Below are 72,089 nucleotides of genomic sequence, written 5' to 3' on the forward strand. Positions count from 1 at the left end.
AGCTTAAGGAAGCTGACGAAAAAGAGAAAAGCCTTGTTCACAGATTTGAATGAAGAGCAGACATAGACTACAGAGCTTAATTGTCTAGAAAGTTGTGATAGTTAGGGGTTTATCGTTGGCGTATAGTTTATGTTGCACCTTATCTTTTGTGCTCCTAAATGAATGAGTGCTTGTATTTTCCAAGTCACTTGTGTCCTAATTATTCCTCCAGTCAGTTGGATTGGCATTAATGACAGTCATGTGTGATTATACCATCAAAAACGTGATATAAAGCTGTTTATATCTATTCTGTAAAATCATTAAGCATGTTTTCAAAATAAGTTCGTCACATATTCGATCTTTAATAGATTGCCTACATTTGCGGCTCCTATAAATTCTGTATCTGTAAACTCACAATTTAATCTTGAACCAATTTATTATACATCAAATCCATTTTGAAATAGGCTGTTCTAAATTTATTGCTGTCTTATATGTTTTTTCCAAACACTAAATAAACTCAAATCAATTTAAAATCATAAGGACTCAATGTCATATTTCCATTTTATATAATTTAAATGCTGCAAATAGCAGTGTCTTTTGAAAATTAAACTTTTAAAAAATCAGTTCTATGAATATCATCACCAATATCTGTTAAGAAATGTTAAACAATGCTTGCTGTAGTGATATTTTTTAGTTACAATCCTTAAAAATTGCTTTTTGATCTCTCAGATATTAAAGACATATCCATATATGTAATGACTCCTTTCCCTTTTTCAACCAGAGAGATTTACTTGTTTGCAAGAATTTCCTGCTGCAAGTACTTTGTGTGGGCAGGAATTTCTTTGTCTACATATTGCTGTTTACCCATTCCCCCCCACCCCCCGCCCCCCCACTCCTCCCTGTTGCTGACTGTCCCCAATACTGGAATTACTTCAAATATACTGTTCCGAGGCACCACATCTGAAAGTTAAATTAATATAGTTATATTGTCATCAAAATATTTGTAGTCTTCATTTGTTATCATTTCTGAAAAGACACTGTGTGGAATTGACCATAACAATACATGGCTTTTTTTTAGCTTATGCATGATTTGCATTAGAGCTGAACTGGTCTTCAATGAAACCCTTCAAGACAACAAATAAATGTAACTGTTTACATTTGTTTAGTATCTTTAATAATAGCATTTTTTGAGGGGCAACGTTGCATCAGTCCAACAAATATTTTCTGCAACTGCTTCTACAGCTGGGTTCATATCTGGAAAAGAAGACATGCGACGCAGCCATAAGATTTATTTAATACGAGAAGTACTAAATGATTTACATTCAATGTGAACCATCATATTGTAACATTTATTAACTGGTGCTATTGCAGTTTCGTTATTCATAGATGATTAACTGTTTTGAAAGTAATTTGCAGCAGTTCCCAGGCGAATGTTTCCGTGAAAGCCACTATTACTACAGTTGGGTAGTGTTGTTTAGCAGTACAAATCCTTGATGCATAGCAACTCATGTCTCTATTTATCACACTCTTTTCCCCTCCTCTCCAGAAGGGTAGGATTCCTGCGGTATAATTCCAAGATTTCTGTTGCCCTCTATTATCTTGCATAAGTGGCCATTCTTCACTTTTAAACCTCAAGAATGGAGCCCTGATTTTAGTGTCAGCTGTGGCTTCTCTCTGAGTCAGAAGGTTGTGGATTCAAGTCCAACTCTAGAGACTTGAGTACAAAATCTGAGGGCATAAAAGATCCCATGACACTAAATTTGAAGAAGAGCAGGGGAGTTCTCCTGTTTATCCTTCAACCAACATCACCAAAACAGATTATCTGGTCATTATCACAATGATATTTGTGGGACCTTGCTGTGCGCAATTTTGGCTGTTGTGCTTCCGTATTGTAACAGTGGTTGCACTTCAAAAGAACTTAATTGGCTGTTGGGCACTTTGGGGCATCCTGAGGTAATGAAAGGTGCTATATTAATGCAATTTTTTCTTTTTTCTTCTTAACTCGGGTGAGAATTGGGCTGGCAGGGGACCGAGGTGAGCAATAAACCACCCTGACTTTAGCAGTGTGAGGCTCGGGAGATTTTAACTCCCTGGCCTCATCTGTATACCCCCCTGGACAGTTTCCCACTCAAAGTAGGTGGGAAGGGGCAGCTGGCCGGCAGGCGGGAGTGTACTATTCCTCCTCCTGGCTCACAAGGAAAGTAAACAAAGTTACCTTTTTGGGCCTCTCCTGGCCCTGTCTGCTCTTCCCGTTAGGTTGACCTGGCGTCAAAGCCACAACTGTTTCTCCACTCAGGCCCACAGTCAGTATAGCAGTCGAGTCCCAATAATGTGATCTTTCTAAATGTTTAAGAAGGACCCTGCCCATCTCCAGGGGATGTCCTCCTCGCCTTCGCAAAAGAGCAGATTAAAATTGTAGCCTGTGGGATCGGTGCGCGACACCAACAGGCAAGTCCCATGGGCAATTTTAACTGCTCCCCTGCAGGCAGCGCTAAAATCGCTCCTTATGTGTCAACAGGCTGTTACATCCTGAGAGGTCTCGCAGCCAAGTCAAACTTGCCTGAATCCAACATTCACGCACATGTCCTTTTCAGAGGGGGTCATTGAATTGCAGTTAGTAGCGGGATCACAAGCTGAATTCTTTCCCTCCTTAGTTCAGAACAAAGAGGCCAATTCGAGCGTCCAACCATTGTCCTAACCAACATCACTCATTTTTTTTTCTCAGTTTGCCCATAACTCACTCTAATCTTCAATATGTACCTGATATGCTTAGTAGGAAAAGTAATTAAATAATGCAATGGAGTTGGTTGTCTTTGCCAAGAACTGTAGCCTGCTACTGAAGGTTGAGTGTATGAGGACACCCTCAGCATTCCACCAGCCATTTATGTTTGTGTAAGATAAAACAAACATATAACAGGTTTAGCCACAGAACAAAAATATAGGCCCTGAATTTGTGGTCGGAGGCTTCCACAGGGAATTGCCTCCAATCCGCAAATAAAATGCCCGTGTACCTGGTGATCCGGGAGGTACGGAGACTTGCGCTCCCGGGCCTCTCCGCGTACCTGCGGGCAGAGGCTCGCATATCTCAGGGGCGCAGGTGGTTCGCAAGTGCCCTGGGATCACGTGGGCCGGCCCAACGAATGAAAGAAGGGAATCCCATTCATGCTTATCGGAGTTCCGTACGTACGAAATCCTCATATGTATAAATGGGAATACCCAAAAAAATACATCTACGCTTTAAATAAATTTTAAAAACTGTAGTGTATGTACTTTGCAGAAGGAACTATATTCTGCAGCCCCTGTATACTGCAGTACCAGTAGTGACCACCCCTGTATATAAGCCTGTGCAGTAACTTTGCATAGTAGTTCCAGTTTTGTCTCCACTCAGTAAACACCTGTTGTAGCCAACTCCTGCAGTCCGTGTCTCAATTACACATGGACATAATACTGGCGACGAGCAGATCCGAACTTACCTACAGTCTGTACCACCTCATGGGGATCCATTCCTGAAGCGAAGTTGTCAGAGGTCGAGGCCAGAAGGAAGAAGGAACGAAAGAAAAAAAAACAAACAGAAGAAACGAGCGTCGACCGTGGGCAACCGCCTCTGGTTCATCGGATTTGAAGATTGCAGGAGAGGCTGTCGAGAGCGGGGCTTGGTTATCCTGTCTATGGTGTTCCAGCTAATTGGGCTGGTGGCAGGTAGTATACTGATCCTTCCTGGGCTGCGGCGGGCTAGAGCTCGATCGGGTAGCTTTTCAATGGGGCCGAGCAGCGTTGTCGGGAAGAGGAGAGAGAGAGAGGGTGGAGCACACAGGGCGTGGCCGGTGCTACGAAGCCGGGCAGCGTACAGACCCGAGAAGAGGGAGGAAAGTGTCCCGTAGGGTTTGCTCTGACGATGCGAAAATAAAAGAAATTAGAAGCGCAGAAAGCCGCGAGGAGCTGCAGTTTGCCACGGGGACAGCGGAGAGCGGCGTTAGCAGCAGCGCAGGGGGGAAGTGCACAAAGACCAGAGGTCGTCGCCATCAAGGCATAAAAATGCCAGCAACAGCGCTAGCAGCAGCGGAGAAGACAGAAAGCGCGGGAGGCGCCATCTTAATCCAGCGGGGAAGAAGGCAAAGCGCGGGAGGCGCCATTTTGTCAAATCGGGGAAGAAGGCAAAGCGCGGGAGGTGCCATCTTAGATTTCCAAGATGCCGAAGACTGGCAATATCACTGCCTTCGATAATGCAATAGAAGACTGGACCACGTATGTGGAAAGAGTCAAAGTATATTGCAAGGCAAACGAAGTAGCCGATGAGAAAAAGGCATCGGTACTACTAAACTTAATGGGCGCAAGAACGTACGGCCCATTGCGGAACCTGATCACTCCAGCCAAACCGATGGCGAAGAGTTTTAACGAAATTGTTGATATCCTACAGGAACACCTAAATCCTACACCGCTGCTGATAGCAGAAAGATTTAAATTCCACAGGAGAAATCAGCATAAAGATGAGAGCAATGCTGATTACCTTACGGAACTACGCAAGCTATCAAAGCACTGCCAGTTCAGAGCAGGACTGACAGACACTCTACGGGACAAATTTGTCTGTGGACTCCTGAGTGAAGGAACCCAGAAGAGGTTACTCTCAGAGAAAGAGCTGATGCTGGATAAGGCTTTCAGCTTGGCAGTATCGTATGAAGCAGCAGCAAGGGGAGCTGCGAAAATACAGCAAAAGCCACAGGAATACGGCACCCATGAAATGACACGGGGATTTGAAAAATGTAATTGCTGCGGCAGAACAACCCATGACCAGAAGGACTTCTGGTCCAAGGACAAAATATGCAGGCAATGCGGAAAGATGGGACACATTGCATGAGTTTGCAGGTCTGGAAAGAATACTAACGACAACAAAAAGGCTTCTAAGGAACAGAACAGGAAAATACAAAAGATGACAGACAGTAGTTCCGAAGACCAGAAGAGCGATAGTGAATCCGGGAACAAGAGACTAAGCTGTCTCAAACTTCACAACATAATTGCAAAAGAGGATCACTGAACCATTTGGGTCACCCTCACGATAGCAGGGTCCCAAGTCAAAATGGAATTGGATACAGGATCAGCCCTGACCATCATGAATCGATGCGACTACGAGCGGCTATTCTCACACATACCCTTGAAAGAGACATCCATTGTCTTGAAGACGTATATGGGGCAGAAAGTATACCCAGAAGGAAATTAAGGGTGCCTGTCGAATACAACGGCAAAGAAATACAGAAATTGTATCTGTACATACTGCAAGATGGTGGACCACCATTATTGGGATGTGAATGGATCAGAAAGATAAGTTTAGACTGGCACTCCATTCAGGCACTGACTGTGGCTGGTAAAAAGGATGACGACGTCACACCTGGGCGATTGTCAAAAATCTTAGCTAACGCTAAAGAGGTATTTCATCAAGAACTGGGAACTCTTAAAGGCATAACCGCCTCGATAAAAATAGAAGAGAAAGCAATCCCCAAGTTTTTCAAAGCAAAAACCGGTACCGTATGCAATTCGCCCAGTTGTCGAGGCAGAGCTGGAGAATCTGGAGAATGCAGGCGTGTTATCTAAGGTAGACTGGAGCGAGTGGGCGACACCCATCATTCCTGTCATGAAAAAAACGTTAAACAATAAGTCTGAGGAGCCAAGGAAGGTTCGCATCTGTGGGGGCTTCAAGGTGACGGTGAACCCAGTCCTTCATACAGTACAGTATCCTCTTCCGAGGATAGAAGATATTTTCGCCTCACTATCTGGAGGGAAGCATTTTACAAAAATGGACCTAGCACAAGCATATTTGCAGATGGAGGTTGAAGAATCCTCTAGGAATTATCTCATGATAAACACTCACAAAGGTCTTTACCAGTATAATCGACTGGTATTCGGAGTAGCATCAGCTCCGGCGATATGGCAAACAGCGATGGAACAAGTCCTGCAAGGGATTCCGGGGACCCAGTGTTACTTGGAGGACACCCTAGTGACAGGTGAAAATGACAGGGAACACCTTGCCAACCTAGAGCAGGTGCTCACTAGACTAAGAGAACATGGGCTACGAGCCAATCGCCCCAAGTGCGAGTTTTTTAAGAAACAGATATCATATTGTGGCCACGTGATTGTCGAAGAGGGGTTACATAAGTCCCCTGACAAAATTGAAGCGGTAGTTAAGGCTCCAGCACCTGAAAATGTGTCGCAACTGAGGTCATTCCTAGGATTGGTGAATTACTACCATAAGTTTTTGCCGAATTTGTCCACAATTCTGCACCCACTGAACGCCCTACTACAGACTGGAGTAGCTTGGAAATGGAGCGATGAATGTAAGCGGGCCTTTCAGAAGAGTAAAGACCTAATCACTTCAAGAGAAGTATTGGCTCACTACAACACATCACTATCGATAAGAATGGCGTGTGATGCGTCTCCCTACGGCATTGGAGCAGTACTGTCACATAAACTCCTTGATGGTTCAGAGAGGCCGATAGCTTTTGCGTCACGCTCGTTAACTTCAGCCGAGCGTAACTATGCCCAGATTGACAGAGAGGCCCTCAGCCTGGTGTGGGGGGTGAAGAAGTTCAATCACTACCTGCACGGTCAGAAATGTACTCTACTAACTCATCATCAACCTCTTGTCTCCATTTTCAACCCTCAGAAGGGCGTCCCGATAATGACAGCACAACGGCTACAGAGGTGGTCCCTTTTCCTAGGGGCACACCAATATGACATCGAGTACAAAGGAACTAAACAGCATGGGAATGCTGATGGATTGTCGCGCCTACCGTTGCCGATGGTGGAAGAAGCACCTGCAGTGGATCCTGTGGAGATATTCCACTCGACCATAGTTGAATGTCTACCTGTGATGAATGCAAACATAGAAAAGGAAACACGAAATGACCCGACACTCTCCAGGGTCTATGATTTAACGGTGAAGGGATGGCCAGCACATGGTGAACCACTGTTGCCAGCATTCTCGCCGAGAATAGAACAGCTGTCAGTGTGCAGAGGAACCTTGATGTGTGGATCCAGAGTAGTAATTCCAACCAAATTGAAGGATAGAGTGCTCAATGAGCTTCATGAGGGTCATCTGGGAGGGGTAAAAATGAAGGACTTAGCCAGCGCGTTTGTGTGGTGGCCGGGAATCGATAGAGAAATCGAAGAGATGACCAAAAGTTGTACAGGATGCCAGAAGGTCCAAAATGCCCCACCACAAGCCCCTCTACTTCCATGGGAGTGGCCCTCATCTCCATGGCAAAGGGTGCACATTGATTTTGCTGGTCCATTTATGGACTCGATGTTTTTAATTGCGGTGGATGCACATTCAAAGTGGCCAGAGGTAATAAAAATGTCCTCAACCACCACAGAAAAAACTATCACAGTCTTACGAACCATATTCACCAGACATGGGCTGCCTGAACAGATTTGCTCTGACAATGGACCACAGTTTGTGTCTGAAGAGTTCCGGAGGTTCTTAAAGAACAATGGTGTTAAGCATTACACAGCCGCCCCATATCATCCAGCCACCAATGGATTGGCTGAGAGGTTCGTTCAAACATTCAAGAAGGCTATCAAGGCAATGTGTAATGAAGACATACCCCTACAACACAAGGTGGATAACTTCTTGTTTGCCTACCGGAATGCGACACATGCGGTTACCAACCAAACTCCAGCCATGATGTTATTCAATCGAAGACTACGATGCCGCTTGGATTTGGTTAAGCCAAACATCAGAAGAGATGTGGAGAACAGGCAGTTTCAGAATATGAATGAAAGGCCGACCAGGAGTTTTAAGATAGGTCAACCAGTTTTGGCCCGGGACTACCGCACAGAGAAATGGCAGCCAGGAATGATCTGCACACGGCAAGGACCCCTAATGTATACCGTGGATGTTGGAGAGAGCATTGTAAGACGCCATGCTGACCAGATTCTAGAGTCACTGGAAAACGTCAATTCCACACCACGATCCGATACACCTGGTGATGAAACCGAAGTACCAATTGCATCTACCTCAGAATCGGTGATATTGGAAGCAGACGAACCAAACAACGATGTTGATCCCGAATCAACTTTGCCAGAAGAACCTGATACCCCAAAGAGGCGTTATCCAGACAGAATCAGGAAGCCTCCTCAAAGACTGAACTTATAATTGCTTAACTTCAGCTAATGTATCTAGCAACTGTAATTGTAAATATGTTATTTAATTATTAATCGAATGTTATGTACTGTTTAGCTAAAAGGGGAGGAATTGTAGTGTATGTACTTTGCAGAAGGAACTATATTCTGCAGCCCCTGTATACTGCAGTACCAGTAGTGACCACCCCTGTATATAAGCCTGTCCAGTAATTTTGCATAGTAGTTCCAGTTTTGTCTCCACTCAGTAAACACCTGTTGTAACCAGCTCCTGCAGTCCGTGTCTCAATTACACACGGACATAATAAAAACCATCACATATTTAAAATTAATTAAAATGGCATTTAATTAATGATTTAAAACAAAATTTAGTTTTTTGAAAAATATATTGACATGTTTTAAAGGGGCTAAAAATAATCTTACCTTATTGTACAGGTTTTTAAATGTATAAGTTATTGATAACATTTTATTTTTCTGTTTTTTAAAACTCTTACGCAGATAAAAGCAGGCCTTACCAGGCGTAAGAATTTCACGGGCATTCACTGGGCAAAAGTTGGGTAAATAACCCAACTCTCCGCCTGCAGATGCCCTTTTCCCTGGGATGCGTATGATCTGTCAAAAAAATTCTTGACAGATCGCAAGTTCCAGGTGTTCGCGCCTGCGCAGCGCATGCCTAAACCCGGAATTACGCAGCCCATACGGGCGTGTACCCGTAGGGGCCGCAACTTACGGTCCTTTAGCTTCCAAAGAAAATTGCAAATGCTAAAGGCCTGTGCACATATGAAGATTATAACATCTAAACTGTTCAGAATTTCTAAGTTCATGTTAGTCATCCAAGGAGATTCTTTTCGGAAGTAACCTTTATCTATATCTGAAAGGAAGTAACTTGCATTTATATAACACCTTATCATGTCCTCAGGTCTCACAGCTCTTCACAGCCTATAAATTACTGTTGCCACATTTGTTATGTGGGATAAGGCAGCAGCAAATTTTCAAGGCAAGCGTCACAAACAACAAGTGAGATGAATGATCATTCAGTCATTTCTTTGATAATGATGGTTGAGGGATGAACTCTTTTTCTTCTTTATATATTGTCATTGAATCGTTTACCTTCATTTGAACAAGCAGTCAAAACCTCAGTTTAGCATTTCATCTGAAAAACAGCATCTTTAAGAATGCAACACTCGCTCAGTACTGTAAAGTGACAGTCTAGATTATACACCCTGGTCCTGGAGTGGAGCTTTAACCCACAACCTTCGGTCTTAGATGTGAGTGTGTTATTAATGATCCAAGCTAACACGTTATTGACTGACTATGAATACATTTAATTATTCATAATAATGGGATACCTGAGTAATGTTTCACAATTAACTATGGAATATCATAGGGCAGATTTTCCATATTAGATGCAGACTCAGGGAAGATATCCACATGGTTTCCCTGCCTCCTGCGCTCGATGCCTCTGGCTGTTGCTCTCTAACTGCAGCTAGAAGGCCCTGAGACTCTAAGGTTGTCCTGAGAGGTTCAAACTGCAAAAAATAAATGGTTGCATTAATGTTCAGACTGCTTGCAGGATCCAGTAGAACCTCCAGTTTGAAGGGGTCCCAGCACAAGCCTGCAATGCTTTCTTTCTTTGAGCACCCCTCCAATGGAGCACCCAATAGTCTGAGAATAAGCAAAGTGAGACAGGAGGCTGGGAATGTGCGCTTCTGTCTCATTTCCATGCTTGTACTGGACCTGCTCCTACCGCAAGTGCAAATTCCGTGACGCATTGCTGGGAATGCTGAGGAAACCCTAGCATTATGTATTGGGGAAAGACGATGTGATGGGTCGCTGCCTCTTTTTCCTCTTTGCTGCACCAGGGACACCTGAAAAGTGGCTCGACTCAATTTCGCAGGATGTTGGTCCGTGAAATTGAATCTCATAGTGCCCATTTTACGCCTAGAAAACCAGCACAATGGGGTCCAATTTTTACCCCACTATTGCTTACTCCAATTCCATGGCAAAGTGAAAGCTCTGCTTCTGTTTCATCACTTGGCTTTTCTGAACATAAAGCCACCTCCCGAGTTTGGCTTAGTCTGGGTCTAAATTTGTAATCCTCTCCTGTATCTAATCTTATTAACAAATTAAAAAATTCCAACAGACCTGTAACAGAGCCACAAAATAGGAAAATATATTAAAACCTGCTAAATGTCGCTGTTTTAAATCTTATCTTAATGCCACAGAGATTTACATTTCCACTTACTGAAGAGGGGGAATTCTCTGCACAGGAAGCTTACGCTGCTGGCTTAAACCAGACGACGAACTCCATGATCAAGATTACGGTTTAAAGATAAATAATATATAAATGGAAATTGCTTCATTCTCTCTGAGGAGAAACCACATTTATCAATAGGAGAAGGCCACATTAGTTTAGGATGAGGTTATTAAACTCCTGCTGTTAAGTACATTTCTTTCCATCGCAACGTTCCCTAGTGGGGAATATCAGTTTGCTATAATAATGTTGTGTTGAAATAAGCATTCGTTCGTGATACAGTGAAAAAGTGGATCTATTTTATCAAACTAATTTATCACCAGCACCCAAACATCTATCAAGTAGAAACTGATTCAATGCAGTCCTGCTTCCAGTAGGGTGATAATCTATGGAGATAGTGCACCATTGCTGACGCACACACAACTGAGGTCCTGAATTCTCTTCCAAGTTAATAACATATTTATAAAATTCACTAGATAGCCCAAATAGCATGCTCTGGTGTATAATTCTGGGATATATGAATACATTTAAATAAAATAATGTTATAGAAAATTCTGATAAGAACTTGAGAATTTTCTGGAAGTTTCTCGTTCAAGGTATGGGGTAGGGAACTCTTTCACCGTGAGGGAGAATTTCCGAGGGGTTCGCCCAATCTCTTGCTTCAGTGGAAGATTGGCAGAAACCCTGAAGAGATGGTGGAAACAGTCATTTTTAGCCATTCACACCTTTCTCTGGGCGTTCTGCCGATCTTCCACCAAAGCTATAGCAGTAGATCAGGAGAGCCCTGCAGAAACTCCAGGCATTTAGCTCTGACTTTAAAACTTCAGTTAATTCAAATAACAAGTAAACAAAATAGAATATATACTTGGTAAGGTTAATATAAACCTGCTCTGAACATGGAGAATGCATTGAAAAGCTATTTGCGCGTGTAAAATTATCACAAGTGGAGAGGATAAATACATAAGAACAACTTTAAAAAGATGTGTATTCATTCGAGCATTATTCAGCAGAGATAAAAAGATTTACCAGCATTCTTTTCAAAAGCAAGTGCTACTAAGCTTGTAGCTTCAATGGGTGAGAGAGATAAGTAGCACTTGAACTTTAGAAAATGTTATACACCATTAGAGCTATGAAGGTCTCAAAGGCATGAAACCTGATAGATTTTCTGTGCCATTTCATGAGATATTTTCTGTGCCTTTGCACCTCCATCTCTTAGTTAGAAGAAGCTTAACCTTTTTATTTATTGAAAAACCAAGGTGAAGGATTCATACCTGGAGCAGGGAAAGGATCATTTGAAGCTTAAAAGCAACAAGAGAGGAAAGTTCAGAAGAATAGTGACCTTCAGGGTGTTGATAAAATAGAGAGGTAAGAAAGGTGGTAACAGAGAAAGAGAAGCTGAAGCTTGGATGTAAAAGAACAGCATATCAGACAACCGGATTTTTATGGTTTCCTGTCCAGGAATGCAAGAGAAGGATTGAAAAAGCTTCCCCAGATACGAGAGCAATATTCTAGTCTTGGACACACTTAGAGAATTAGAAGCTTCTGTGGGTAAAATAAGCATTTTGTACAAAAGGTATGAAGCTTTGTTGAGGCAGCTTTGGCGATAGAGAAGATAGTTTTAGGTCAAAGTGGTGAAAAGACAAAGGGCAGGATTTTCATTGGGCCGTGGAGGCGGGATTGGAGGCGTGTGGGGGGTTAAAATTGCAAAAACTGGCATGCGGGCCCAACCCCGCCTCCATCCCGCCTCCAAGCAATTTTCATTAATTTGTGTCTAATGGTCCCATCTCCGCCCCGCCTCCAAGAGGAGGGATAGGCTAGTAAGGCCCTTAACAAGCACTAAATTGCCTCTATAATGCCATTTTGAAAGGCCTTTGCGATTTTAAACCTTTTCCCACGTGAAACACGCCTGTTCTGAAACACGATGGTAAACCTGGCGGGAGCACAATTGGATTGCTGACTATCAGCTGCAGCTCAACCATTAAAGAGGAGATTTGATCAGCCATCATTTGCAGGTGGCAGGACTTTGTTGTCTCAGGTCTGGGGGAACATTTAGAAGGCATAACCACAGCTGTGGAAGTTTGGAGCCTGACACCCATCTCCAGTGTGACCTCCTGGGAAACCCCACTCGCCACCTTCACTGAGCATTTCCTCAACTGAGGCATATACCAGAAGCATGGGAGCCATTTATTTCCTTCCCTTCTGGACATTGGGTGAGCACGAAGACCAGCCGCGGCACCAGCAGAACCAGGAACAACAGCAGCACCAACAGCAGCAGCAGCAACAACAGGAGCGCCACGCTGCTGCTCACCCACATGAAGCCGCACAGGCCAGAAGGGGCCAGCGCATGGAAGCCCGTCAGCGCAGGAGATACCCCCCAAACAGGGTCTACAGACACAGGGTCAGCTATGTAAGAATTTGCAATAATTTACAGTTCTGAAGATTAATTATTTTTGATTAAAGAATCCCTGGGCGATGTGCCTTTAAATTTCCAGGGATAAAATGGCCGTCGGACCGCATGGCCGAAGACAAAAAAAAAGGACTTGGAAAGAGCAGCTTGTGTCTGTGGGAAAAGGACAATGGAGCAGTCAAAACTGCCAATCAAAGGGAAGATTCCCCCCCACCCTCCCTGCAGAGACAATCGATGTGTTTACAGAAACGGCTACTTTGTATATGCAAGGGAATAACCACTTGAGACTGCAGTTTCAGTTGACCACAGAACAATGACTTTCTGTTTACAATGCCTGTTTACTCAAGCAATCAAGGAAATAGCTTTATTCGATGGCCCATCACAGACAATGAAGATACATTCCAACCACTGCAGCTTTATTCGATAGCCATCACAGACAATGGACACATTTAAACTGCAACTTTATTCAAACCCACCCTAGACAATGGGGCAGTTTGGATCCCTTTTGTTTTACCCCAGAAACATCCGGAGCTGGGTGGGCCCCAAAGCTTCCCAGAAGCTCTCTCTCTCTCTCTAGCCTTGCCTCCGTGTGCCTCTACAGCATGGGAGTTTGCCTGTGGAAGCAAAACACCAGCAATTTACTTTTAAAACACTGGGGTGTTTTTCACTTCGGGGCAGTGAAGATCTAAGTTCACAGGGCATGGAGCTGGCATTACAGTGGTGAGCATATACTTTTCTGGTCTTCCACAAGGCAACTTAGGATAGGCATATGGGTGGGAGTAAAGTGGGGATTTCATTAGAATTGTGTATTTTAGTCGATTTCCCTCGTTGTGTCCGTTTTTCCTCCCCTATTAAAGTGTTGCACCTAGCAGAGAAGTGCTATAGTGAGCACTGGATTCGGTATTTAAACCTGTATTAAAAGGGAGTAGCTGTTTCAAAGTGCTGTATTTAAAACTGTATTAAAAGGAGTAGCTGTTTTAAAGTACTGTATTTAAAACTGTATTAAAAGGAATGTTGCATCAAGCTGAGTGCTGTGGTGAATGCTGTTAGCTGTCTTAAAGTAACTGTATTAAAGTGCTGTGTTTTTAAGTAAAAGCCACTAAGCTGAGGTGCTGTAGTAAGTAAAGGGTCTTATAAGTAAAAAGTACTGGACTTAAAGTTAAAGCAGTGTTGCACTGAGTAGGGAGCCCTCTAGTGGACACTAAGTGTACTGTGTTTAAGCAAAAGTGTTATTTTAAGTTGTTTCTTTCTTTTGTTTTCAATAAATACTGCTCTGTTTTGCACCCAAACCACGAGTCATGTTGTTTTCTGTCCCCATCACCACCGAATAAGTCCGGGGGTCAGAACTCAGGAATAGAGGAGCGCTTCGAAACCACAAGGGGGCCCTGGAGCAGCTCAGAGGCTTCTGACTGGCCAGAGACAAATAACCCCAGCCCCATTGCTAATTCCGTACAAAATGGCGACCGCGGCAGGACCCTCAGCAACGGTGTGCGATGTGGCAGACAGTGGTTTGGGTCTGGAAAGAGCAGCAGTTATTGGGTTTCTTTTTATCCCACTGGTTTGTTTGTGGTTAGGTTCCCGCAGGCTTGGGGAGGTTACCCGCAGGCTTAGGGAAGGCAGGGCAGAGAGTTGGGATAGGGAAAGGGAGGTTGACGAATACCAGGCCAAGGTAAAGCGCCTGGTAGTTCAGTTTAGTGAGGGCAAAAGCCACACGAGGCATGAGTCAGAGTACCTGAAGTGCCTAGTTGCAGAGGCAAAGAACAATGAGATGAGGGTGCGGGAGGAGAACGCTCGCCTCATACAAGAATTAAAAGAGCAGGGGGAGAAGGTTAGAGAAGTAAAGGCAGCATATAAGCTGGCCTGCAAGCAAGGGTTTGAGGAAGCAGATCATGGCCCCTGTAGGGCAGAGATAGAAAGCCTTAAGATGGCTTTAAAAAGAGCAAAGTGGATGATTTGCCTGATCAGCCCGAAGGCAGGTCAGCCGGATTTTACTGGCAACCTAAGTAAAACAGCCCCACAGGCAACACCCAGGGAAAGGTTGGCCAGGGAATCAGAGGTCCCACGACCGCCACCCATAGCTCCGAGCTTTCAGGAGCTCTGGCAGCAAAGTGGGGTGAAGGATGGGAAGGTAGAGGAAGCACAGCAGGCCCCGCTAGATAGGCCAGGACCGGGACCAGTGTACCTCCTCCAACAACGGAGGTACGATCCATCCGTTGATGAAGATGACCCAAGGGACCATCCAGAACCAGTTTGTGGTGCCGTATGGCACCCACCAGCTCAGGGACATGGTTAGCCACATCCCTAAGCTCACTGAAATGGGAGACCCCTCTCTGCACTTCAGGGAGCTAGAGCAGGCAGCTTGTGTAAATGACTGTGATGAGGCAGAACAAGCAAAAATGCTGCTGTTTTCCCTGGCAGGTGATCTCCTCCAGTCCCTATCTGGCGAGTGCAAGAGGGGGCAGAGGGATTATGAGGATCTCAAGAATTAGGTACTGGAGGCCATGGGACTCAATAATGGTAGCCCGTTCGCTCGGGTGGAAAGAACAGTGCAGTTCCCAGGGGAGTCCCCGCAGGCGTTTGCAGACAGGCTGTGGCCAGTCTATCGGAGCACGTGCCCGGGAATGCCAGGGCGGGCAGCACTGGATCCAGCCCAATTGACTCATTGGCTCCGGTGTCTCATGACAAACAGCCTACCCCAGATCCAAGCCCAGGTCATGGCTTAGTTTGACCCCCGAGACCCCCAGACCACTGAAGAAGCGGTGATCCGCAAGCTCACAGTAGCCTTCAGGAACATGAGAGAGTAAGATAGATAAGCTAAATACGTGGCTTGAGCAGTGGTGCAAGGGAGAGGGATTTAAATTCTTGAGGCATTGGAACCAGTTCTTGGGGAGGAGTGACCTGTACCAAGGGGACGGTCTACACCTGAACTGTGAGGGAGCCGATGTCCTCGGGGTAATATTTTCTAGGACGGTTCGGGAGGATTTAAACTAATTTGGCAGGGGGATGGGAACCTAGGTAGTGGAAAAGAGGGAAGTCATATGAAGTCAGAAATAGATGGTAGAAAGGTGAGAAGCAATAAGCAAAGGAGAGAAACACAAAGGGCCAAACTAATTCATAATGAGAGTGTGAAAAAAGCAAGCCTGAAGGCTTTGTATCTTAATGCTAGAAGCATTAGGAACAAGGTGGATGAATTAGTTGTGGAAATAGAGGTAAACAAGTATGATTTGATTGGGATTACAGAAACGTGGCTGCAGGGTGGGCAAGGCTGGGAACTTAACATCCAGGGATATACAATATTTAGGAAGGATCGGCAAAAAGGTAGGGGAGGTGGGGTAGCATTGCTGGTAAAGGAGGGGATTAATGCAATGGAAAGGAAGGATATTAACACGGATGAAACGGAATCTGTATGGGTAGAAATGAGAAATAGCAAGGGGAGAAAAACGTTAGTGGGTGTGATATATAGGCCTCCAAATAGTAATATGGAGGTGAGGGAAGGCATAAAAAGGGAAATTAGAGAAGCGTGCGATAAGAGCACAGCTGTCATCATGGGTGACTTTAATTTACATATTGATTGGACTACCCAAATTAGTAAAAATTCTGAGGAGGAGGAATTCCTGGAATGTTTTCGGGACGGTTATCTGGACCAATATGTCGAGGAGCCGACTCGAGATCAGGCCATTTTAGACTGGGTATTGTGCAATGAGAAGGGACTTATCACCAATCTTCTTGTACGAGGCCCCTTGGGTCAGAGCGATCATAATATGATCGAGCTCTCAGTCGAGATGGAGAGTGAGGAAATTGAATCAGAGACTAAGGTCCAGAACTTAAATAAAGGGAATTACGAGGGTATGAGACGGGAATTGGGTAAGATTGATTGGGTGGTGTTTCTGGGGGGATTGACAGTGGATAGACAATGGCAAGCATTCAAAGATAGAATGGAAGAATTCCAGAACATGTTTATACCGGTTTGGCATAAAAATAAACCTAAAAAGGTGACTCAACCGTGGATAACGAGGGAAATTAGGGACAGCATAAAATCAAAAAAAAGGGCATATCAACTGGCAAAAAAAAGCACCAGACCGGAAGATTGGGGGCAGTACAGGATACAGCAGAAGAGGACAAAGGGATTAATCAGGAAGGGGAAAATAGAATACGAAAGTAAACTTGCAGCAAAAATAAAGACAGACTGCAAAAGCTTTTATCGGTATATCAGGAGGAAAAGACTGGTAAAATCCCAAGTCGGTCCCCTGCAGTCCGATTCGGGAGAATATATAATGGAGAATAAGGAAATGGCAGACCAATTAAACTCATACTTTGGTTCTGTATTCACAAAGGAGGACACAAATAACCTCCCAGGAATATCGGCAAACATAGGGACTAATGAGAGGGAGGAGCTGACAGAAATTAGTATCTCTAGGGATATGGTGTTGGGTAAGTTGAGGGGACTGAAGGCCGACAAATCCCCGGGGCCTGATAAACTACATCCTAGGGTACTTAAGGAGGTGGCCCTGGAGATAGCAGATGCTCTAAGGATCATCTTCCGGAACTCCATTGACTCGGGAACAGTACCCGTGGATTGGAGGGTAGCTAATGTTACCCCAATATTTAAAAAGGGGGGTAGAGAGAAAGCAGGGAATTATAGACCAGTAAGCCTTACATCGGTTGTGGGCAAAATGCTAGAGTCCATTATTAAGGATAAAATAGCGGAGCACTTGACAAATGGGGAAAGGATCGGACAGAGTCAACATGGATTTACAAAGGGTAAATCGTGTTTGACTAATCTGCTGGAATTTTTTGAGGAAGTAACTGGTAAAATAGATGGGGGAGAGCCAGTGGATGTGGTGTACCTTGACTTCCAGAAAGCCTTCGATAAGGTTCCACACAAAAGATTGTCATGCAAAATTAAGGCTCATGGGATTGGGGGCAAAGTATTAACGTGGATAGAGAACTGGCTGGCGGATAGAAAACAGAGAGTTGGAATAAACGGCTCGTTTTCAGAGTGGCAGGCAGTGACCAGCGGGGTGCCGCAAGGATCTGTCCTGGGACCCCAGCTGTTCACAATATATATAAATGATCTGGATCAGGGAATTGGATGCAATATTTCCAAATTCGCTGACGACACTAAACTAGGAGGAGGGGTGGGCTCTGATGAGGATGTCAGGAGGCTACAGTGCGATTTGGACAGGTTGGGGGAATGGGCGGATACGTGGCAGATGCACTATAATGTGGATAAATGCGAGGTTATCCACTTTGGGGGTAAAAACAGGAGGGTAGATTATTATCTAAATGGCAATAGATTGGGAGATGGGGAAGTGCAGAGGGACCTGGGTGTTCTTGTGCACCAGTCACTGAAGGAGAGCATGCAGGTGCAACAGGCGATTAAGAAGGCAAATGGTATGTTGGCCTTCATATCAAGGGGGTTCGAGTATAGGAATAGGGATACCTTACTACAGCTGTACAAGGTGCTGGTGAGACCGCATCTGGAGTATTGTGTACAGTTTTGGTCGCCCCATCTGCGGAAGGATGTTCTTGCCATGGAAAGAGTGCAACGGCGATTCACCAGGCTGATACCTGGAATGGCAGGAATGACCTACGAAGAGAGATTAAATAGTTTGGGCTTGTACTCACTGGAGTTTAGAAGATTGAGAGGGGATCTCATCGAAACATATAAAATTATGGCAGGCCTGGACAGGCTGAATTCAGAGAGAATGTTTCCAATGGCCAGGGAGCACAGAACCAGGGGCCACAGTCTAAAAATAGCGGGCAAATCATTTAAAACAGAGATGAGGAAGAATTTCTTCACTCAGAGTGGTGAGCCTGTGGAATTCCCTGCCACAGAGGGCTGTGAAGGCTAATTCAATAAATATTTTCAAGAGAGAATTGGATATATTTCTGAAGGCTAAGGGGATTAAGGGTTACGGAGAAAAGGCAGGGACGGGGTACTGAACTGGTAAGATCAGCTATGATCTCAGACGAGGATCAGCCATGATCTCATTGAATGGCGGAGCAGGCTCGAAGGGCCGAATGGCCTACTCCTGTTCCTATCTCTATGTTACTATGTTACTATGAGGGGTATCGAGGCTCCCCAGCCCAAGGGAAGAGTCCATGAGGTTAAACCTAGGAGCCAGAGTATGAAAGAGTGGCACCAGGGGGGGAACCGGCCCTCTCAGGCTAGGTTAAATTGCTACGGGTGTGGGAAAGACGGTCACTGGAGAAAAGACTGTAAAAATCCTTGGAAGGACAAGGGAAAGGATCCCACAGCCCCAGCCCAAAAGGCAGGGCCAAACCTCCCTCCCGCAGCAATTGAGTCATTTTTGCAGTCCCCACGGTCTCTTCTGACCAACCAGGGAAAATAGCAGCCACCACCGGTGCTTTGACCCCATCTGCCCCACCTCACTCCCAGCAATGACTAGAGCCAGCGCAGCCTGTTGACCTGTGTCCCCGCTAAAAAGCTGAGGGGAGCAGGCCCTATGTTGAGATGGGGGAGGAGATGGTGCAGGGGAGATATTCGGTGGAGACAGGAGCCCCCAGCATGGTGGTCCACTCGGAGGACCTGACCAATTCACCCCAGTCTAAAAAGGTCCCATTTAGCTTAATGGGACCCACAGGGAAACGGGCAGCTGGGAGTGAATCTGAGAATAGAAATCCCCAGCCCCCAGCAGGTCCAAGTTCACAGGCAAGCGCTGTGGCTTGCGTTAGGGGAGGAGCTATTCAGGATTTTGAACAGGATTACTGGCAGGCAGCCAGTTATATCAAACAGTGCGGTTTATTTAAACAGGGGGCAGGGGAACAGGCAGCTGGGATTACAGGAGCTCCCCAGCACTTGGCCCGTGTGATTCCCCCTCTCTTGTGGGACTCCGGGGTGGAGCCTGAACCAGGTTTTAGACCGGAAGGGGGAGGCTCTCTGCCACCGGCAGCCAGTGGCAAGGGATTGCCTGTCCCCAGCCCAGGTTTGGGAAGGGAGGGACCCAAAGGAGGAGGTCCCCGGCCAGCAGGGAGTGTGACCCGAGCTAAGGCTCTGCTTGCCAGGGTAGCCCCTCCGGCAACACTCCCTAGGAGATCTCTTCAGGTGCCCCAGCCCAAGAAAGTATGGTCACCCACTTTACAGTGGAGTAGGGCGGTCTCCCAAACCAGGGAGAGGCCAAAGAACAGAGGTCCCCAGTCAGCAGCCATAAGCTGCGAGGGACCAGAAGCTGGAAACAGTCCAGCCACGCAGCAAGGAGCAGCCTGTGGCAGCCCAATCAGGGACTGAGCTGGCCGCCCAGAGACGGGTGGCACTAGTATATAGCTGTATTAAGGTAGAACATGCTTTTAAGGTAGAACGTGTGTTAAGGTAGAACGGGTTCATTTTAATTTATGGTTTAAGGTAGAACATGTTGTTAAGGTAGAACGTGTGTTATGGTAGAACATGTTAATTTTAATTTCAGTGCTCTATTAGTGTATAAGTTTTGAGTGTGGTATAGTTCCAGGATTCTATTGTGGGTCAAGGTCACGGGACCTGATTACACTTCCCCGAGTCAGGGGACCTGGCGAGATGTTTTCTTTGTCTTTTTCAGAAACTTCCAGAAAATTCTCAAGTTCTTATCAGAATTTTCTATAACATTATTTTATTTAAATGTATTCATATATCCCAGAATTATACACCAGAGCATGCTCTTTGGGCTATCTAGTGAATTTTATAAATATGTTATTAACTTGGAAGAGAATTCAGGACCTCAGTTGTTTGTGGAGGGGTCAGAATTTATTGCTCACTTTTGGCAAAGATACTGCAAGCAAGTTTTAGTATCCGATGGGGGATTGCAAGAATTCGCAATAATTTACAGTTCTGAAGATTAATTATTTTTGATTAAAGAATCCCTGGGCGATGTGCCTTTAAATTTCCAGGGATAAAATGGCCGTCCGACCGCATGGCCGAAGACAAAAAAAAAGGACTTGGAAAGAGCAGCTTGTGTCTGTGAGAAAAGGACAATGGAGCAGTCAAAACTGCCAATCAAAGGGGAGTCTGCCCCCCTCCCTGCAGAGACAATCGATGTGTTTAAAGAAACTGCTACTTTGTGTACACAAGGGAGTAACCACTTTAGACTGCAGTTTCAGTTGACCACAGAACAATGACTTTCTGTTTACAATACCTTCAAGGCTATTTACTCAAGCAATCAAGGAAATAGCTTTATTCGATGGCCCATCACAGACAATGAAGACACATTCAAACCACTGCAGCTTTATTCGATAGCCATCACAGACAATGGACACATTTAAACTGCAACTTTATTCAAACCCACCCTAGACAATGGGGCAGTTTGGATCCCTTTTGTTTTACCCCAGAAGCATCCGGAGCTGGGCGGGCCATGAAAGATAGCTTCCCAGAAGCTCTCTCTCTCTCTCTAGCCTTGCCTCCGTGTGCATCTACAGTGTGGGAGTCTGCCTGTGGAAGCGAAACAACAGCAGTTTACTTTTAAAACACTGGGGTGTTTTTCACTTCGGGGCAGTGAAGATCTAAGTTCGCAGGGCATGGAGCTGGCATTACAGTGGTGAGCATATACTTTTCTGGCCTTCCACAAGGCAACTTAGGATAGGCATAGGGGTGGGAGTAAAGTGGGGATTTCATTAGAATTGTGTATTTTAGTCGATTTCCCTCGTTGTGTCCGTTTTTCCTCCCCTATTAAAGTAAAAGACAGTGTTGCACCTAGCAGAGAAGTGCTATAGTGAGCACTGGATTCGGTATTTAAACCTGTATTAAAAGGGAGTAGCTGTTTCAAAGTGCTGTATTTAAAACTGTATTAAAAGGAGTGTTGCATCAAGCTGAGTGCCGTGGTGAATGCTGTTAGCTGTTTTAAAGTAACTGTATTAAAGTGCTGTGTTTTTAAGTAAAAGCCACTAAGCTAAGGTGCTGTAGTGAGTAAAGGGTCTTTTAAGTAAAAAGTACTGGATTTAAAGTAAAAGCAGTGTTGCACTGAGTAGGGAGCCCTCTAGTGGACACTAAGTGTACTGCGTTTAAGCAGAAGTGTTATTTTAAGTTGTTTGTTTCTTTTGTTTTCAATAAATACTGCTCTGTTTTGCACCCAAACCACGAGTCACGTTGTTTTCTGTCCACATCGCCACCGAATAAGTCCGGGGGGGTCAGAACTCAGGAATAGGGGAGCGCTTCAAAACTGCAAGGGCATCCCTGGAGCAGCTCAGAGACTTCTGACTGGCCAGTGACAAATAACCCCAGCCTCATTGCTAATTCTGTACAGCTACCTCAACATGTCTGAGCAGCAGTGCCAAAGGCACCTCCGACTTTTGCGAGAGGTAGTGGGTGACATCTGTGCAATGCTGCAACAACACCTGCAGGCCAGAGGGCCAGATGGACAACCCTTACCAGTGGCTGTCAAAGTCACCACCGCACTCAACCTTTTGCCTGCGGCTCAGTCCAGGGATCAGCAGCAGACATCAGCGGCATCTCACAGGCGGCTGCACACACTTGCATCACGCAGATAACCGATGCCCTCTTTGCCATTGCACACAATCACATCCATTTCACCAAGGATCAAGCAAGTGTCACGGTGTGTGCGGTTGGATTAGCTAATCTGGCAGGCTTTACAAGGGTGCAGGGCGTCGTTGACTGCACACATGTGGCCCATCCAGGTATTTTTGTCAATCGCAAGGGCTTCCACTCCCTTAACGTTCAGCTGGTGTGTGACCACAAGAAGGAAATTTTGCATTGTTGGAGCCAAGTACCCTGGCAGTTGCCATGACTCCTTCATATTGCGCCAGTCTAGTATACCTCTGCTATTCAGTCCGCCAGACCAACTTAATGGATGGCTACTTGGAGACAAGGGCTATCCCCTGAAGACGTGGCTAATGACGCCGTTGTGGTTCCCATCCAACAAAGCTGTGGAGAGCTACAACTCCAGCCACATGTCCACCAGAGCCATAATCGAGCAAACCATCGGTTTGCTGAAGATGCGCTTCAGATGCCTAGACAGATCAGGTGGAGCCCTGTCGTACTCAGCAGCCATGGCCTCCAGAATCGTCATGGTTTGCTGTGCAATTCACAACATGGCACAACGTCGTGGCTTGCAGATTCCTGAGGACCAAGTGGCTCGTCACATATCCTCCTCAGATGAGGAGGAGGAGGAGAGCGAAAACGAACATCTTGCAGAGGCCCATCAACCAGTGGCAACAGTACGCGAGTACATTGCTGCCTGGGATGCAAAGAATGCACTCATCTTGGCCAGATTTGCTTAGCCTAGCCAATCAAGCACTTTTGCCTCGCAGCTTCTTACCTGAGCATCGACAATGGCCAAGGACCAGTGGATTCCTAGCAATTTGACCACCATACTGACAATTGCAAGTAATCCTATGCCGTCAATGTGAAAGCCCCATTCGCGAAATGACTCACGCCACAATTACAGCAGTAGCCATCAGATTTTTTATTTACATTATTCATCTGATGGCTTTTTCCCGCCAGGTTTAGCTGGTGTGCTTTAGGAGGGTCGTGGAACATGCTGGAAATGTCGAAAAATAACGAGTGCCTCTCAAATTAGGATTAGAGAGGTCCTTAACGAGCATTTAAGGCTTTTAACAACCTCTCTGGCCAGCTGGAGGCAGGCCCGTTTCCCGCCTTGCAAAACCGACACCGGCAAAACCGCACGGAAGTGGGTTAGAGGCGGGTTCCAAACCCGCACTCATTGTATCTGATTTTCCTGCCTTTCCCGCCTCCAAACCCGCCTCCTCAGGGCTGAGAAAATCGCCCCCAACGTTTCAGGTCGATGACCTTTCCATCAGAACTGGAAAAAAGTTAGAGGTCTAACAGGTTTTAAGCAAATACAGAGGCAGGGAAAGGGGGGGAGGGGAGAAAAGAACAAAAGGGAAGGTCTGTGATAGGATGGAAGGCAGGAGAGATAAAAGGGCAAAAGGGATGATGGTGCAAGGCAAAAGGAGATGGTAATGGGACAAGTAAAGAAACAAAAGATGGGTCTAGAGGAGGTGTATGAAGTTCAACGTAATCTCGAGGAACAGCGCCTCATCTTTCGATTAGGCACTTTACAGCCTTCCGGACTCAACATTGAGTTCAACAATTTCAGACCATAACCTTTGCCCCCATTTTTTCAGACGGCAGCTGTTGATGATTTTGCTATCCACATTTACACCTCCTTTAGACCCATCTTTTGTTTCTTTACTTGTCCCATTACCATCTCCTTTTGCCTTGTTCTTTCCTCCCCTCCCCCCTTTCCCTGCCTTTGAACTTGCTTAAAACCTGTTCCATCTCTAACTTTTTCCAGTTCTGATGAAAGGTCGTCGACCTGAAACATTGGGGGTGATTTTGCCAGCCCTAGGGAGGTGGGTTTGGAGGTGGGACTGCTGGGAAAATGGCAGAATCTGGGGGCGGGTACCCATCCCGCCCCCAACCCGCTTCCTTGCCATCTTCCCAGGAGGCGGGTACCCGACCCACGCCAGGTTCCATCTCTTAAAGGCGGGAATGGGATTACAGCCACTTAACTGCCTGTTAACAGGTAGTTACCAGGCAGTTAAGAAGATTATCCCCATTTTTCCATCAGAGGTGCGGGTTTCCTGACATCGAGAAACCCCGGCAGGGTCAGCGAGGTGAGCAGTGGGTTGGAGGGGGTCGGAGGGGTGCAAAAGTGCGCAGTGGAAATGAGTGATAGGTGCAAGTGTGGAGAGGTAATTATGTGAGGTGAGTGAAAAGTGTTAGAAAAAGTTTCCTTAACTTTGTTTCTTCTTGCAGGCTTCAATCGTTGGGGATCCGGAGGTTCCGGCATCTCAATGGCAGAGATGACAGAATGGCTGCTGCATTCTCCGATGCAACAGCCATCTGCTTTCTGCTCAGGAAATAGGTTTGGTACAAGAACTCACCATACAACAGAGAATGTCAGTGTTTGACAGCTTCTCAAAGCTGTCAAACGATGACAATTCATCTGTCAAAAATTTTTGACAGATGAAACGTCATACGCTGCTGTTCTCTGTAACCGGCTTTCCCTTAATTGGACTGCTAGGCCCACTGGACGGGCTTATCAAGGTCAATCAAGGGAAAATAGCGTGGGCTGGCCACAAGTCGATGGCGGCGGGACAAGCAGCAGTCCCGCCTCCAACGCGCCCCCATTGGCAAAATCATCCCCATTAACTCTGTTTCTCTCTCCACACATGCTGCCTAACCTGCTGAGTATTTCCAGCATTTTCTGTTTTTAATTCAGATTTCTAGCATCCGCAGTATTTTGTGTTTGTATTGATGCACAGAATTGCAACACTGCAGTCCATATAGCAACTTCAGGGACAGCTGCAGTGTAGCCGACATGGCAGAGGTCCTAGGCTAGGCAAAGTACCTCTCAGGAATTTTTAGATTGTTGTCATCAAGGCCTCTGTTTCCAATATACAACAGGTTCTCTTCTTCTTGGACATGTTGGGAAACACTTGGAGTGAACTGTTGAAAGAGACTTTAACATTCTCATTGCTCCCATTGAGTCTACTGTCATGCACATCAGTGGTTATGGTGAAGTTACGCCTAGTAGCAGGGGTGTGTGCGGTATCGTTATGGCGCTGCTATTATGTCCGTGTATAATTGAGACACGGACTGCAGGCGTTGGTTATAACAGGTCTTTACTGAATGGAGGCAACCTGGAACTACTATGCAAATGTTACTACACAGGCTTATATACAGGGGTGGTCACTACTGGTACTGCAGTATACAGGTGCTGCAGAATATAGTTCCTTCTGCAAAGTACATACACTACAATTCCTCACCTTTTAGCTAAACAGTACATAACATTCAATTAACAATGAAATAACATATTTACAATTACAGTTGCTAGATACATTAGTTGAAGTTAAGCAATTATAAGTTCAGTCTTTGAGGAGGCTTCCTGATTCTGTCTGGATAACGCCTCTTTGGGGTATCAGGTTCTTCTGGCAACGTTGAGTCGGGATCAACGTCGTTGTTTGGTTCGTCTGCTCCCAATATCACCGATTCTGAGGTAGATGCAATTGGTACTTCGGTTTCATCGCCAGGTGTATCAGATCGTGGTGTGGAGTTGATGTTTCCCAGTGACTCGAGAACCTGGTCAGCATGGCATCTTACAATGCTCTCTCCAACGTCCACGGTATACATTAGAGGTCCTTGCCATGTACAGATCATTCCTGGCTGCCATTTCTCTGTGCGGTAGTCCCGGGCCAAAACTGGTTGACCTATCTTAAAACTCCTGGTCGGCCTTTCATTCATATTCTGAAACTGCCTGTTCTCCACATCTCTTCTGATGTTTGGCTTAACCAAATCCAAGCGGCATCGTAGTCTTCGAGTGAAGAACATCATGGCTGGAGTTTGGATGGTAACCGCATGTGTCGCATTCCGGTAGGCAAACAAGAAGTTATCCACCTTGTGCTGTAGGGGTATATCTTCATTACACATTGCCTTGATAGCCTTCTTGAATGTTTGAACGAACCACTCGGCCAATCCATTAGTGGCCGGATGATATGGGGCGGATGTGTAATGATTAACACCATTGTTCTATAAGAACCTCCGGAACTCTTCAGACACAAACTGTGGTCCAGTGTCGGAGCAAATCTGTTCAGGCAGCCCATTCCCGGCGAATATGGTCCGTAAGACTGTGATAGGTTTTTCTGTGGTGGTTGAGGACATTTTTATTGGCCCAGAAATTCCAGAACGGGGCTTGCAGCGCGTGCAAGCCCCGTATTTACACTTACCCCGCGCTACTGCCGATCAGCTCCAGGGACGCCTGGAATTGGTGTTTCCAGAAGAAGAATCCCGGGCAGCGTATGACGTCACGCCGCCCAGGAGTGCAGCCAGCGCGAAGTCAGGAGCGTGCAGTGCAAGTGAGACACGCCCCTTGAGGTCTCAGTTTTACTAGACACGCCCCCAATGTTTCTGTCAAGCTGCTAACCATTTTTACATGCAAAGCAGCAGTTTAAATAGGTTTTTGGAAGTTTTTTGAAGATTTTGGTAACTTTCATAAACTTTTTTAAATGTTTACATTATTTTGAGTAATCTGAAGTAGTTTTAAAGAGAATTAAAGCAATTTAAAGACTTTTAAAAGCCCTAAAAGAATTTTTTAAATTCCATTTATTTATTTATTTAGCAATGTCGTCGTCATACGTGTCTTCACACTGTTCCCTTTGGGGAACTGTATGAAGTGGTGGAAGGATTTATGGCCATGATTAACGCTCATTCCGTGACCGTAACCATCTTTGAACCAGCCATTAGGGCGGTTAGTCCTATGGCGGGAGGGTTTTACGGGCTCCCACAAGCTATACAAGGAGGGGGGGCCACCCACACCCACGGACGCAAATATCCCACTGGATGTCAACCCAGAATTTAGAGCCGGAGCTCCGACTCCACTTGCCGGGACTGTCTGGAGCGGGGTTCGAAACCCTACCCTGATCTGGCCCAGCGGCGGGGATCCTACCGCTATGACAAAGGCCCAATCCAATTAGCAACGTGAAATGGCAGCATAGGGCTCCAGTCACGGGGAGTGAAAAGGCGCAGGAAACGTATGGGTGTCACCTTTTGTGCGGAGTGGGCCTTTTGCGTAGCAGTAAGCATCCCCGCCGCTGGGCCAGAAGGAGTAGGGTTTTGAACCCCACTCCAGACAGTCCCGGCAAGTGGAGTCAGAGCTCCAACTTTAAATTCTGGGTGGACATCCAGCGGGATGCTTGCGTCCGTGGGTGTTGGTGGCCCCCCCGCCTCAGATGGGTTGTGGGAGCCCGTAAAACCCGCCCGCCATAGGACTAACCACCCTAATGGCTGGTTCAAAGATGGTTACGGTCACGGAATGAGCGTTAATCACGGCCATAAATCCTTCCACCACTTCATACAGTTCCCCAAAGGGAACAGTGTGAGGATACGTACGATGATGACCTCTTGCGCAATGCACCTCCTTGGACCCTCAGTCGCAGATGCGAGGGGGCAAGTTGTGCAATTGTTAAATTTTTTATTTTATTGACATGTAAAATGTTGGCCCAGTAATTCCCTTCCAAATGCGCTAGTACGGTCGGGGTACTTACGCATCTGGCCGGATGAAATGCCGGTTTTCAGCATGCACAGTGCATGTGGGGAAAACCGGCATTTCCTGTCCTCTGAACGAAGGGGTTCAGAGGCAGAACGCGTGCGACTGCACAGGCAGCGCGTACGCAGTATAATTCGCCACTTTCATTAATGCTTTCAGTGAGGTCCAGTCATTACAACTTACACATGAAAAAAGCATGGGTACAGTTGCTCCAGAGGCTGCGGAGGAAGATATTTCTTATCGTGGAGCTTCTGAAAGTATGTATGTCTGTATATATTCCTTTGCGTGTTATGTATATATTCCTTTACTTATGTGTATGAATGTATTATTTAATTATGACTTTCAGAGAAAGTAACTTATTGGAAAATCATAATTAAAAATATACATTCATACACATTAGTAAAGGAATATAAAACATACATACATATACGGAAAGGAATATATGTGGACATACATACATAACTCATTCTCACATTCCATTCACACAGCCACAATTGCTCCTTCTACCTACCGTTCTGAAAACCCATTAAAAAAAAAAAAATTAAAGTTTAAAACTTAGTTAAAATTTCTTAAAATAACTTCCCTCCCTTTCCCAAACCTAAATATTGCATTTCATAAGCTCCTCCAAAAAATATATCTCCTTCCCCAGCCAATGAACAACTTTACACTTGCTTTTTTGAAGTGCAAGTTCTAGGGACTTACCCTCACTGAATCCATCAGTGAAATCTACAAAGTTCACTGCGCAAGCGCTGCCTGTGCAGTCGCACGCGCTGTGAATAGACCTCGGGTCTGGAAATGCCGGCGTTCCCCGCATGCGCTGTTCCTGCTGAACGCCGGCATTTCCAACGGCCAGATGCGTGAGTAACCCGACCGTACTCACGCTTCTGGCCTGGAATTTCTGGCCCATTACCTCTGGCCACTTTGAATGTGCATCCACCGCAATTAAAAACATCGAGTCCATAAATGGACCAGCAAAATCAATGTGCACCCTTTGCCATGGAGATGAGGGCCACTCCCATGGATGTAGAGGGGCTTCTGGTGGGGCATTTTGGACCTTCTGGCATCCTGTACAGCTCTTGGTTATCTCTTCAATTTCTCTATCGATTCCCGGCCACCACACAAATGCTCTGGCTAAGTTCTTCATTTTTACCCCTCCCAGATGACCCTCATGAAGCACATTGCGCACTCTATCCTTCAATTTGGGTGGAATTACTACTCTGGATCCGCACATCAAGGTTCCTCTGCACACTGACAGCTGTTCTCTTCTCGGCGAGAATGCTGGCAGCAGTGGTTCGCCATGTGCTGGCCATCCCTTCACCGTTAAATCATAGACCCTGGAGAGTGTCGGGTCATTTCGTGTTTCCTTTTCTATGTTTGCATTCATCACAGGGAGACATTCGACTATGGTCGAGTGGAATATCTCCACTGGATCCACTGCAAGTTCTTCTTCCACCGTCAGCAACGGTAGGTGCGAGAATCCATCCGCATTCCCATGCTGTTTAGTTCCTTTGTACTCGATGTCATATTGGTGTGCCCCTAGGAAAAGGGGCCACCTCTGTAGCCGTTGTGCTGTCATTATCGGTACGCCCTTCTGAGGGTTGAAAATGGAGACAAGAGGTTGATGATCAGTAAGTAGAGTAAATTTCTGACCATGCAGGTAGTGATTGAACTTCTTCACCCCCCACACCAGGCTGAGGGCCTCTCTGTCAATCTGGGCGTAGTTACGCTCGGCTGAAGTTAACGAGCGTGACGCAAAAGCTATCGGCCTCTCTGAACCATCAAGGGGTTTATGTGACAGTACCGCCCCAATGCTGTAGGGAGACGCATCACACGCCAGTCTTATCTGTAGTGATGGGTTGTAGTGAGCCAATACTTCTCTTCAAGTGATTAGGTCCTTACTCTTCTGAAAGGCCCGCTTACCTTCATCGCTCCATTTCCATGCTGCTCCAGTTTGTAGTAGGGCGTTCAGTGGGTGCAGAATTGTGGACAAATTCGGCAAAAACTTATGGTAGTAATTCACCAATCCGAGGTATGACCTCAGTTGCGACACATTTTCAGGCGCTGGAGCCTTAACTACCGCTTCAATTTTGTCAGGGGACTTATGTAACCCCTCTTCATCAATCACGTGGCCACAATACGATATCTGTTTCTTAAAAAACTCGCACTTGGGGCGATTGGCCCATAGCCCATGTTCACGTAATCTAGTGAGCACCTGCTCTAGGTTGGCAAGGTGTTCACTGTCATCTTCACCTGTCACTAGGATGTCGTCCAAGTAACACCGAGTCCCCGGAATTCCTTGCAGGACTTGTTCCATCGCTCTTTGCCATATCGCCGGAGCTGATGCTACTCCAAATACCAGTCGATTATACTGGTAAAGACCTTTGTGAGTGTTTATCGTGAGATACTTCCTAGAGGATTCTTCAAGCTCCATCTGCAAATATGCTTGTGCTAGGTCAATTTTTGTAAAATGCTTCCCTCCTAATAGAGAGGCGAAGATATCTTCTATCCTTGGAAGAGGATATTGTACCGTGTGAAGGACTGGGTTCACTGTCACCTTGAAGTCCCCACTGATGCGAACCTTCCTTGGCTCCTCAGACTTATTGTTTAACGTTTTCTTCATGACAGGAACGATGGGTGTCGCCCACTCGCTCCAGTCTACCTTAGATAACACACCTGCATTCTCCAGATTCTCCAGCTCTGCCTCGACAGCTGGGCGAATTGCATATGGTACCGGTCTTGCTTTGAAAAACTTGGGCATTGCATTCTCTTCTATTTTTATCGAGGCGGTTACGCCTTTAAGAGTTCCCTGTTCTTGTTGAAATACTTCTTTGGCGTTAGCTAAGATTGTTGACAATCGTCCAGGAGTGACGTCATCATCCTTTTTACCAGCCACCATCAGTGCCTGAATGGAGTGCCAGTCTAAACTTATCTTTCTGATCCATTCACGTCCCAATAACGGTGGTCCACCATCTTGCAGTATGTACAGATACAATTTCTGTCTTTCCTTGCCGTTGTATTCGACAGGCACCCTTATTTTTCCTCTGGGGTATGCTTTTTGCCCCGTATACATCTTCAAGACAATGGATGTCTCTTTCAAGGGTATGTGTGAGAATAGCCGCTCGTAGTCTCGTCGATTCATGACGGTTAGAGCTGATCCTGTATCCAATTCCATTTTGACTTGGGACCCTCCTATCGTGTGGGTGACCCAAATGGTTCGGTGATCCTCTTTTGCAATTACGCTGTGAAATTTGAGAAAGCTTAGTCTCTTGTTCCCAGATTCACTATCGCTCATCTGGTTTTCGGAACTACTGTCCGTCATCTTTTGTACTTTCCTGTACAGTTCCTTAGTAGCCTTTTTGTTGTCGTTGGGCTTCTTCCCAGACCTGCAAACTCGTGCAATGTGTCCCATCTTTCCGCATTGCCTGCATATTTTGTCCTTGGACCAGCAGTCCTTCTGGTCATGGTTTGTTCTGCTGCAGCGATAACATTTTGCAAATTCCCGTGTCATTTCGTGGGTGCCATATTCCTGTGGCTTTTGCTGTATTTCCACAGCTCCCCTTGCTGCTGCTTCGTATGATACTGCCATGCTGAAAGCCTTATCTAGCGTCAGCTCTTTCTCTGAGAGTAACCTCTTCTGGGTTCCTTCACTCGAGTCCACAGACAAATTTGTCCCGTAAGGTATCTGCCAGTCCTGCTCCGAACTGGCAGTGCTTTGATAGCTTGCGTAGTTCCGTAAGGTAATCAGCATTGCTCTCATCTTTATGCTGATTTCTCCTGTGGAACTTAAATCTTTCTGCTATCAGCAGCGGTGTAGGATTTAGGTGTTCCTGTAGGATAGCAACAATTTCATTAAAACTCTTCGCCTTCGGTTTGGCTGGAGTAATCAGGTCCCACAATAGGTCGTACGTTCTTGCGCCCATTAAGTTTAGCAGTATCGATGCCTTTTTCTCATCGGCTATTTAGTTTGCCTCGCAACATACCTCGACTCTTTCCACATACGTGGTCCAGTCTTCTATTGCATTATCGAAGGCAGTGATATTGCCAGTCTTCGGCATCTTGGAACTCTAAGATGGCGCCTCCCGCGCTTTGCCTTCTTCCCCGATTTAACAAAATGGCACCTCCCGCGCTTTGCCTTCTTCCCCGCTGGATTAAGATGGCGCCTCCCGCACTTTCTGTCTTCTCCGCTGTTGCTAGCGCTGTGGCTGGCGTTTTATGCCTTGATGGCGACGCCCTATGGTCTTCGCGCACTTCCCCCCGCGCTGCTGCTAATGCCGCTCTCCGTGGTTCCCGTGGCAAACTGCAGCTCCTCGCGGCTTTCTGCGCGTTTAATTTTTATTATTTCCCCGTCATTGGAACAACCCTGCGAACTCTTGCCTCCCTCTTCTCGGGTCTGTGCACTGCCCGGCTTCGTAGCACCGGCCGCGCCCTGTGTGCTCCACCCTCTCTCTCTCTCACCTCTTCCCGACAACGCTGCTCGGCCCCATTGCAAAGCCACCCGCTCGAGCTCTAGACTGCCGCAGCCCAGGAAGGAGCAGTGTACTACCTGCCACCAGCCCGATTAGCTGAAGCACCATCAACAGGATAACCAAGCCCCGCTCTCGACAGCCTCTCCTGCAATTCTTCAACTCCGCTGACTCAGAGGCGGATGCCCATGGTCATCGTTTGATAGCTCTGTGAAGCTGTCAAACAGTGACATTTTCTGCAGTTTGATGAGGTCTTGCATATAAGACCTCATCAACCTTCTTTCTTTTACAGAAATTAGATGGTTGTTGCATATGAGAATACAACGTTCATCTCTCACCTGCAACACGGAGGTCAGAGAGTCTCCGCATACAAACCGACTGAAGCCTGCAGGAAGAAACAAAGGTAAGTGCACTTTTAAAATCACTTTGCACTTACCTCTCCACTCTTGCACCCATCCCTTACCTTCACAGCACACCTTTGCACCCCCCGCCTCCGACCCAGTACTCGCCTCGCTGAGCTGGCGCGTTTTGGAGCCTTCGGGAAGCCCGCACTTGTGAGGCCAAAAAGGGGATAATCCTATTTTCTGCCTGTTAGCTACCTGTTAGCAGGCAGTTAATAGGCTTTAATCGCTTCCCGCCTCCAAGGAGACAGGACCCGGTGCGGGACGGCTACCTGCCTCCTGGGATGATGGCATGGAGGCGGGTTGGGGGCGGGTTGGGCTCCCGCCTCCAAATTCTGCCATTTTCCCGGCAGTCCCACCTCCATACCCGCCTCCCCAGGGCTGGCAAAATCGCCCTCTCTGTTTCTAAAACCATGCAGACTACTCCTTGCAGCCTCTGCACTATTTCAATTCTCTCTATTTTCCTAAATCAGAGGTTTGATCTATAACACTGCATTGTGATGGTTCTCATTTGTATCATGGCCAAGCTTTTCCTTAAGATCAGAAAGTTTATATTAACTTTAACCTTCATGTTTTCTATAAACAAAGAAAATACCACAGTTTATTCCAAAACATTGAAGTTCCACGCAAAGTACTGCAGTTTGACAGATGTGGTGCAGATGAAGCCATTGTTTAAGATCAAAGAGGTTCAAAAATAAATTGATTTCCTGTAGATACATTGGCCTAGAAATTCGATCGCCAAGAATGGGGTGAATCATAGAATCATAGAGGTTTATGGCACTGAAGGAGGCCATTCGACCCATTGAGTCTGTGCCAGCCGAAAAAGAGCTATCAAGCCTAATCCCACTTTCCAGCTCTTGGTCCGTAGCCCTGGAGGTTATGGCACTTCAAGTGAATATCCAAATACTTTTTAAATGCGATGAGGGTCTCTGCCTCTTCCACCCTTTCAGGCAGTGAGTTCCAGGCCCCCACCACCCCTGGGTGAAAATAAATTCTCCTCAAGTCCCCTTTAATCCATCTACCAATTACTTTAAATCTATGCTCCCTGGTTATTGACCTCTCTGCTAAGGGAAATAGGTCCCTCCTTTCCACTCTATCTAGGCTCCTCATAAGTTTATACACCTCAATTAAATCTTCCCTCAGCCTCCTCTGTTCCAAAGAAAACAGTCCCAGCCTATCCAATCTTTCCTTATAGCTAAAATTCTCCAATGCTCAGGAGGAGGGATGTGTGCTCCACATGCATGTTCACATGGTCTCAGACAGCATACTAATTTTGTGCTGGGACCTCATTAAAATGACTTCACCCTGCATTTAGTACTACCCGTGTTACACATTGGCTGCATGCCTTTTTTGGGGCACTGGAAATCGGGTGCTTCTGATGCCACTTGAAGGCAACCAGCACCCCTTTATGGGGAAATGCACTCTGGCTGCAGACAGCAGGGAAGGATGCCAAATGGTTAAAATGACTGCAACAGGTCCATAAAGGGCACCCAAGTTCTCTGATGCTGCGTTGAAGGCCCTGGTCCAGGCAATGGAGAGGAGGGTGGAGATCCTGTTCCCCCAGGAGCAGAAAGCTCCCCAGGGAACAGCTCTGCTGTCTGTGAGAAGAGGTTGACTGTCAAGAGCTTAGCTCCCAGGAACTGGCTGGAATGCCACAAAAGGTTCAATATCCTCACCAGAATTGCCAAGGTGACAATACTGCTCGCTCACTCTCTGCTCACACCTCCACCACCTCCAGCTTCACGAATCACAATACCCGCTCCCCGCTTCCTTTGTAAAGTCACTGCATCACCCTTCATCCTTCTCCTCAGACTCATGCACATAACACTATTCCAACCATCAATTCCCCACACCTCGCATGTTGCATACTACATAACAACTATTCAATCATGACAGGCACATTCTCTAGAAACCTCACAAGGATATCACTAACACATTCCCTTCTTTCTTGCAGGAGAAGGTCATGCACAATTTGCACCAGGAGGCTGCCATTGGAGGAGGCCAAGCCTGCCTGTACATTCTCTCTGCTGTGGAAGAAAGCGTGCTGGCCATCAAAAGCAGGTGTAGAGTCCTGGCTGTGGTGAGTGGCAATGCTGGAGAAAGCATTGTGCAGGGTCTCTACACACCGTATCCTATTTTCCCCTTCTTATTTCTATCTCTCCTTTCACACTCTGTATGACAAACCGAAGTTGGGGGAGGGTTTAAACTAAAATGGGGGAGGGGTTAAACTAAAATGGCAGGGGGTTGGGAACCTGAGCAGGGAGACAGAGGAAAGGGAAACAAGGATAGAAGCAAAAGACAGGAAGGAGAAAAACAAAGGTGGCAGTCAGAGAAATCAAGGGTTTAAATCAAACATGGCCACAGTAAATAATAATTCTAAAAGGTGTAAGAGTGTTAAAAAAACAAGCCTGAAGGCCTTGTGTCTTAATGCGAGGAGCATTCGTAATAAGGTGGGTGAATTAGCTGCGCAACTAGAGGTAAACGAATATGATATTGGGATTACGGAAACATGGCTCCAGGGTGACCAAGGCTGGGAACTCAACATCCAGGAGCATTCAATATTCAGGAAAGATAGGCAAAAAGGAAAAGGAGGTGGGGTAGCATTGCTGGTTAAAGAAGGGATTAACACAATTGAAAGGAAGGATATTAGCTCTGATGATGTGGAATCTGTATGGGTAGAACTGAGAAATACCAAGGGGCAAAAAACGTTAGTGGGAGTGGTATACAGACCTCCAAACAGTAATGCGGAGGTTGCGGATGGCATTAAACAGGAAATTAGAGACGCGTGCAATAAGGGCACAACAGTTATCATGGGTGACTTTAATCTACATATAGATTGGGCTAACCAAATTAGTAACAATACTGTGAAGGAGGAATTCCTGGAGTGTAGACGAGATGGTTGGAGGTGGTACTCGGTAAGATAATGGGACTAAAGACGGATAAATCCCCTGGACCTGATGGCTTACATCCTAGGGTCTTGAGAGAAGTGGCGGTGGGGATTGCGGATGCATTAGTGGTAATTTTCCAGAACTCCCTGGATTCAGGTAAGGTGCCAGCAGATTGGAAAACTGCTAATGTAACGCCCTTATTTAAAAAGTGAAGTAGACAAAAGGCTGGAAACTATAGACCAGTTAGCCTAACATCTGTGGTTGGTAAAATGTTGGAGTCCATTATTAAGGAAGCAGTAACAGGACATTTGGATAAGCATAATTTAATCAGACAGAGTCAGCATGGTTTTATGAAGGGGAAGTCATGTTTGACAAATTTGCTCAAATTCTTTGAGGACGTAACAAACAGGGTGGATAAAGGGGAACCAGTGGATGTGGTGTACTTGGACTTCCAAAAGGCATTTGACAAGGTGCCACACAAAAGATTACTTCACAAGATAAAAAATCACGGGATTGGGGGTAATATACTGGCATGGGTGGAAGATTGGCTATCTAACAGAAAACAGAGAGTTGGGATAAATGGTTCATTCTCGGGTTGGCAATCTGTGACTAGTGGTGTTCCGCAGGGGTCAGTGCTGGGACCCCAACTCTTTACAATCTATATTAACGATTTGGAGGAAGGGACCGAGTGCAACATATCCAAGTTTGCCGACAATACAAAGATGGGACGGAAAGCGGTGAGTGAGGAGGACATAAAAAACCTGCAAAAGGACATAGACAGGCTAAGTGAGTGGGCAGAAATTTGGCAGATGGAATATAATGTTGGAAAGTGTGAGGTTATGCATGCTGGCAGAAAAAATCAAAGAGCAAGTTATTATCTAAATGGAGAGAAACTGCAAAGTGCTACAGTACAAAGGGATCTGGGGGTCCTGGTGCATGAAACAATTTCAATTTCAATTTCAATTTTATTTGTCACATAACCAAATACAACAAGCGAAATCCAGTCAGTGAAATGCTTTTTTCTTAATGAGCCGCGCGCACCAAGCAGCAAGGACACTTAGCTGCCTGGTACGCACGGAGCCCACAAGGACAGAATGTTAGTATGCAGGTACAGCAGGTGATCAGGAAGGCCAATGGAATCTTGGCTTTTATTGCAAAAGGGATGGAGTATAAAAGCAAGGAAGTCTTGCTTCAGTTATACAGGGTACTGGTGAGGCCACACCTGGAATACTGCATACAGTTTTGATTTCCATATTTAAGAAAAGATATACTTGCTCTCGAGGCAGTTCAGAGAAGGTTCACTCGGTTGATTCCAGAGATGGAGGGGGTTGACGTATGAGGAAAGGTTGAGTAGGTTGGGACTCTATTCATTGGAGTTCAGAAGAATGAGAGGCGATCTTATCGAAACATATAAGATTGTGAGGGGGCTTGATCAGGTGGATGCGGTGAGGATGTTTCCACTGATGGGTGAGACTAGAACTCGGGGGCATAATCTTAGAATAAGGGGCTGCCCTTTCAAAACTGAGATGAGGAGAAACTTCTTCAGTCAGAGGGTAGTAAATCTATGGAATTTGCTACCTCAGAGAGCTGTGGAAGCTGCGACATTAAATAAATTTAAAACGGAGATAGACAGTTTCCTAGCTGATAAGGGAATTAGGGGTTACGGGGAGCGGGCAGGGAAGTGGACGTGAGTCTACGTTCGGATCAGCCATGATCCTATTGAGTGGCGGAGCAGGCCCGAGGGGCCTTATGGCCTACTCCTGCTCCTACTTCTAATGTTCTTATGTTCTTATGGTTTCCTGGACCAATATGGCGAGGAACCAACTAGAGATCGGGCCATCTTAGACTGGGTACTGTGTAATGAGAAAGGATTAATTAGCAATCTTGTTGTGCGAGGCCCCTTGGGTCGGAGCGATCATAATATGATACAATTCTTCATTAAGATGGGGAATGAAGTAGTTGACTCAGAGACTAGGGTCCTGAATTTAAATAAAGGAAACTACAATGGTATGAGGCGCGAGTTGGGTAGGATTGATTGGGGAATTATACGCAAAGGGTTGACGGTGGATAGGCAATGGCAAACATTCAAAGATCGCATGGATGAACTACAGAATTTGTTCATCCCTGTTAGGCATAAAAATAAAACAAAAAAGGTGCCTCAACCGTGGCTAACAAGGAAAATTAGGGATAGCATAAGGTCCAAGGAGAAGACATATAAATTGGCCAGAAAAAGCAGTAAATCAGAAGATTGGGAGCAGTTTAGGATTCAGCAAAGGAGGACAAAGGGATTAATTAAGAGGGGGGATATAGAGTATGAGAGTAAGCCTGCAGGGAACATAAAAACTGACTGTAAAAGCTTTTATAGATATGTGAAGAAAAAAAGATTGGCGAAGTCAAGCGTAGGTCCCATGCAGTCAGAATCAGGGGAATTTATAATGGGGAACAAAGAAATGGCAGATCAAATAAATATATACTTTGGTTCTGTCTTCACAAAGGTGGACACAAATAACCTTCCAGAGATGTCGGGGAACATAGGGTCTAAAGAGAGGGAGGAACTGAAAGAAATCAGTATCTGTAGGGAAATGGTGTTAGGGAAGTTGATGGGATTGAGAGCCAATAAATCCCCAGGGCCTGATAATCTACATCCCAGGGTACTTAAGGAAGTGGCCCTAGAAATAATAGATGCATTGCTGGTCATCTTCCAAAATTCGATAGACTCTGGAACAGTTCCCATGGATTGGAGGGTAGCTAATGTTACCCCACTATTCAAAAAGGGTGGTAGAGAGAATACAGGGAATTATAGACCGGTAAGCCTGACATCGGTAGTGGGGAAAATGCTAGAGTCAATTATGAAAGATGTAATAACAGAGCACTTGGAAAACAGTGACAGGATCAGACAAAGTCAACATGGATTTACAAAAGGTAAATCGTGCTTGACTAATCTACTGGAAGTTTTTGAGGATATAACTGGTAGAATAGATAAGGGAGAACCAGTGGATGTGGTGTATTTGGACTTTCAGAAGGCTTTCGATAAGGTCTCGCATAAGAGATTAGCATGTAAAGTTAAGGCACATGGGATTGGGGGCAAGGTACAGACTTGGACAAAGAACTGGTTGGCAGACAGGAAGCAAAGAGTTGGAATAAATGGCTCTTTTTCCGAGTGGCAGGCAGTGACTAGTGGGGTACCGCAGGGATCGGTCCTAGAACCCCAGCTATTCACAATATATATAAATGATCTAGACGAGGGAACTAGATGTAACATCTCCAAGTTTGCAGATGACACAAAGCTGGATGGGCGTGTGTGCTGTGAGGAGGATGCTGAGAAACTCCAGTATGATTTGGACAGGTTGGGTGATTGGGCAGAAGCATGGCAGATGCAGTATAATGTGGATAAATGCGAGGTTATCCACTTTGATGGCAAAAACAGGAAGGCAGATTATTATCTGAACGGCAATAGATTGGGAGAAGGGGAAGTACAACAAGACCTGGGTGTCCTTGTGCACCAGTCGCTGAAGGTAAGCATGCAGGTGCAGCTGGCGGTTAAGAAGGCAAATGGTATGTTGACCTTCGTAGTGAGAGGGTTTGAGTACAAGAACAAGGATGTCTTGCTGCCGTTGTACAGGGCCTTGGTGAGACCACACCTTGAGTATTGTGTGCTGTTTTGGTCGCCTTATCTGAGGAAGGATTTTCTTGCCATGGAGGGAGTGCAGCGAAAATTCACCAGGCTGATACCTCGGATGGCTGGAATGACGTATGAGGAGAGATTGGGTCGATTGGGCTTGTACTCGCTGGAGATAAGAAGAATGAGAGGGGATCTCATTGAAACTTATAAAATTCTAACAGGACTGGACAGAGTGGATTCAGGAAGGATGTTCCCGATGGCTGGGGAGTCCAGAACCAGGGGTCACAGTCTAAGGATAAGGGGTAAGCCATTTAGGACAGAGATGAGGAGGAATTTCTTCACCCAGAGAGTGGTGAACCTGTCGAATTCTCTACCACAGAAGGCAGTGGAGGTCAATTCATTAAATATATTCAAGAAGGAGTTGGATATATTTTTAAGGCTAAAGGGATCAAGGGATATGGGGAGAAGGCAGGGACAGGGTACAGAATTTGGTTGATCAACCATGATCTCATTGAATGGTGGAGCAGGCTCGAGGGGCCGAATGGCCTACTCCTGCTCCTATCTTCTATGTTTCTATGTTTCATCAGCCACTTCTCCTCTGCTCTGCTTTCATTCTAATAGCTAACCCCTGCTCCACTCTTTCATTTCAGGTATTGAAAATCTGGACACACTTCTATGTCACGTCAGGAAGGGAAGGCCAGCCTTCCTGATGATGCCGCACCACTCGATCTCCTCCTCGCAAACATAGAAACATTCTCGACTCCCTGACCATTGGGAACATCCTTCCAGCAACTAGTCTGTCTAGTCCTGTTAGAATTTTATAAGTTTCGATGAGATACCCTCTCATTCTTCTAAACTCCACGAGTACAAGCCCAATCGACCCAATCTCTCCTCATACGTCATTCCTGCCATCCCACGTATCAGCCTTGTGAATCTTCACTGCACTCCTTCCATGGCATTGGGACGGACTTCACTTGGCCAGTGCTGGGACTAGAATCCTGGCGAATCGAATAACTAGGGCTGTAGAGAGGGCTTTAAACTAATTAGTGGGGGGTAGATTTCAAGAGAGTGAAAAATAAAAATGTCAGCGGAGAAGGCAATAGAGCAAAGTAGCAGTGGGGAAATTAAAACCAGAGTGTGTCAGGAAGGGACAGAATATATAAAGATAAAGCTAAAGTAGTAAAGGGGTAAAAGCAGGAATAAATTGTCACAAAACATATTTAAAAGTTCTTTATCTGAATGCACGCAGCATTCGTAACAAAATAGACGAGTTGACAGTACAAATAACTACACATGGGTATGATCTGGTGGCCATTACAGAAACATGGCTGCGAGGTGACCATGTCTGGGAACTAAACATCGAGGGGTATTTGACTATTAGGAAGGACAGACAGGAAGGAAAGGGAGGTGGGGTGGCTATGTTAATAAAGGATGGAATCACTGCAATAGTGAGAAATGATATTGGGTCAAAGGATCAGGATAGTGAAACAGTTTGGGTGGAGATAAGGAATAATAAGGGGAAAAGGTCACTAGTGGGCATAGTCTATAGGCCTCCTAACAGTGGCAACTCTATTGGTCGGAGTATAAATCAGGAAATAGTTGGGGCTTGTAATAAGGGAACAGCTATAATCATGGGAGATTTTAACTTTCGTATTGACTGGACAAATCAAATTGGGCAGGGCAGCCTTGAGGAAGAGTTCATAGAGTGCATTAGGGATGGGTTCCTTGAGCAGTATGTTACTGAACCAACCAGGGGGCAGACAATCTTAGATCTGGTCCTGTGTAATGAGACAGGATTAATAAAAAATGTACTAGTAAAGGATCGCCTTGGAATGAGTGACCATAACATGGTTGAATTCCAAATTCAGTTGGAGGGTGAGAGAGTTGGATCTCAAACCAGCGTACTAAGCTTAAATAAAGGAGACTATGAAGGTATGAGAGCAGAGTTCACTAAAGTGGACTGGAAAAATAGATTAAGGTATAAGACGGTACAGGAGCAGTGGTGTACATTCAAGGGGATATTTCACAACTTTCAAGAAAAATATATTCCACAGAGGAAAAGGGGCATAAAAGAAAAGACAGCCATCCGTGGCTAAGTAAAGTATTAAAGGATAGTATCCGACTGAAAACAAGGGCATATAAAGTAGCCAAATCTAGTGGGAGGATAGAAGATTGGGAAGCATTTAAAAGCCAGCAAAGAATAACTAAAAGATTAATTAAGAAAGGGAAGATAGATTTTGAAAGTAAACTAGCAAAAAATATAAAAACAGATAGCAAGAGTTTCTACAGTTATATAAAAAGAAAAAGGGTGGCTAAAGTGAATGTTGGTCCCTTAGAGGACGAGACCGGGAAATTAGTAGTGGGGAACATGGAGATGGCAAATATGCTGAACAAATATTTTGTATCAGTCTTTACAGTAGAGGACACTAAAAATATCCCAACACTGAACAAACAGGGTGCTATAGGGCGGGGGGGAGCTAAACACGATTGAAATCACTAAGGAGATTGTACTCGGTAAGATAATGGGACTTAAGGCGAATAAATCCCCTGGACCTGATGGCTTACATCCTAGGGTCTTGAGAGAAGTAAAAGTAGGGATTGCGGATGCATTGGTGGTAATTTTCCAAAATTCCTTGGATTCAGGACAGGTCCCAGCAGATTGGAAAACTGCTAATGTAACGCCCTTATTTAAAAAGGGAGGTAGACAAAAGGCTGGAAACTATAGACCAGTTAGCCTAACATCTGTGGTTGGTAAAATGTTGGAGTCCATTATTAAGGAAGCAGTAACAGGACATTTGGATAAGCATAATTTAATCGGACAGAGTCAGCATGGTTTTATGAAGGGGAAATCATGCTTGACAAATTTGCTCGAATTCTTTGAGGACGTAACAAACAGGGTGGATAAAGGGAACCAGTGGATGTGGTGTATTTGGACTTCCAAAAGGCATTTGACAAGGTGCCACACAAAAGACGACTGCACAAGATAGAAAATCACAGGGTTGGGGGTAATATACTGGCATGGGTGGAAAATTGGCTATCTAACAGAAAACAGAGAGTTGGGATAAATGGTTCATTCTCGGGTTGGCAATCAGTAACTAGTGATGTTCCGCTGGGGTCAGTGCTGGGTCCCCAACTCTTTACAATCTATATTAATGATTTGGAGGAGGGGACCAAGTGCAACATATCCAAGTTTGCAGTCGATACAAAGATGGGAGGGAAAGCAGTGAGTGAGGAGGACATAAAAAACCTGCAAAAGGACATAGACAGGCTAAGTGAGTGGGCAGAAATTTGGCAGATGGAATATAATGTTGGAAAGTGTGAGGTTATGCATGCTGGCAGAAAAAATCAAAGAGCAAGTTATTATCTAAATGGAAAGAAACTGCAAAGTACTACAGTACAAAGGGATCTGGGGGTCCTGGTGCATGAAACACAGAATGTTAGTATGCAGGTACAGCAGGTGATCAGGAAGGCCAATGGAATCTTGGCTTTTATTGCAAGGGGGATGGAGTATAAAAGCAGGGAAGTCTTGCTTCAGTTATACAGGGTACTGGTGAGGCCACACCTGGAATACTGCGTCCAGTTTTGGTTTCCAGATTTAAGAAAAGATATACTTGATCTCGAGGCAGTTCAGAGAAGGTTCACTCGGTTGATTCCGGAGATGAGGGGGTTGACTTATGAGGAAAGGTTGAGTAGGTTGGGCCTCTACTCATTGGAATTCAGAAGAATGAGAGGCGATCTTATCGAAACATATAAGGTTGTGAGGGGGCTTGATCGGGTGGATGCGGGGAGGATGTTTCCACTGATGGGTGAGACTAGAACTAGGGGGCATAATCTTAGAATAAGGGGCTGCCATTTCAAAACTGAGATGAGTAGAAGCTTCTTCACTCAGAGGGTAGTAAATCTATGGAATTTGCTACCTCAGAGAGCTGTGGAAGCTGCGACAATAAATAAATTTAAAACGGAGATAGACAGTTTCCTAGCTGATAAGGGAATTAAGGGTTATGGGGAGCGGCAGGGAAGTGGACGTGAGTCTAGGTTCGGATCAGCCATGATCCTATTGAATGGCGGAGCAGGCCCGAGGGGCCGTATGGCCTACTCGTGCTCCTACTTCTTATGGCAAGAACATCCATCCTCAGATAAGGTGACCAAAACTGCACAGAATACTCAAGATGTGGTCTCACCAAGTCCCTGTACAACTGTAGCAACACATCCTTGTTCCTGTACTCAAACCCTCTCGCTACGAAGGCCAACATACCATTTGCCTTCTTAGCCGCCTGCTGCACCTGCATGCTTACCTTCAGCGACTGGTGCACAAGGATGCCCAGTTCTCGTTGCACTTCCCCTTCTCCCAATCTATTGCCATTCAGATAATAATCTGCCTTCCTGTTTTTGCCACCAAAGTGGATAACCTCGCATTTATCCATGTTATATTGCATCTGCCGTGCTTCTGCCCAATCACCCAACCTGTCCAAATCATACTGGAGTTTCTCGGCATCCTCCTCACAGCGCACACGCCCACCCAGCTTTGTGTCATCTGCAAACTTGGAGATATTACGTCTAGTTCCCTCGTCCAGATCATTTATATTGTGAATAGCTGGGGTCCAAGGACGATCCCTGCCGTACCCCACTAGTCGCTGCCTGCCACTCGGAAAAAGAGCCGTTTATTCCAACTCTTTGCTTTCTGTCTGCCAACCAGTTCTCTATCCAAGTCAATACCTTGCCCCAATCCCATGTGCCTTAATTTTACACGCTAATCTCTTATGTGGGACCTTATCGAAAGCCTTTTGAAAGTCCAAATACACCACATTCACTGGTTCTCCCTTATCTATTTTACCAGTTACATCCTCAAAAAATTCCAGTAGATTAGTCAAGCACGATTTACCTTTTGTAAATCCATGTTGACTTTGTCCGATCCGGTCACTTTTTTCCAAGTGCTCTGCTATTACATCCTTTATAACGGACTCTAGCATTTTCCCCACTACCGATGTCAGGCTTACCGGTCTATAATTCCCCGTTTTCTCTCTACCACCCTTTTTGAACAGTGGGGTAACATTAGCTACCCTCCAATCCATGGGTACTGTTCCAGAGTCTATCGAATTTTGGAAGATGACCAGCAATGCAGCTATTCTTTCTGGGGCCACTTCCTTAAGTTCCCTAGGATGTAGATTATCAGGCCTTGGGGATTTATCGGCCCTCAATCCCATCAATTTCCCTAATACCATTTCCCTACAAATACTGATTTCTATCAGTTCATCCCTTTCATTAGACCCTATGTACCCGACATCTTTGGGAGGTTATTTGTGTCCTCCTTTGTGAAGACAGAACCAAAGTATGTATTTAATTGGTCTCTCCATTTCTTTGTTCACCATTATAAATTCCCCTGATTCTGACTGCAAGGGACCTACGCTTGACTTCACCAATCTTTTTCTCTTCACATATCTATAAAAGCTTTTAGAGTCAGTTTTTATGTTCCCTGCAAGCCTACTCTCATACTCTATTTTCCCCCTCTTAATTAATCCCTTTGTCATCCTTTGTTGAACCCTAAACTGCTTCCAATTCTCAGGTTTACTGCTTTTTCTGGCCAATTTATATGTCCTCTCCTTGGATCAGATGCTAACCCTAATTTCCCTTGTTAGCCACGGTTGAGTCACCTTTTTTGTTTTATTTTTATGCCAAACTGGGATAAACAAATTCTGTAATTCATCCATTCGATCTTTGAATGTTTGCCATTGCCTATCCACCGTCAACCCTTTGAGTGACATTCCACAATAAATCCTACCCAACTCGCACCTCATACCATCGTAGGCTCCTTTATTTAAATTCAGGACCCTAGTCTCTGAGTCAACTATTTCACTCTCCATCTTAATGAAGAATTCTATCATATTATGATCGCTCCGACCCAAGGGGCCTCGCACAACAAGATTGCTAATTAATCCTTTCTCATTACATAATACCTAGTCTAAGATGGCCTGATCTCTAGTTGGTTCCTCGACATATTGGTCCAGGAAACCATCCCGTATACACTCCAGGAATTCCTCCTCCACAGTATTATTACTAATTTGGTTAGCCCAATCTATATTTAGATTAAAGTCACCCATGATAACTGCTGTGCCCTTATTGCACGCTTCTCTAATTTCCTGTTTAATGCCATCCCCGACCTCCGCATTACTGTCTGGAGGTCTATATACCACTCCCACCAACGTTTTCTGCCCCTTGGTATTTCTCAGTTCTACCCAAACAGATTCCACATCATCAGAGCTAATATCCTTCCTTTCAATTGTGTTAATCCCTTCTTTAACCAGCAATGCTACCCCACCTCCTTTTCCTTTTTGCCTATCTTTCCTGAATATTGAATGCCCCTGGATGTTGAGTTCCCAGCCTTGGCCACCCATTCAGAGGCTGGCATTTCAGAGGCTGGCACCACATGTACTTTAGAGGAGGCGGTCTTCATGTGGTGAATCACGGGCCACAAGTGTGCAAGAGCTAGAGCAGGGGGATAGGACGCCACAGGTGTCAGCTCGCCGGTGGGGAAGATTACATCCTAACTCTGCTGCAGATGACTCAGATATGGATTTTGACAGCCCAGCCTACCGAAGAAGGCTGATGGGCATATATAAGCCAGCCTCTAACCTGACAGCCAGGAAGAAAGGCATCACAGAGGACTGGTGCAGGATGACGGCATCATTATTTCTGCCAGGAAACCGGACATAAACCTGCATGATGCGCTGCTTGTGGTCGCAATCAAGCTGGACATTGAGGGAGTGTAATCCCTTTCTATTCAGAAAGATTCAAGGCTGGTGATGGGGATCACACAAGGCAATGTGAGTGCACTCTATAGCACTTTGGGCCCTGGGGAAGCCTGCAATGCAGGCAAAGCCTAGTACTCTCTCGTCCTGCATCGCCCTGTCCATGGGGAAAGAGATGCATCTGTTCCTCCTAGCCTAGAGAGCCTTGGTGCCCTCCCTACAATGGCGGACTGAAAACTGGGAGATGCCACTGATGTCACCTGCTGCAGCCTGGAAGGAGCTTGTTACATAAGAGTTGAGGACCATGGTGACCTTGACAGCCACAAGCAGTGCTGTCCATGCCTTGATTGGTTCTAAGTTTGAGTTGTGGCTGCAGCAGGTGACATAGCTCACTGATGGCCTTCTTGGTGAAGCAAAGCTGCCTCAGACATTGCTCCTTAGAAAAGTTCAGGTAAGAGAAGTGCTCCCTGAAGACCTGCTGTGGGTATGGCCTCCTATGCAGTGCCCTCCTCCTCTCTCTTCTCCCAGCTTTTCCAGCTGTCTCCTATCTTCTTTGCTGCTCCCCCACATACTCCAGCCGCAAAGGCAGCCCTATCAGGCCACCCACGTCTGCAGTAATATATTTTGAAGGCAGCCAAAAACAGTAAAGCTCCAGCAAAATCTTCTTCTCAGTTTTCAGAATTAAGTTTTCACAGCCAGAAAACAGACCAAAAATGGCCAGATGTTAACCAGCAGCCTAAAAGGACAAATCTGCAAGTACTCCATGATCCCTTTAAATAACACTGCTGAAGGGTCCATTCTGCTTGTTAGTGTCATGAGTTGTTGAGCGAGTTTATCACATGGCAAGTCAGGTTCTGGTGCAGACCAATACCACAGAAGGGTCCTACAGTAAGCATCGGAACCTTATTTAAATACTTCCGGCACAAGTCCTGGGCGTCTATGAAGCAGCCAATTCAATATACTGTAGTGGGTCGTGTACATCTGGTGCAGAATGAGCACACATGCACCATATGGGACGCTTAACATAAAAACATAGAAGATAGGAGCAGGAGTAGGCCATTCGGCCCTTCGAGCCTGCTCCGCCATTCAACGAGATCATGGCTGATCATCCAAACCCTAGCACCCGGTCCCTACACCAACAGCCATCCCACCCAAGCCCTATCCCCGTAACCCCGTAACCCCATGTATTTAATCCCCCCTAACACTCAGGGCCAATTTTTTTATCATGGCCAATCAACCTAACCCACACATCTTTGGACTGTGGGAGGAAACCGGAGCACCTGGAGGAAACCCACGCAAACACGGGGAGAATGTCTGTGTGGAGTTTGCACAGTCACCCGAGGCTGGATTTGAACCCGGGTCCCTGGCGCTGTGAGGCAACAGTGCTAACCACTATGCCACCGTGCTTAGGCCCCTGTTTTTCACCTGAAAAATGGGCGTGGTAACAAATGAAATTTTAGGCCATTATTATACCATAATTTTGTATCTCAAAAACAGGAAGCCTACCTGGAGGGCAAAAAAATTAATTAAATATAAAAGGAAGAAACAAGCAAGTACGTGCTTCATTAAAGACAAAGATTGCAGTTGCACAAAGGCTATTTTTAATTGTGAAATACCATTTATATATTTTAATTTTAAATGTTGTTGTGGTCTATGAAGAAGTAACATTCATCCCCAACCATACAAAATTACTTCCAAATGCACCAGTGATGTTTCTGTTTCCCACATTTTGCATCCTTTCATGGTTTCTAAGAGAAAATTACTGCTAATTAGTGTAGAATGTAAGAGCATTTTTATGCTAAGGATTTTTACCCACTGCGAAGCAGATTGAAATTGTCCATTTTTTTGTCATTGGGACCCTGAGCAACTCTCGGAGAGGGGCACCCACACCTCCCAACATCAATGTTGGATTACAACCTGGATCCCATCAGCATTTCAGTATAGTCTGCCCCCCAGTCTTCAAAGAAAATGGCTTTGAGGAAATGCTTAATAATTTGGGTAACGTATTAAAAATTATGAAAGTCCCAGTGTAATGTAACATTTTTTCTATGAAGCTGTTCTACCTTAATGTTCTGTATTTGCTGCTGATGTTATGCTGAAGGGAAAAAATCACTTTGCAATATGTGCTGACTTTCATAAATGTTGCCACAAGAATAAAGTGCATTACCTGATTCATTACAGATATGTGTCTTTTTATGTTCTGTTCTGTGCTAATTTGTACAATGTGGTTTTTATTCTTTTCTGTCTATTTTAAAAACGTATAACCGCCATGAAGATCAGTCCAGTGACATCAGGAGTAAGATTGTGGATAGCACGCTTCCGTTATAATTTGATTTTAGATGAACACTACGGTCTATAGCTGTCATTGAATATGAATGAGGGCAGTAGATTATAGGCAGCACAGTTCATAGAAACATATAGGAGTTACAACATGGAAGCAAGGCATTCGGCCCAACTAGTTTACTCTCCGTACTAGAAAATAGTCCTAATCACATTTACCCACCCTGTTCCCATATTCCTTTATGCCCTTTTCCTTCATTCACTTATCCAATCTAATCTTGAATGTTGGCATAGTTTCTGCCTCTAACACTAACTCTGGAGGTGAATTCCACAGCCTCACAACTCTCTGTGTAAAGAAGTTTTTGTTGCTCTCTATTCTAAACTTCTTACAGGAGCAGGCAGGAAAGTGGAGTGGAGGCCAAGATCAGATCAGCCATGATCTTATTGAATGGCGGAGCAGGCTCGAGGGGCCAAATGGCCTACTCCTGCTCTTATTTCTTATGTTCTTATTTAATCTTGTATCTATGGCCTCTTGTTCAAGATCCCTCAACTACTAGAAACAGTCTGCCTCTATCTACCCTGTCCTACCTTTTCATCATTTTAAACGCTTCTATCATATCGCCCATAATCTGCATTATTCTAATTTTAAAAGACCCAATTTTTCAAGTCTTTCTGTGCTTTTGTATTTCCTTATATCAGGCAGCATCATAGTGGTTCTGTCTTATACCCTTTCTAAAGCCTCAATATCTTTTCTATAGTGTGGATCCCAATACTGGACATATTGGCCGTGATTTTGTAAATAGATGCGGGTTGGGAGCGGGTCAGGTGGTTTCCTGCTTCCAGTCCCGCCCCCAACTGCATCTAGCCCACGGGCGTGATTTTCCCTTGATTGACCTTGTTAAGCCTGCCCTGCGGGCATGCCGGCCAATTAAGAGGAAGACGATCAGATGACGTCATTTGATGATGCTTCATCTGCCGGTTTTCTTAAAGGGACCACGCACAATTTTTTTTTACAGCTCATTTCTCAGTGTTTGACAGCATTGAGGTGCTGCAAATACTGACAATCACTGTACAAAGGTGAGCTCTTGCACCCAGGTTCTCCAGTGGCTCCCTCCTTAGGCTAGAACAGATGGCAGCTGCAGGTGAGGTGACAGAAGTGATCTGTCACTGGTGAGAGAGGTTCTCCCAATGAGGTGGGACAAGACATCCAAATCAAAAATTGTTACCTACAGAAAAGTCTAAATGCATTAAAAATGAATTTCCCAATATTTTCTTACCTCTGAAACTCACCAGTGCCCCATTGGATTCTTCACACCACTTCTGCAGCTGTCATCAATGCAGAAACATTACAGCAGACTCACAACACGTCATACTTACCTGGCGTGGTGTCCGGACGTTGGGAACCCCGAGGCAGAAGCGGCAAAATTGAAAAAGAGCCTGTTAACAAGTATCAAGTACCTGTTAACAGGCAGGTAAGTGGCTTTAATCCTCTTCCCGTCACTAGGTGTCGGGTCCGTGCACAAGTCAGGGACTTGACACTTGGGAAAATTGATTGGAGGCGGGTTGACAGCAGGTCAATGAGGGTCATAGGGAAAACCCTCCAAAGGCTGAAGTCATGCTTGACACAAAGGAACATGGTTGTGGTCATCAGAGGTCAGTCTTCGCAGCCGCAGCATATCGCTGCCGGAGTTCCTCAGGGCAGGAATGGAACTGTTCATTGTTGAATCCACGGTGTTCAGCTCCATTCACAATTCCTTCAATAATAAAGCAGCTCATGCCGGCCTACACCAAAACATGGATAACATCAATACTTGGGCTGACAAATGGCAAGACCATTTGCGCCACATAAGTGCCAGGTAATAACCATCCCAAACAAGAAAAAGGCAGACTTCCCTCTTGATCTTCAATGGTGCCACCATTGCCGAGTCATCACCATCAAATGTGCTGTGCGTCACCATTCACCAGAAGCTGAACTGAACCAGCCATATCAATACCATGGCTATAAGTGCAGGACAGAGGCTGACCCCTCAAAACTTTGTCACTGTCTACAAGGCTCAAGTCAGGTGTGTGATAGAATACTCAGCACTCATCTGGATGGGCACAGTGGCAACAACACTCAAGAACATCAAAACCATCCAGGACACAGCAGTTTGTTTGATTGGTGCCCCTGCCACGAGACTCAATACTTCCACTCCATCATCAGTGTGCTGTGGTTGCAAATTGTATGATCTACAGGATGCAGTGCAGCAACTCAACAAGATTACTTCGACAGTACCTCCTTCTGTACGGGTCGCAAGATCGGGAAATATTAATCAACATCGTGGACGAAGACCTGTGTGATTTAAATTGTCTCTGGGTTGGACAATGTTTTAAAACATACCCAGAACCGCAAAAGGCTGCGTTAAAAAGCTCGTAACCTAGGCAGCACTTGGACATTGGAATCAAAGAACTTTGAGAAAATTGCACACTTTAAGATTGTACATTTTATTAAAAGGATGTACTCTTGAGTTTTGGACTGTTTAAATTGCCCAGGGCATAAAAATGGCTGAACAGACCTCATGGAAACAGAATTATAAAAGGGCAGCAAACAGGACAGACAGGCTGTTAGCATATGAAAAGCTCAGCGCTGCCCTGTAGTGGGTTTGAATGGAGCCCGAGCTGTCAGTCACCCTGTGGTATTGGGCAGGTCCGATAACCTACAAGCTGCTTGTTTACACTGGGGAGTAGCCCGTTTGAATCAGCCAATCATCGGACAGCAAGCACAATGGGTTGTTTACACACATCCATTCACTGAAATTGAATCTACTACGTGATGTCCCCATGTATGAATGGAGGAAGTTAAAAGCCCTTCTCTTGTGTATTTGGACTTTTCGGCGCAAAATTGCGCACGGACCTTTTTGGCGCAAGAACAGCAGGGACTCCCAGGGTATAAAGATTAAGCCCAGGAAGTCCTCTCTCTTTCTTCTTTTGTCTACTCTTTGGACTGCAAGTGAGCAAGGCTTCTGACCCACTAGCAAGACAATCTAGTGAGAAGTAAAGGGTGGTAATTTAAGGGAAATGTTGCTAAGATTGTAAGATTAACATTGTAGTCATTTATCCCTCATTTTTCCCGTCTGCTTTCCCCTGTTAAGCAATTTTACCGTGATTACTTTGATCGTGTGGTGTAGTTTCTTTAATTTTAATAAAATTTGACTTTCTTGCATGAAGACCATTTGTCCGTTTTTAATATATCATTAATTATAAGTTCCTCCAGTCAGAACTGGAAGGAGGGTTTAGCGATTCGAAACTGCTGATTGGAATTGGTCACAGTGCAGTGGTAAAGGCTGCCTGACCAGGTAAATTACCATAAACCAGGTAAAGGATGCCCCCCTACACTCCCCCTTGATCTCTACAACTGAGAAAGACAAGAGCAGCAATGTTATGGGAGCACCATCACCTATAAATTCCCTTCCAATCATACACCATCCTGACTTAGACATACATTACCGTTCCTTCAACATTGTTTAGTCAATATCCTGGAGTTCCCTAAAATAGTTAGATCTGAGATTTCTTTGATTTAAGATGAAGCTGCATGGTCCCATGTGTGTTAAAATTCAGTTGGAACTGTTTATTTTTCTTAAAGTAAGTCATGGTGTTAATCAGTTTAGATTCCAATGACTAATATTTGAATATTTTGATACCTTTTTTCTGATTCTGCATTGTTTATTAACATCAGGATCAAATATTCTCCAGTGTCCCAGTGGTGTCACCACCGGCAGACAAAAGAAGCTTGGTGGAAATGATGATATGTGTCTGAATAGCAATGATCACATCCATTAGGGAATAAATGGGAAATTACAGTACGTCTGCTATTTTTTTTGGTAACCTCTCGTAGGAGGGGCGAGCTCCCACTTTGCTCATTTACTCATATATGACATGATCACTTGGGGTAGATTTTCAACTTGTCGCCTGGGTGGTTATCTGGCGTTGTGGATTGTCCGCCCCAATAGAAACCGCACAATTTTTATTTCCGTTGAATTCAATGTGGGTAATTTTGACTTTGTGCCATAATGTAAAATGGATGATAACGAATCGGCAGACAATTGAAGTCAGTGGAAACAAAAATCATGAGAAATGTAAATTGGGAGCTGCCGACTTGCTATCACTTGTTTTACACTATCGCACAAAGTCAAAATGACCCCCAATGTCTCCATGGGACATTTACATCCTGCCAGCTAGCTACTTGCCCGAATCGGACATCCAGAGGCAGCTGGCCAGCTTTTGGCCTACGGAAATCAGGTCATGGAGAGGCTGCCAGGTTGACACTCATCTAAGTTTTGTGGGAGCACGGTTTAGCAGAGGCTTGTAGGTGGGAAGAGAGGCAGCACTCATGCACAACAAAGATAAGTTTACCTTTTAGGGCCTTTGCTTATTTGCTGATAGGTTTTACTGGGTGCCCTGCTCAGTATGCCATTAAAATACCATCAGGGCCCTATGTATATGTCTTCTTCTTCTTCTTCTTAGGCTGTCCCTCGGAACCAAGGATGACTTGCTTCCACACTAAAAATGAGTTCTCAGGTGACTGATGAGTCCAATGTGGGTCCTACAGGGCAGGATTTTAACTCACGTGCAGGATGGTGTCGTATTATCTGCATTTCATGTTATCCACCTGAATCTAAATGGATGTGGGAGATTGATGCAATTTTAACTTAATTGTCCAATTGATTTCCAATGTGTGGGAACCCTTGGCAAATGGATTTTTCCTGACTGAAAGTCACCTCCGATGGCGTCATCATTGCTGCTGCATTTAAGGTCTACAGCAAGCCTTGCTTCTTCTGCAGGCTGCCAAGCTTTCTCCATTTGGTGTCAGAGACCTGCAGGAAAGATGACAAGTGGGAGGACCAGGTCAGCTCCTCGCTTCGATGAGGTGGCCCTGCAGGCATTGCTGGATGGGGCTAGGGCCAACAGGGAGGTGCTCTTCCCTTCCTCAGGGAGGAAGAGGCATCCCAAGCAGACTAAGGCAGTGTGGTTGCAGGTGGCTGAGGTCAACTCCTTGGGAGTCACACGAAGAACCTGGATTCAGTGCCAGAAAAGATTTAATGAACCTCAGTGCACTGGAAAAGTGAGTATGAATATCCCATCACCCTCAATCTGACCCCCATTGCCTTTCCTCACCAGCACTCAGCTTTAGCAATCTCTTCCTCCACATCCCACTTGACACTGACATCCATGCACCCTTACCCATTCCCTCTCTCTCTATGCTCACATTCACAGAACTGTTCGACCATGCAGCCCTCACACTCCCTCTCACTCTGATGTTTTGAACACAACTGACAACACACAGGGAGGGCCCTTGGTCTTGCAAACTCACTCCATCTTTGTCTCCTTCTAAGTATCTATGCTATGCAATCTCTACACTCACTCCTTCATTCTCACTCAACATCCACTTGTCTCCCTCATTGCAGGAAAATAAAGCTCACAACAAAAGAGAGCGCGAGAGGACAGGAGGAGGGACAGCATCAATGGCCCACCTGACCCCCTGGGAGGAGGCGGTACTGGAAATAGTGGGAATGGAGGATGATGCGCACATGGGGGACTGACAGACGGATGCAACACAGCAAGCTGGTGACAGAAAAGTTTCCCATCTCTCTCTTTGACATTGCATGAGTCGCTGATAATTATTGTAAAGCTCTAACAGATGGACTTATGAGCATCTGCAGAAAGCAATGTGCATGTAGCCTTTGCATCACATCTCTGACTCTTTCCTTTACTCCCCCACAGGACCATCACAAGCATCCATCCGCCCTAGCCAGGAAGAAGAGGCTGAGCAGCCAGACTCCTCAGAGGAAGCTGCAACATCTGAGGGCGCAGCATCAGCAGAAATCTGCGCACCCAGCACCAGCGCCGACACTCACACCTCAGTGGGACCTTCGGGACATAGAGTAGTGTTGTCAACTGGTGTATCACAGCTCACAAGTGAGCATCAGTAGATTGTGGAGACAGGGACAGCAGTGGAGAGTCCTAGTTGGAGGGCGCAGGACTCTGCCAGCTCGGCTCAGCTGCATGTCGACCCTCTGCCTCTGGGTCGATCCATGAGATCAGCAGTGATGGAACTCCAGGCACAGATGCAGGAGTCTCTGGCAGGTTTTGTCTCTAGGGTTGCTGTGAGTGTGGATTGAATGGAGGAGTCTATAGCGAATATGACCAGAGCCTTGTGGAGTATTTGGCGCATGAACGCATCACCACGGAAAGGATGGCTACCTCCATGGAAAGGATGGCTACCGTAGAGGAGAGGATGGCTACGGTAGAGGAGAGGATGGCTACGGCCATGGAGGAGCTTAGTCGCCAGTGTATAGAAAACATGGTCATTGTTCAGGATAGATTGACATCTCTTGAGGAGCGATGGGCATCTATTGAACAGAGAAACCAGACCTTCATGGAAGTCCTTCTGAGTAGGACTGCCATTGCAGATACGGGTCCCCATGGCCCCCCTGATGTGCAGCAAGGTGCTCTCCAGCCATTTGCAGATGCTGAGGGGGACCTGACCCATGAGAGGGAGGTTGGTGGCAGACCTCAAGGAAGTGGGGGCTCCTCTCCAAGCGCTCACACTTCCATGCCACTGCAGAGCCCTCGGTCAGAGCCCCACCGGAGTCCACACCCAAGTGAGACAGGCATCTCAACCCCTGCACAGCTGCAGGAGCAGCAGACTGTTGACGAGCCCTCACAGGCTCGCAACCCCAGAGGACGCCCGCCAAAGGTGTCGAGACAGGAGCAGCAGCAAAGTGAGCAAGGGGCCTCCACATCTGCTGAAGCCACAGGGGAGGCACCACGTAGGAGCACGCGTAAGAGGAACATTCTGCACAAATAGTCACAAGGGTAGTCACTTGGGTACAATTTTGTGTTTACTGTAAAAATGCCCTCACTTCGTTATTGTCCATAAAAATTCTGATGGCAAATGTTGCAGTTGTGGCGTCTGCCATTTCGCTATTGTGACTTCCACATCGAGGGCTTAGGAATACTTGCAACTGTCAGTATGGTGGTCAGGGTGCTAGGAATCCTCTGGTTCTTGGCCATTGTCAATGCTCTGGTAAGAAGCTGCGAGGCAGAAGTGTTTGATTGACTAGGCTAAGCAAATCTGGCCAGGATGAGTGCGTTCCTTGCATCCCGGGTAGCAATGTTCTCGCGTAATGCTGCCGCTGGTTGATGGGCCTCTGCAGGATGTTCATTTTCGCATTCCTCCTCCTCCTCCTCCTCCTCACCTGAGGAGGATATGTGAGGAGCCACTTGGTCCTCAGGAATCTGCAAGCCACGACGCTGTGCCATGTTGTGAAGTACACAGCAAACCACGACGATTCTGGAGACCCTGGCTGCTGAGTACTGCAGGGCTCCACCTGATCTATCCAGGCATCTGAAGCGCATCTTCAGCAAACCGATGATTTGCTCGATTATGGCTCTGGTGGACATGTGGCTGGAGTTGTAGCTCTCCTCAGCTTCGTTGGATGGGTTTCTCAACGGCGTCATTAGCCACGTCCTCAGGGGATAGCTCTTGTCTCCAAGTAGCCATCCGTTAAGTTGATCTGGCGGACTGAATAGCGGAGGCACACTAGACTGGCGCAGTATGAAGGAGTTATGCCAACTGCCAGGGTACTTGGCACAAACATGCAAAAATTCCTTCTTGTGGTCACACACCAGCTGAACGTTGAGGGAGTGGAAGCCCTTGCGATTGACAAAAATACCTGGATTGTGATGGGGTGCCCTAAGGGCCACGTGTGTGCAGTCAATGACGCCCTGCACCCTTGGAAAGCCTGCCAGATTAGCTAATCCAACCGCACGTGCTGTGACACTTGCTCGATCCTTGGTGAAATGGATGTGATTGTGCATGAGGGCAAAGAGGGCATCGGTTACCTGCGTGATGCAAGTGTGTGCGGCCGCCTGGGAGATGCCGCTGATGTCTGCTGCTGATCCCTGGGATGAGCCTGAGGCAAAAAAGTTGAGTGCGGTGGTGACTTTGACGGCCACTGGTAATGCTTGTCCACCTGGTTCTCTGGGTAGCAGGTCTTGCTGTAGCATTGCGCAGATATCAGTCACTACCTCTCGCGAAAGTCGGAGCCGCCTTTGGCACTGCTGCTCAGATATGTTGAGATAGCTGACCCTGTGTCTGTAGACCCAGTTTGGGGGGTATCTCCTGCACCAACGGGTTTCCAGGCGCTGGCCCCTTCTGGCCTGTGCAGCTTCAAGTGGGTGAGCAGCAGCCTGGTGCTCCTGCTGCTGCTGCTGCTGCTGTTGTTGGTGCTGCTGTTGTTCCTGGTTCTGCTGGTGCCGCGGCTGATGCTCGAGCTCCTCTAATGCCCAGATGGGAAGGAAATAAATGGCTCCCATGCTTCTGGTATATGCCTCAGTTGAGGAAGCGCTGAGTGAAGGTGGCGAGAGGGGTTTCCCAAGAGGTCACACTGGAGATGGGTATCAGGCTCCAACCTTCCACAGGTGTGGTTAAGCTTTCTAAAAGTTGCCCCAGACCTGAAACCTGCAAATCGTGGCTGATCAAATCTCCTCTTTAATGGTTGACCTGCAGTTGATAGCCAGCAATCCAATAGTGCTCCCGCCAGGTTTCACCATTGTGTTTCCTACTAGGGTGTTTCACGTGGGAAAAGGGTTAAAATTGCAAGGGCCTTTTAAAATAGGATTACAGAGACCATTTAATGCTTGTTAAGGGCCTTAACGACCAGTCCTGCCTGTTGGATGCGGGACGTAGTCAGGACCATCAGACACGACTGAGTTAAAATTGCTCGGAGTCGGGAACCAGGCCGGGGGGGGGGTGGTGGTTCCGCATGACAGTTTTTGCGATTTTAACCCTCCACACGTCTCCAAAACCGCCTTCACGGCTCAATGAAAATCCTGCCCAGGGTCTCTGTCACAGGTGGGGCAGACAGTGTTTGAAGGGGCAGGTGGGTGGGATTCTTGGGTTGATGTGCGCTCCTTCTGCTGTTTGCGCTTGCCTTCCGCTTGCTCCCAGCGAAGAGACTCGAGGTGTTCGGCGCCTTCCCAGATGCTTCTCCTCCACTTTGTGCGCTCTTGGGCCAGGGATTCCAAGTTGTCAGTGGGGTGTTGCACTTTTTCAAGGAGGCTTTGACGGTGCCCTTGAAATGTTTCCTCTGCCCACCTAGGGCTCGCTTGTCATGTCGGAGCTCCGAGTAGAGTTTTGGGAGTCTCGTATCGGGCACGCGGACAATGTGTAGGGTTCTCAAAATTCCCACATTCCCTGAAATTATGGATCAAGGGACCCTGTGTGGACAAGTTATTAAAAACAGGGTACCCAAAATGGCTTCTGTAACCTCGTGACCAAAACCGACAGGATTTTTAAAGCAGGGCTCTGCAGACAGGCAGGCCCAGAGACGAAACTTAAAATGCAGGAATCTGTGAAAAGGACTCTGTGGAGACAGACAGTCAAAGTAAACACAGAATATGCATTCATTCGACTTGAAACAGATCAAGCCAGAATGGGCCTAAAATCGAGGCCATTAGGTTTCTGCATATTTAATCAGTAACAGCTCACAGTAGCATCAAGTCAGGATGGGGACAATTAAGTTTCATCCATGACAAACAACCAGGACATCGGGGCCTGTTACGTCCATGTAATAATAAGAAAAGGACTGCAGCGAACGGTACAACAGGTGTTTACTCAACGTGGTTCAAACTGCAACTGAACAAACAGATTACTACTCAACATTATATACAGGTGTGGTCACTGCCGGTACTACAGTATACATGAGCTGTAGAAAGTAGTTCCCCCCCCCTTAAAGGTACATACATTACAATTCCTCCCCTTTTAGATTAACAGTACCATAACACTCATTTAACAATTAAATATCAAACTAATTACAATTAACACTTTTAACGTGCAACATTAGCTGAAAATAGTCTATTTATAAATTCAGTCTTTGGGGAGGCTTCCTGATCCTTTCTGGATAGCGCCTTTCCCGAGTGTCTTGCTCTTGGTGCGGAGGCGATTCTGGCCCCCTGTCGTCGGTTGGTTCATCAGCTTCCGATGCTACTGTTTCTGGGGTAGATGCTACCTGTACGTCGGGTTCATCACCAGGTACGTATGGGCGAGGCATGGGGTTGACTCGTTCCTGTGACTCTAGGATCTGGTCAGCATGGCGTCTCACGATGCTCTCCCCAACGTCCACTGTGTACATTAATGGCCCCTGCCGTGTGCATATCGTTCCTGGTTGCCATTTCTCTGTTCGGTAGTCGCGGGCCAAGACTGGTTGCCCTACATTGAAGCTCCTTGTCGGCTTCTCATTGATGTGCTGGAATTGCTTACTCTCAACATCTCTTCGTACATTTGGTCTGAGCAAATCCAGACGAGATCTCAACCTTCGGTTAAAGAACATCATGGCTGGGGCCTGGTTGGTGACTGCATGTGTCGCATTCCGGTAGGCGAACAGGAAATTGTCCACCTTATGCTGCAGTGGAATGTCATCATCGCACATGGCCTTTACTGCTTTTTTAAAGGTTTGTACGAACCTCTCAGCCAATCCATTTGTGGCTGGATGATACGGGGCGGATATGTAATGCCTTACCCCATTCCTTTTCATAAATCTTCGAAACTCTTCGGACACAAATTGTGGTCCGTTATCAGAACAAATCTGCTCTGGCAAGCCGTTCCTGGCAAAAATGGTCTGTCGGACTGCAATAGTTTTCTCCGTGGTGGTGGAGGACATTTTGATCACCTCAGGCCATTTCGAGTGCGCATCCACGGCTATTAAAAATATTGAATCCATGAATGGACAAGCAAAATCAATATGCACCCGTTGCCATGCAGATGAGGGCCACTCCCATGGGTGTAGAGGGGCATGTGGTGGTGCATTTTGGACCTTCTGGCATTCTGAGCAGCTCTTTGTCAGGTCCTCGATTTGCTGATCGATCCCCGGCCACCACACATAAGCCCTAGCAAGGCTTTTCATTTTCATCCCTCCCAGATGACCTTCGTGAAGCTCATTGAGCACTCTCTCCCTTAACTTGGGTGGAATTACCACTCGGGATCCACACATCAAGGTCTCCTGGCATACTGATAGCTGTTCTCTTCTGGATGAGAATGCTAGCAACAGTGAGTCGCCATGTGCTGGCCATCCCTTCACCGTCAATTCATATACCCGAGACAGTGTTGGGTCATTTCAGGTCTCCTTCTTTATACCAGCGTTAGTTACTGGCAAGCATTCAATTATAGTCGAATGAAATCTTTCGACTGGATCCACTGCTGGTGCTTCCTCCGCAGTAGGCAGTGGCAGGCGTGATAGCCCATCAGCGTTTCCATGATGTTTCGTGCCCTTATACTCGATTTCATATTGGTGCGCCCCTAGAAAAAGGGACCATCTTTGTAGCCGTTGCACAGTCATCACCGGAACGCCCTTCTTTGGATTAAAGATGGAGACAAGTGGTTGGTGGTCAGTCAGCAAGGAGAACTTCTGCCCGTGCAGATAGTGATTGAACTTTTTCACTCCCCACACTAGGCTGAGGGCCTCCCTGTCAATCTGGGCGTAGTTACGCTCGGCTGAGGTTAGTGACCGAGACGCAAAGGCTACTGGCCTCTCTGAGCCGTCCGGGAATTTGTGCGACAGCACCGCTCCAATGCCATAGGGTGATGCATCACACGCCAACCGAATTGGTAGTGCTGGGTTGAAATGAGCCAACACCTCTTTTGATGTGATCAATGCTTTGCTCTTCTGGAAAGCTCGTTTACATTCGTCACTCCACTTCCATGGTACCCCTGTTTGCAGTAGGGTGTTCAGTGGGTGTAGTACTGTAGACAAATTCGGCAAGAACTTATGGTAGTAGTTCACCAGCCCGAGGAACAACCTCAGTTGTGACACATTTTCCGGTGCTGGAGCCTTGACTACTGCCTCAATCTTTTCAGGGGACTTATGTAACCCCTCTTTATCAATAACGTGGCCACAATACGAGATCTGATTCTGGAAAAACTCGCATTTGTGGCGATTAGCTCGGAGCCCATATTCCTTCAATCTAGTGAGCACCTGCTCCAGGTTGGCGAGGTGATCACTGTCATTTTCGCCCGTGACCAGGATGTCGTCCAAATAACACTGGGTCCCTGGAATCCCTTGCAGGACTTGTTCCATTGCCCTTTGCCAAATAGCCGGAGCTGATGCTACCCGAACACCAGCCGATTATATTGGTAGAGACCTTTATGAGTGTTGATCGTGAGGTACTGTTTCGAGGCTTCTTCTACCTCCATTTGCAGGTACGCCTGGGCCAGATCAATCTTAGTGAAGCATTTCCCGCCAGATAGCGAGGCAAAAATATCTTCAATCCGCGGAAGCAGATATTGTACAGTGTGAAGGACTGGGTTCACTGTCACCTTAAAGTCCCCACAGATGCGAACCTTCTTTGGTTCCCCAGGCGTATTACTCAACGACCTCTTCATTACAGGAATGATGGGTGTAGCCCACTCGCTCCAGTCCACTTTGGACAGTACTCCCGAATGTTCCAAACCTTCCAGCTCTGCTTCGACGGCTGGGCGGATCGCATAAGGTACCGGTCTGGCCTTAAAAAACTTTGGGCTTGCATTTTCCTCTATTTTGATCATCGCTGTTATGCCTTTTAGTGTTCCGAGTCCCTGCTGGAACACTTCTTGTGCGTCAGTTAGCATTTTTGACAGTCGTCCAGGTGTGACGTCATCATCCTTTTTGGCATCTACAGTCAGTGCTTGTATGGAATGCCAATCTAGCTGTATCTTCCGGATCCATTCACGTCCTAGTAGTGGTGGTCCTCCATCTGGCAATACAGATAGGTCCATTTTTGGTGTTTCCTTGCCGTTATATATAACGTTCACCCTTATTTTTCCTTTGGGGTAGGCTTTTTGCCCCATGTACGTCTTCAAGACAATCTTTGTATCTCTCAAGGGTATATGTGAGAATAGCCGCTTGTAGTCCCTTCGGTTTATGACTGTTAGGGCTGATCCTGTGTCCAATTCCATTTTCACTTGGACTCCTGCTATCTTGAGCGTGACCCAGATAGTTTGGTGATCCTCCGTTTTGATCACATTATGTAGTTTCAGACAACCCAGCTCCTTGCTTCCGGAGTCTGTATCACTCTTCTGTTCATCTGAACTACTCTCCATCACCTTATGTACCTTCTTGTACTTCTCCTGTGGAGATTTCTTGCTGCTGGTTTTCTTTCCTGACCTGCAGACTCTTGCTATTTGTCCTACTTTTCCACACTGTCTGCACACTTTGTCCTTGAACCAGCAATCATTATGGTCATGTGTTGTTCTGCCGCAGTGGTTAGCACTTCACTGTTCCGTATGACATTTCATTTGTGCCATAATCTTGCGGTCTCCATTGTATCTCTGCAGCGCCCCGTGCTGCTGCTTCATGTGATACTGCAATGCTGAAAGCCTTGTCCAGCGTAAGATCCTTTTCTGATAGAAGCCATTTCTGGGTTCCTTCACTTTGAAGCCCACACACAAACTTGTCCCTTAAAGTGTCTGCTAGTCCCATTCCAAACTGGCAGTGTTTCGATAGCTTGCGCAGTTCCATTAAATACTCAGCATTACTTTCATCTTTATGCTGGTTCCTTTTGTGAAACTTAAATCTTTCTGCTATCAGCAGCGGTGTGGGGTTTAAGTGGTCCTGTAGGATTGACACTATGTTTTCAAAATCCTTTTCTACTGGCTTCTCTGGGGTTACTAGGTTTTGTAGTAAGCCATACGTTTTTGCACCCATTGAATTCAATAACACCAGCACTTTCTTGTCATCTGGCACTTCATTCACCTTGCAGTATACTTCTATGCGTTCGACATATGTCGTCCAATCTTCGACTTCATTGTCGAACGCTGTGATACTGCCACTCTTTGGCATTTTTGGGTGTGGTTAGACTAGTTTAAAATGGCATCTCCCACGCTTTCCTTTCTTCCCCGCTGCGGCTTAAAATGGCGTCTCCCGCGCTGCTGCCAACACCGCTCTCGACAGTCCTCGTGGCAAATGGTGATGCCCTGTGTGTGTCGTGCGCTGCTCCTGCGCTGCTGCCAACGCTGCTCTCTGCGGTCCTCGTGGCAATGGCAGCGCCTCGCGTTTTCCTGCGTGCCTCTCTACCCCGTTGACGCTGCTCGGCCCTTGAACACCGGCTGCACTCTGCTCTCTCTCGCCTCTCTCCCCCGTTGACGCCGCTCGGTCCTGAACACCGGCTGCGCCCTGAGCGCTCTGCCCTCTCTCTCTCCCCCGTCGACGCTGCTCGGCCTTTTTCTGTGCCACTCAATCGGGCTCTAGCCCGTCGCTGTCCGGGAAGGGTCTGCGCAGTACCTGTTGCCAGCTGGTTTCGCTGGACCACCGTGACTGGAAAGCCAAGCCTGGCTCTCGACAGCCTCCCCTGCGATGCTCAAATCTCCGCTGGATGACTGGGCGGTTGCCCGTGGTCGACGCCCGTGCTTCTGGACTCGACCTTCTTCCACTGTTCTCCAGGAGCAAATCCCTGGGAGGTGATGCAGAGTTGCAGGTAGGTTCGAACTTGCTCGTCGCCACTGTTACGTCCGTGTAATAATTAGAAAAGGACTGCAGAGAACGGTACAACAGGTGTTTACTCAATGTGGTTCAAACTGCAACTGAACAAACAGATTACTACTCAGCGTTATATACAGGTGTGGTCACTGCCGGTACTACAGTATACATGAGCTGTAGAAAGTAGTTCCTCCCTTAAAGGTACATACATTACAGGGCCATTAGACCCGGAGAGAACCACTCCACAAGTCGTTAAAATAAATGTCTGTAATCAGTTTAAATGAGCCCGCCAAAAGTTAGACAAAGGACTGACCTGATTTGGCATGCAGATAAGGAATGAAGAATCAGGTATAATTGTAGGCCCATCAGTGGCAATCGCTCTGCTTGACTCTTGCTCTGGCCTCTTATCATGTGGCTTTGCCCTGCTGCCACTCGTTCACGTGCCCTGGCCTCGTGGCGGGCTCTCTTCTCGCTCCCCGCCAAGGAAGCCCATTACACCGGGGCCAAACGCGGGAGGAGAACGAGGCCCGAGTTCAAAACCACACAGGATACACAGGACACACAGGCCACAAACAGGCAGACGAGACGAGATGAGACGAAGAATTATGGTAAACCAATAAGAGCAGAGAAGGGCAGCGAAAGATGCATTGGGGAAAACCAAACGCCTAGTTATAAGCTGGCGTTTGGTGAATAAGTTGGCGTTGCATGCATGGACAGTAAATCCCCGTTTTGAAGAATAAGCTGGCATTCAAAGAATGGGTAGCAGCGCCGGTGACGAATAAACTGGCGTTCGAAGCATGGGTAGTAAAATCATTCAGACGATAAAGGCCGCCAACCGACCCCCAACCTTAACATTACCGCCGACGACCGCCCGAGGAAGAAGAAGAAGATGAAGACGCGATTCGACAACGACATTAGCTGAGGAAAAGGAGGGTGCCCTTGCACAAACAACTTCAGCACCGCGCCCTGAGACCACGTGGCAATGGGATACCCCAAAGGACAGCAAGAGCGGACCTCAAAACTAACCCAATTAAAGCAACAGGTTTTGGATTGGTGAGCATGAATTCCTGGCCCCTCATAACTTAATCTAGTTAGGTATAGGGGGTGGGATAAGGATAAGGGGATTGTTAATGTAGTTGTTTTCCCTCGATATGCCGTATGTTCCCCATTCCCATATAGGTGTAACTGTTTTATGCCTGTAACTATACCAGTAATTCTCAGTAGTATTGTGTTTTATTCAGCCTTTTAATAAAGTTTTGGTTTTCTTGCATCAAACCACTTGTCTACTCGATTTTCTGTCTCGCCGCCTGTACCTAAGTCTAGAACCCAGGGGATGTGGAGCGATTCGAACCGCTCAGAGACAGTCAGGGGCAGAGCTGACTGGGCACACACGCCAATAACCCCCTACAGATGTGGCCTGTCCATCGGAGCTGATCGAGCATGGTCAAAGCTTCAATGTTGGCCTGAGTGAGAACACTGACATTGGTGCACCTATCCTGCCAATGGATTTGCAGGATCTTGCGGAGGCAGCGTTGGTGGTACCTCTCCAGTGCTTTGAGGTGCCTGCTGTACATGGTCCATGTTGCTGAAGCATACAGGAGGGTGAGGTATCACTACTGCTCTGTAGACCATGAGCTTGGTGCCGGGTTTGAGGTCATGGTCTTCAAACACTCTCTTCCTCAGGCGACCGAAGGCTGCACTAGCAAACTGAAGGCGGCGTTGGACTTCGTCATCGACGTCTGCCCTTTTTGCCAGTAGGCTCCCGAGGCATGGAAAGTGGTCCACGTTCATAGAGTCATAGAGTTTTACAGCACAGAAAGAGGCCCTTCGGCCCATCGTGCCTGCGCCGCCCATCCATCCCTGTCCAGTCTAATCCCATTTTCCAGCATTTGGTCCATAGCCTTGTATGCAATGGCATTTCAAGTGCTCATCCAAATGCTTCTTGAATGTTGTGAGGGTTCCTGCCTCCACCACCCTTTCAGGCATTGAGTTCCACGTTGTCCAAGGCCTCGTCATGGATTTTGATAATCAGGGAGCAGTACTGTGTGGCGGGGTCAGGTTGCTGGAGGACCTTTGTCTTACAGATGTTTAGTGTAAGGCCCATGCTCTCGTACACTTCAGTGAAGGTGTTAACGATGGTTTGGAGTTCGACCTCCGAGTGTGCGCAGACGCAAGCGTCATCTGCATACTGTAATTTGATGACAGAGGATGGGACAACCTTGGACCTGGACTGGAGGCGATGGAGGTTGAAAAGATTCCCATTTGTTCTGTAGATTAGCTCCACTCCAGCGGGGAGCTTACTGAGGGTGAGATGGATCATTGCAGCCACAAAGATTGAGAAGAGCGTTGGTGCGATGACACAGCCTTGCTTGACCCCGGTCCGTATGTGAATTGGGTCTGTGGTGGAACCATTGGTCAGGGTCATGGCTTGCATGTCATCGTGAAGCAGGTACATGTATTGATCAAGTGAGTCAGGTGGGCATCACTGCCGCTGGCAAAAACAACACGGTTAAATATGTTGCGAGGAGGGAATGTAACGGCAATTAGAGATTTTAAATTCTGTTCTGTCTGGTTTCCACCAGGTGTTGGGAGTTAAAATTTCCTCAAGGTATTTGGCAGTTTTGTGTTTCAGTGTTGCTATTGTAGGATTCGCAAAATTTCCACATTTCCCCAAAGGTTACTATTAATAAAAGGGACCCTGCGTGGACGTTTAAAAAAAAAAGGGTACCCAAAGGTGGCGTCCGCACCTCGTGGCCAAAAGCCTGTGCGATTTATAAGCTTGGACTCTGTGGCAGAAGCAGCTTTTGGGGAAATCGAAACCTAGAGTGCAGTTTCTGTGAAGGACTTTTGTATTTTGAAAAGCAGACAGCAGGACTTTGAATTATGCGTTAAGCCAAATCGTAGACAGATCAAAACCAGTTAGGCCTATACTTGAGGCCATCAAGTTGTTTGTATAAATAATCGGAAACAGCTTAAGGAAGCCATCGAGGCCAGACAGGCCGATTAAGATGCATTAATAACAATACAGCTCGGACATCAGCCCATTAGGTGCGATCAACGGCCATCTAAAAACAGTTAGTTTAGATTGCTACAATTATTTAAACTAGCCTGCCAAGATTAGGACAATGAACTAACCTGATTTGGCGTGCAGATAAGGGCCATCCGAAGGAGTATAATTGTAGGCCCGCCGGCGACCGACACTCTCTTCTCTCGCTCCTTGCCCTCGTGGCTGCTGCACTTTTTCCCCCTCCTGCGCTTGCTGCCTGGCCACTGCCCGTGTCTTTCCCCACCCCATCAGGGACGCCCGGCATTGCACCAGGCGAACACAGGCAAACCAGGCCAGGTGAGGCGGGATGAGCCGAGGCGAGGTGAGGTGAGATGAGATGAGACGAGACGAATTGGGAGACGATTGAAGAAAAGCTTTGAATAATCGGGCCTTCAATTCAGCCGACCTACGACTATCTTCATGCAAACTACAACTGCCGCCCGAGGAAGAGGAACCATCATCCCTGTGATGTAAAGTACCCAAGCAAAGACTTTAACCTTGGGGTACTTTTGCCTGGACGATGCCCTTGCAGTGCCCCGAGACCACGTGATGATGGCAGGCCCAAGAGAGCACAAAGAGCGAACCCCAAGCCCCAACGTTGTTTGAGCTCAGCAGATTTTGACTCGGTGAGCATGAATTCTGGCCCCTCATAGCTTAATCTAGTTAGGTATAGGGGGTGGGGTAAGGATAAGGGGATTGTTAATATAGTTTGTTTTCCCTCGATGTGCCGTGTGTTCCCCATTCCCTGTATAAGTACAGTTATTTTGTATTTGCCTGTAATTTTATACTAGTAACTTCTCGTAAGACTGTGTTATTTTCTGTTTAATAAAATCTTGGTTTTCTTACATCCAAACCACCTGTCTACTCGAGTCTTTTCTGTATCGCCGCCTGTACCTAATTCCGGTGTCTAGAACCCAGGGGCATGGGGGCGATTCGAACCACTCGCAAACAGTCAGGGGCATAACTGACTGGGCGCACGCGCCAACCATACCGCCCCCTACAGAAATGGCGACTGCGGCAGGACACCGGCAACAGGGTTGCGATACAGTAGACAATGGTTCGGATGAGCAAACTGATGTAAGAAAAGGAGACTTACCATCAAGTAACTTTAAAGTAAGCTTTAAGTAACTTATAAACACACTATGTACAAGAGAGGTCTTTACCATGCCTCTGGTAGAAGCCTCTTACAATACTGAACAGACCAGTATTTATACCAGTCCAACAGGAAGTGACATATGACAGGAAGTGAGGTATGTACACAGTTCATAGTTCACAGTTCATAGTTCACAGGAAGTGATGACATAACTTCCCGGAAGTTAGCATTTTTATCACATTCTTCCCTCCTGCAGGATTAGGAGGCTGTGGTCTACCTTTTGGTCCGCAGCTGCCGAACAAGGAAGAGTCGCACCCGTTTGGATTCCCGTCGTAGAGGGTCGCTGGTCCGCTTACATGCGGTTGGCCATTGGTCAGAGTCTGTGTGGCCTGGATTGCCCTGTGAAGGGTCGGGGAGATCATGGCTTCGAGTACGAGCCCCAATAGGTTCGAAGTCGGACTGCCTCTGTTCAGAGGGAGGTGCAGAGCTGGTCTGTGGCGGATCAGTACTTTCATGCGCGGTACTGGGAGGGTCGCAACCTTGAGCACGGGGTTCTACCGGCACCAAGCTAGTTGGTGTCCGATCAGGATCCTGGAGAGGGGTACCCGATAGGTCCCAAGAGTTTCCTGGTGAAATGCCATCACCCGATGTCCCACTAGGTCCTGGTGGGCAGGGAGCCAGATCCCGTAATGATACGGTAGATTCTCGGCCGTCGGAATATCGTATGTTTGCATAGGTGGGGTTGGCATCGGTTAGTTCAACCTCGTCTACGAGAGGGTCATTTTTAGACGTCCGAACGTATCTTCGGAGTAATACAGGTCCAGGAGTAGTTAGCCATGACGGGAGTGATGTCCCATGAGATGAGCGACGCTGGAATCCAAAGAACCGCTCATGAGGTGTAGTATTTGTGGCTGTAGAAAGCAGGGACCGTATAGAGTGCAATGCATCCGGAAGCACTGTTTCCCATTGCTGGTCTGGTAGGCCCCGAGATCTTAAAGCGAGACGTACGGAATTCCAGATGATACCGTTATACCTCTCTACCTGCCCATTTCCGATGGGATGGTATGGTGTTGTTTTGCTTGTAGCAATTCCCCGTTCTGAGAGGTAGTCCTTGAGTTCCCTCGACATAAAGGATGGACCCCGATCTGAGTGAATATAAGCCGGCATGCCACAGAGAGAAAATACCTGCTCAAGGCAGCAGATTACTGTGGACGCCAGCATATTGGAGCAGGGGAAGGCAAACGGAAAACGTGAATATTCGTCGATCATGGTGAGCAAATATGTGTTCCGAGTTGAAGAGGGCACTGGGCCCTTAAAATCGATGCTAAGTCGTTGCATCGGTTGGGTTGCATGTATGAGTATACCAGCTGAGGGGCGGAAGAACTGAGGTTTTAATTCCGCACAAAGCCGGCATTCTGAGCATATTTTCTTTACATCTCCAGTGGAAAAAGGGAGATTCCGTGATCGTACGAAATGTAGCATGCGCGTAACGCCAGGATGACACAAACCATTGTGGACATCCATGAGAGTGGAGGATGACATAGTGGAGCAGAATGCCCGTGTGAGGGTGTCCGGGGCCACATTCTCCTTGCCAGGCCGATAGAGAATGGTATAACCAAAAGAGGCCAGTTCCATCCTCCAAAGTTGTATTTTATTATTCTTAATTTTGGTTCGTTTTCGATTATCGAGCATGAAGGCGACTGATCGTTGGTCCGTGATCAATGTAAAGTGCTGGCGAGCTAGAAAATGGTTCCACTTCCGTACTGCCTCTATGATGGCTGTGGCTTCTTTCTCAACCGGAGGATAATGTAGCTCGGCACCTTGTAAGGTCCTGGACATAAATGCTACAGGACGACCTTCCTGATTCAGAGTAGCCGAGATCGCCACCTCCGAGGCATCACATTCAACCACGAAAGGGAGATTCTCATCGATGGAGTGAAGAGCCGCTTTCTCCAACTGTTTTTTGAGAAGGTTAAAGGCTGCAACAGCCGCTGTTCCCAGTGGAAATGATCTAGCATGCAGCAAGGGTTGGATTTTGTCCGAAAAATGAGGAATCCATTTAGCGTAGTATGCAAACAGACCGAGAGCCCGACGTAAAGAAGCCGGATTCTTAGGTGACGGGAGCTCTTGGAGCGGGCGAAGTCTTTCTGGGTCTGGCTTAATGATACCATTGCCTACGCAGTAGCCAAGGATGTTGATGGTCGGTTGCGACTCAACAGATTTGGATTCATTCAGGGTCAAATTACGGCGATGGAGGGCATCCCGAAATTTTTGGAGGTTGGAGTCGTGTTCCTGTTGATCGTGACCTGCAATGGTAATGTTATCAAGATAGGGAAAAGTGTCCCTTAGGTTTTCCTGCTTAACCAGGCCATCCATTGCCCGTTGAAAGACAGCCACTCCATTAGTAACCCCGAATGGGAGGCGACGAAATTGGTACAGCCGTCCATTAGCCTCAAAGGCTGTGTACTGCTTATCTGAGACCTTCAAGGGTAACTGATGATAGGCACTTTTTAAATCGTAAGTTGAGAACACTTTGTATTCGGCCAGTTTATTAACCATATCATCAATGCGTGGCAATGGGTAGGCGTCCAAGTCGGTATATTGATTGATGGTTTGCGAATAATCGATGCATAGTCGCTGTTTGTGAGGTTTTAGAGGGTTCTTGACAATGACGACTTGAGCCCGCCAGGGCGACGAACATGGTTCAATGATATCCTCTGCTAGAAGTCGAGAGATTTCAGCCGCAATAAAAGATTGGTCTTCCTGATTAAAGCGCCGCGATTTCGTTATTATCGGTTGGCATTGAGGCGGAATACTGGCAAATAATGAGGGTTCATCAAGTGAAGCTGCTGAAAATGCACAAAATGGTAATTTAGATGGTATATTAGAAATAGTAAGTCCGGGTTTGGATCCACCAAACTCAATGGTGAGTTTCTTATGCTGTTTTTGGAAGTCCAGCCCTAAGAGGAGATCACTACATAAGTCTTTGAGCACCGAAAGTCGGGTGGAGGGATACATACGACCATGAAGTGTCATATCAACAACACAAAAGCCGGAGATTCTGGTATTAAGTGATGACTGGGCCATCGCAATTGCCTGGTCCGATGGGAAGACATGTAGTTTCAATTTCGCAACAATCTGTTCCTTAATGAAACTATCAGTACTTCCTGAGTCAATTAAGGCATCTAAGGTATGCCCTTTAATTGAAATTTTTGTGGCTGCCTGAGACAGGTTCTGTGGGCAAGCAGCTGTAATTGGTGTCGTTGCACAGAGAGTGGCTAAAACTCTCGGTGTGCTTCTTCGGGAGAGAGCTCGAGAGGAAGCTTGATAGGTCCTAGCTGGAGCATCTTGATAGGCCCTAATTGGGGCAGTTCGGTAGGCCTTAGCTGGATTGGCCCTCGTAGAGGCCCTTGATAGGCAAACTTTAGCAAAGTGTCCTTTTTTCCCGCAATAACTGCAGATTGCATTGCGAGCAGGGCAGGTTTTCCTAGGGTGAAAAGCATCTCCACAAAAGAAGCATTCCTTCCTAGATTGCCAAGAGGCTGCTAAAGTGGGGTCGTCCTCCTCTTCTTCATCAGAATTATCAGAATTAGATTCCCCCATGATAGGGTTCACCTGAGACCGCTTGAATTGTCTGGTTGCAGCTACAGCAGCAGATCGAGATCTGGGCAGCTGATAGAGGTCTGCATTTCTCTTTGCCAAATCCAGTGAACAAGCTAGGTCAAAAGCTTTTTGTAGCTCAAGTGTTTTACTTTCTAGTAGACGCTGGCGTATAAATGGAGAGGCAATCCCGCAGATGAAAGCATCACGAATCATTTCTTGGCGGTACAGCTCAGCTGAGGCTGCCTGAAAGTTACAATCTACGCTGAGCCTGCGAAGTTCTTGCAGGAATTCGTCAATTGATTCCCCTGGCCCTTGTCGGGCTGTGGCCAGTAGATGTCTAGCATAGACCTCATTTGGGGTCTTCGCATACAGTTTCTTAAGTGCCCGAATCACCTCTTCGTAATTATCCCAGTCATCAACATATTCGAACACTTTTGGGGTCACATAATTGACAAGTATCTTCAATTTAGCAGGAGCATCCACTTTACATTCATCCAGAAAATTCTCAAAAGTACGATACCAATGCTTCCATACCCTGCCAGCTGCTGGTGTATTCGGGTCCAAGTCCAGACGAATAGGTCTAAGGATTTTCTCCATGATGGGTGGTTCCCTGGATCCTTAACTTCCGAGTTTGTCTGAAGGTCTAGTATTTGTCAGTGTAAATACTAAGTTACTTAAATTGATGTAAGAAAAGGAGACTTACCATCAAGTAACTTTAAAGTAAGCTTTAAGTAACTTATAAACACACTATGTACAAGAGAGGTCTTTACCATGCCTCTGGTAGAAGCCTCTTACAATACTGAACAGACCAGTATTTATACCAGTCCAACAGGAAGTGACATATGACAGGAAGTGAAGTATGTACACAGTTCATAGTTCACAGTTCATAGTTCACAGGAAGTGATGACATAACTTCCCGGAAGTTAGCATTTTTATCACACAAACCATGATGGAGGAAAGGATTTCTGATTATGTGTTTAGCAAGGTGAATATCACTAAGAAGTGGATCACCACTTTGTTAAAGGCTGGACGTCCGGTAGATGCAGCACCTAAGTGGACAGAGGGAAAGGAACACAAGAAGTCCTTAGAGAAGGCAGTTTGGCTGATGTGTTTTAAAAAGCAGGTCCAGCTTTTGGACAGGCTCGTTGCAGCACAGGCAGTCGAGTTAAGGGAGTCAGCCCTGGAGATCCAGGATAAGGCTCTTGCAGGGGAGAAGTTATTAGTAGCTTTGCAGGCCTTGAATCAGGAGAGAGTGCATTTAATGGGAGAACACAAGGCCCAGTTGGAATAGGTAGGGTGCCAAGTCACCGAGGCCAAGGGAAATGAGTTAAAGTTGCGGGAGAAGAACGCCCGCTTGGCAAGGCAGATTAGGGAACAGGAAGAGAAAGTACAGGAGATAAAGGCAGCGTATAAGCTAGCAAGTGAGCAGGGGTTTGAGGAGGCAGACCATGGCCCAGCATGGCATCAGAGGTTCGGCCCACCCGCCAATGGCGACAATGAGGGACCCCCTCCAAAACCAGTTCGTATTACCCTTTAGCACCCAACAACTTAGGGCTATGGTCAACCATATCCCGAGGCTCTCCGAAAAGGGAGACCCCTCAATCCACTTCAGGGAAGTAGAGCAGGCAGCCAGCATCAACGACTCCGATGACGCTGAGCAGGCCAAGA

The sequence above is a fragment of the Somniosus microcephalus genome, chromosome 2 (genome assembly GCF_052327205.1).
Source record: "Somniosus microcephalus isolate GS21.2 chromosome 2, FLI_Smic_1.0, whole genome shotgun sequence".
NCBI lineage: Eukaryota > Metazoa > Chordata > Chondrichthyes > Squaliformes > Somniosidae > Somniosus > Somniosus microcephalus.